General features: G+C 46.7%; 1 protein-coding gene across 5 annotated transcripts; it reads right to left on the bottom strand.

Annotated features, from left to right (window-relative positions):
* Positions 1-726: 726 nt before the first annotated feature.
* Positions 727-47969, bottom strand: LOC125449635 (equilibrative nucleobase transporter 1-like). 5 transcript variants are annotated; one of them, XM_048525487.2, is made up of 14 exons: positions 47497-47969; positions 42674-42838; positions 33571-33816; positions 33148-33280; positions 17975-18021; positions 17645-17721; positions 15887-15979; positions 14841-14980; positions 12468-12664; positions 9950-10117; positions 6909-7031; positions 6083-6275; positions 4377-4500; positions 727-3680 (listed from the first exon to the last, which is right to left on the bottom strand). In XM_048525487.2, exons 3-14 carry the CDS (start codon positions 33758-33760, stop codon positions 3513-3515), a joined length of 1653 nt encoding a protein of 550 aa, XP_048381444.2. In that variant the 5' UTR covers positions 33761-33816; positions 42674-42838; positions 47497-47969; the 3' UTR covers positions 727-3512. The 5 variants fall into 5 exon arrangements, with proteins under 5 accessions (XP_048381444.2, XP_048381443.2, XP_048381445.2 ...); XM_048525486.2 differs by lacking the exon at positions 47497-47969 and adding an exon at positions 44185-46884; XM_048525488.2 differs by lacking the exon at positions 42674-42838.
* Positions 47970-60948: the final 12979 nt, after the last annotated feature.

The following is a 60948-nucleotide window of genomic DNA, read 5'->3' as shown; positions in this document are numbered from 1 at the left end:
AAGGGGTGAGGGAGGAGGTGTGGGGGCAAGTGTAGCATTTCCTGCGGTTGCAGGGGAAGGTGCCGGGTGTGGTAGGGTTGGAGGGCAGTGTGGAGCGAACAAGGGAGTCACGGAGAGAGTGGTCTCTCCGGAAAGCAGACAGGGGTGGGGATGGAAAAATGTCTTGGATGCTGGGGTCGGTTTGTAGATGGCGGAAGTGTCGGAGGATGATACGTTGTATCCGGAGGTTGGTGGGGTGGTGTGTGAGAACGAGGGGTATCCTCTTTGGGCGGTTGTGGCGGGGGCAGGGTGTGAGGGATGCATTTCCCGCAACACATCCCTCACACCCCGCCACAACTGCCCAAAGAGGATCCCTGCGTTGTCCTTGCCCTGGAGCACCTGATGCTGGAACTGGGTATAACGTGGGTAAGATGGGGGTCACACATTCACGGTAATGTACAGTGAGCTCTACCCTGTATCTAACCCTTTGCTGACCCTGACCTGGGAGCACTTCATGCTGGTACTGAGTATAAAGTGGGGGCCCACTATCAGAGTAATGTATTGGCAGCTCTACACAGTATCTAACCCCATGCTGTCCCTGTCCTCGGGTGTACTCAGTGCTGACACTAGGTGTAAACTGGGGGTACATGCTGTTAGGATTATGCAGAGAAAGCTCTACATTATACCTCACCCCTTTTGTACTGTACCTATCCTCGGAATACTGCAAATAAAGCAAAATGATGCTGGTTAAATTGTTGTAAAAATTTTATTTTGTCTTTTCAGAAAACATGTTCCCTTTTTGCAATATATCTTGGCACAGTTAATACTGACACATGGAGGCCTGTTTGAGAACTGAGGACAGACACTGTCCCTGGTCAGTGGGTCGTGTCCAAGCAGGTGAGTATTCACTCTGCTTTCCAGTCAAAGCAAATAAAAAGAACGAAGACAGAGAATTATTTACAAAATTAAAACCTCACATTGTTCTCCCCCATCCTGTGGGAACAGTTCAGTGCTCATCCCTACCTTTGATGGGGGGCCTCAGTCAATTCACTTTCCCACACCCAATCTCATCATCGGAAGCGTCCTCTGGGGTGTGACATTAAACTGGGGCCCTGTCTGGGATGAACACGATCCCACCTTCAAGGTATTTGAGGAGGGAAGAACTTCCCTGGTGGTTGGGGGGTCTGGTTTGAACTCCTCAGACAACATGGCCATCTTAAAGCACAGACTGTCTGGCCATTGGTAGGTTCATGGGATCTTGCTGTACACAAGTTTAGAGGCTATGTTACAAAACTTTATTACTTTGGATTACTTTATGGGTTGGGTATGTTTCAGTCACATTCTGATGTTGAGAAGTGCAAAAGAAATGTCTTTTTATAAAGCGTACCTCTTTTACAAAGACCTGTGCTCAATGGGTTAGACATCCGAGGGCTTATATGCATTGTCTCTCAAACTTTGGTTTGACAATACTTGAACTGATTGTTCACAGTTCCAGTCTCTGTACCACACTAGGAGTCACTGTGTACAGTCCCGGTCTCTGTATCACACTGGGAGTCACTGTGTACAGTTCCAGTCTCTGTATCACACTGGGAGTCACTGTGTACAGTTCCTGTCTCTGTATCACACTGGGAGTCACTGTGTACAGTTCCTGTCTCTGTATCACACTGGGAGTCACTGTGTACAGTTCCTGTCTCTGTATCACACTGGGAGTCACTGTGTACAGTTCCAGTCTCTATCACACTGGGAGTCACTGTGCACAGTCCCAGTCGCTGTATCACACTGGGAGTCACTGTGTACAGTTCCTGTCTCTGTATCACACTGGGAGTCACTGTGTACTGTTCCTGTCTCTGTATCACACTGGGAGTCACTGTGCACAGTCCCAGTCTCTGTATCACACTGGGAGTCACTGTGTACAGTCTCAGTCGCTGTATCACACTGGGAGTCACTGTGTACAGTCCCAGTCTCTGTATCACACTGGGAGTCACTGTGTACAGTTCCAGTCTCTGTATCACACTGGGAGTCACTGTGCACAGTCCCAGTCTCTGTATCACACTGGGAGTCACTGTGTACAGTCTCAGTCGCTGTATCACACTGGGAGTCACTGTGTACAGTTCCTGTCTCTGTATCACACTGGGAGTCAGCCGTGTACAGTCCCGGTCTCTGTATCACACTGGGAGTCACTGTGTACAGTCCCGGTCTCTGTATCACACTGGGAGTCACTGTGCACAGTCCCAGTTGCTGTATCACACTGGGAGTCACTGTGTACAGTTCCTGCCTCTGTATCACACTGGGAGTCACTGTGCACAGTTCCTGTCTCTGTATCACACTGGGAGTCACTGTGTACAGTTCCAGTCTCTGTATCACACTGGGAGTCACTGTGCACAGTCCCAGTCTCTGTATCACACTGGGAGTCACTGTGCACAGTCCCAGTCTCTGTATCACACTGGGAGTCACTGTGCACAGTCCCAGTCTCTGTATCACACTGGGAGTCAGCTGTGTACAGTTCCATCTCTGTATTTCATGTACTGAGTGAGCTGTTTGAAATAATAAAAGAATTTGACAGAGTAGATGCACAGAAAATACTTCAACTTGTGGGTGACAGCAGTCCAAGAGGGGCAGTGATATGGGACTGTCACCAATAAATCCAGTCAGGAATTCCGGAGAAACTCCAGACTACAAACTGGGGAGGAGGTGGAACTCACTCCCAGAGAGAGTGGGCAAGGTGAGTCCAGTCTACCTGTTTAAGGAGAAGCTGGGTAAACAGCACAAGAGGAGAAAGGAACAGGATGGTTTGTCAGTGGCGGTGAACGAGAGTGGTTGAGAGAGTAGGCTGTTGTGTCACATGGAGCAGATGGGCTGAAAAGTCAGACTTTGCACTTTGCTAACTTAGTTGGGTTAAGCATCATTTTTGACGTGGGAGCCACATGTTTGTCCATGGATCTGGGATTCCACAGAAGAACAAAGGAACAGAATTGAAGCCAGACGCAGCTTAGCTTGTATGGGCCCCACACTAATAGGTTTAAAAGTGAAACGCATTCCTGAGGGATGCTGGGTGTGGCACCTTCACCCAGCAGTAACTTTTACTGGCAGTCTGGACAGGAAGTTTGGAAGGGGAGGGTGAGGCAGGAGTGAGGGAGGAGAAGGCAAGATGAGGAAAGAAGAAGGACAGTGAAGGGAGAGAGAAAGAGACGGTGCTTGGGAGGAGGCGGAAAAAGTGGCTGGAGGGGACACAGGCAGAAAGTCAGAAGGGAGGAGGTTGGAGAGGAAAGGGAGGGTGAGCAGGAGGATAGGCTGGTCATATTGGAGAGGAAGACGAGAAGGAGCACTGACATTCTTCTGCGACTAAACAGAAACTCCATCCAAAATGAAGGAATACTGTCCGGTCATCTCCATGGTGAGCTCATCTTGTAACCCAAACATCCCAGAATGGGACACGGACTACAGTTTCCAAGAAATTGGCAATTTGCTCAGAGTCAAATCTCCTGCAGGTCCCTCACACTCACCCACCCTCCCAGCCCAAACACGGGCCTGACTCAGATATCAGTTTCCCTTGGCTGATTGTCCTTCTCCCCCAGCTCAGGCACTTCGACTTCGGGAGACTTCAGGGCTTCCTTCTTCTGGATTTCCTGCCGGCAATGCAGGAAGACATTGATAGGATGAACGTAGGCCAGGGTCACCAGGACGATGAATGCTATGTTCACCTGTAAGAGATGGAGAGAGAGAGAGAGAGAGAGAGAGAAATGGGGTAAGAAAGAGTGGGAGAGACAGAAAGAGAGAGAAAGACAATGAGTTGTGTGAGACTGCAAGTGTGCAAGAAAGGAAGAGTGAGAGAATGAGAAAGGGTGATAGTGTGAGCATTAGAGGAGAGTGAGCTGAGATAGACAGAGTGTGACAGTAAGTGTGTGAGACAGAGAAAAAGTGAGAAAAGTATGCCTGTGGGACAGAGGGAATATGGGAGTGCAAGCATGTGAAAGACAGGCTGAATGAGAAGACAGAATGAGTGAACAAGTGAAAGACTGAGTGGCTGGGAAAGCACAAGTGAGAGAGAGAGAGAGAGAGAGAGAGGGAGGGAGGGAGGGAGGGAGGGAGGGAGAGAGAGAGAGAGAGAGAGAGAGAGAGAGAGAGAGAGAGAGAGAGAGAGAGAGGAGAGAGAGAGAGAGAGAGAGAGAGAGAGAGAGAGCGAGAGAGAGAGAGAGAGAGAGAGAGAGAGAGAGAGAGAGAGAGAGAAAGTGAGAGAGAGAGAGACTCCAAGTGATAAGAGATTCTCAGCTAGACAGACTTTGAGTGACAGAAAGAGAGAGACTCCAGTAAGAGAGAGACAGAACAAGACTCTGAATTCAGTGAATGGCATCACGAATCTGGCTGTGATTTGGAGCCCCAGGTCCTCTGATACTCACATACATCGGGTCGTCTTGCAAGGGTCCCTTGACCAGGGCAAAGCAGGGATACTGGAACAGAGAAATGACTGCAGAGACGGCCATCAATGTACCAAAGACCTTCCCAAAGTGGCAGGGAGGGAACCTGGAGGGGATATGATGAGAGTTAAGAGAACTCGCAGGCATTTCAGTCCATCTTCTCTGGGTTGGTGTTTCCGCTACACACCAGCTTGCTCATAATCCACTATCTGGCTGGTCCCGTCTCCCTCGTATTCAATTAGCCTCCCCTTACGCACTGACAGTACTTACCTCACCCACCTCTGTATTCCCGACTGCATGAATTATTGATCATCTAATGCTGGTGGCCCCAGGTTCTGATCTCACCGCAGATGAAACATCAGGATGGTGTCACAATGCACTCACGTGGCCAGTCTGTGTGTGGGCGTGTGTCTGTATGTATGTGCCTTTGTGTCTGTGTGTGCCTGTAGTCTCTCCTAGAAGGGCAAAACATCTTCTCCACGTCCACTCTATCTAGGCCTCTCAGTACTCTGTAGGTTTCAATCAGATCTTCTCTCATCCTTCTAAATTCCATCAACTACTGACCCAGCGTCCTCAACCTCTTCCCATATGACAAGACCTTCAGCCCTGGGATCATTCTTGTAAACCTCCTCTGGACACTCCCACAATCCCCTCCGCACCCAAGGCCAGCACATCCATCTTAGGTATGGGGACCAAAACTGCTCATGATATTCTAAATGATAAAATCCCTACCGTGTGGAGACAGTCCATTCAGTCAACACTAACCCTCTGCTGAGTATTCCAGCCAAGTCCACCCCAACTACCCAGTCCCTGTAACCCTGCATTTCCCATGGCAAATCCACCTAGTCGACACATCCCTGGGCACTACAGGACAATTTAGCACGGCCAATCCACCCTAACCCGCACATCCCTGGGCACTATGGGACAATTTAGCACCACCAATCCACCCTAACCCGCACATCCCTGGGCACTATGGGACAATTTAGCACGGCCAATCCACCCTAACCCGCACATCCCTGGGCACTATGGGACAATTTAGCACGGCCAATCCACCCTAACCCGCACATCCCTGGGCACTATGGGACAATTTAGCATGGCCAATCCACCCTAACCCGCACATCCCTGGGCACTATGGGACAATTTAGCACGGCCAAACCACCCTAACCTGCACATCCCTGGGCACTACGGGACAATTTAGCACAGCCAACCCACCCGAACCTGCACATCCCTGGGCACTATGGGACAATTTAGCACAGCCAATCCACCCTAACCTGCGCATCCCTGGGCACTATGGGACAATTTAACACGGCCAATCCACCCTGACCTGCACATCCCTGAACATTATGTGACAATTTAACACGGCCAGTCCACCTAATCTGCACATTTCTGGACTGTGGGAGGAAGCCAGAGCACACGGAGGAAATCCACACAAACACGGGGAGAATGTGGAAATTCCACATTGACAGTCACCTGGGGTTGGAACTGAGCATGGGTCCCTGGTGCTGTGAGGCAATGGTGCTAAACCCTGAGTCACTGTGCATCCCTAGTGCGATCTGGCTGGACGGCTAACTAGAACAACTGTTTGGGAATTCAAGGGAAGCTTCTGGTTTCAGACTGCTGTTCCAAGTAAATATTAGCATCAGAATTCTGGACAGCGAGGAAGCTGTTGCGATGCCTGAAATACATACCCGATGGCAACAAAGGCAGCGTTGCCCCCATACAGGAAAGAGCGGTTGATCACTTGCAGGATGAAGGTCAGATACTGCACAGGCAGTATGGGAATGGCAGCGCAGAGAGAGAACAGAACGCACTGTGTAACCGTGATAGTGAGGGACAGCACTGCCGACTTCATGTCGGCCAGTTGCTGCAGGGCAGCAAAACCTGTGGGGGGAGGAGTGAGAAAGAGACATTGTTACAGACAGTAACTAAAATAAACACCAATGCTTCATGCATCTCTGAAACCTAACCCCACCAAATTCTCTGAATTTGACTCTCTATCTTTTAATCTTCCCATACTCAACAGGTCACAGGATTGTTCTGAGTTTATCTCACTCCCTCATGGGCAGGGTTCTTGTGTGCAGACTGCATTCTTCCTGTTGCCAAAAACGTTCCCCTCACGCACTCATCAGGACACACGCAAGAAAGCCAAACTTCAAACGGCTACAACAATTTATGCCGCAGGCGAGAGGGGGCGAATGGTGTGCCAGCTCCATGCTGATTGCTTTCTGCACAGCAGTGTGTCAGCCAATAGGGGAAAACTACGCTGAACTCCCAGGTTACTCTGGGAAAAGGCATGAGACTCGAACAGATTCGATTTGTCGGCACAGCAAGGGTCATTGCTCATTCATGTGCATCACTTTGAGCAACTGCAAAACGTTACCAGCTGTGGACACTCAGGCATCACGTACGTTGAAGACCGGGACTGAGGGGTTTCTTGAATTCGGGCAAGAGGCTCGTGTTCACAGCTGAGTTAGCGGAGATGGTGAAGGCGCAGAGTGTCGAAAACTACGTTACCTGAGACAGCACTTTCAGCTGGCTTGGCTTTCCGTTTGTGCCGGTCCATGAGCAGTCCATTCCAGGGGGCACAGAAAACACCAAAAAACTGTGTGAAGGCGAAGGCATTTGTATATGTGCTGACTGAGGGAGAGAGAAAAAATGGGTGGGGTGTGAGGGATATATAGAGAGAGAGAGAGAGAGAGAGAGAGTGAGAGAGAGAGAGAGTGTGAGAGACAGACAGGGAGGAGGAGAGGGGGAGGAAGAGAGAGAAGCACAGAGAGAGAGAGAGAGACAGACAGAGAAAAAGAAAGAGATAAACATAGGCACGGGGCGAGAGAGAGAGAGACAAACAAAAGAGAGAGGTAGGAAAGAGGACAGAAAAAGGGGGGGTGGGAGAGAGAAATGGGAGGAAGAGAGAGAAAAACAAGAAGAGAAACAGAGATGGGGAGGAAGAGCGTTGGAGGGACAGGAAGAGAGAGAAACGGGGGTGGGGGAGAGCAGAGAGAGAGAGACAGACAGGCAGGCAGGGAGGAAGAGAGAGACAGAGACAAGGAGAGATGAATGAGGAAATTGACAGACAGACAGATACATGGAGAAATGGTAGGACATGAAGGGAGATATGAGAGAGACAGGGGTGTAAGAGGGGGGAAGAGAGGAATCGGGGAATGGAGGAAGAGAGACAGACATACAGAGAGAAAAAGCACAGGATATGAAGGAAGAGAGACAGACAGACATGGGGAGAGAGACAGGTGAGAGAGAGAGAGAAATAGGGGCAGAGAAGAAAAAAGGTGTACAGGTGAGAGACAGGGACATAGACAAAAGAGATAAGAAGAAAGACAGGAAAATGGAGACAGGAACAGGGAAGAGAGTGATGGAGGGCAAAGAGAGAAAGAGGGATAGAAGAGGGTGGTTGAGTGGAGAGACAGGGAGGATGGGGGAAGGGAGAGAGAAGAAATTGGAGATAAGAAGTGAGGGGGAGGGGTGGGAAAGAAGAAGAAGGGGACGGGGGGGGGAACGACAGAGAGAGTGAGAGAGAGAGGGACAGAAAGATGAGGAGTGGGGAGAGGGGAAAAGTGTTATAACATATTTTGAATAAAGCAACACACTGCAGATTCTGGAACTCATAGGTAAAAACAGAAAAACACTCCCGATCCTGGAAAGTCCAGTCTGGCTCTTTCTTAGAGCCAAGAAGAATCTGTAGCTCAAAATATGAACTCTTTGTCTCTCCACAGATAGTGCCAGAGCGACTGAGTTTTTGTTTTTTTTTTATGTTTTGCTTATTCATTTTGTTGCTATGATCTGAGGCATGAACTGGGGCAAGTCTCACAACAGGATCACAGCCCGTGGAGCTAAGAATGTCCAGACTCAATGCTGATCCCTTGCAGACAGAGATGGACAGGCAGGTGGGTGGGTGGATTGTCCCCGGGGGACACACACCTCCTGGTAAACGGTCAGGACGGATACGCGGCATTATCTTAAGCATCACGCTAAGATGACCAAGAGATTCCACAGATCGGGAGGGATTTAGGGGCTGGAAGCTGTTATGGGGATAGGGAGATGTGTAGGGGCTGGAGAAGGAGGTTACAGAGTTAGGGAGGGATGTAGGGGGTTACAGAGATAGGGAGGGGGTGTAAGTACTGGAGGGGGTTACAGGGATAGGGAGGGATTGTAGGGGCTGGAGGGGGTTACAGGGATAGGGAGGGGTGTAAGGGCTGGAGGAGGTTACAGAGATAGGGAGGGGTGTAGGGGCTGGGGGGGCGCGGTTACAGAGATAGGGAGAGGGTGTAGGGGCTGGAGGGGGTTACAGAGATAGGGAGGGATTGTAGGGGCTGGAGAAGGTTACAGGGATAGGGAGGGGTGTAGGGGCTGGTGGAGGTTACAGAGATAGGGAGGGGTGTAGGGGCTAAAAGAGGTTGCGTGGACAGAGAGTCAGTCTGGGTTAGTGAATGGAGCAGATGACAGGTGTTGGGGACTTGCTGCAGGTTAGGCCACATTGGCAGTTGAGATTTGGAGGTAAGCTCTGATATAATTGAGTCTGGAGGGAGTGAAGTTTGGGTGAAGGTTTCAGTGTGAAGTCTGGTGAGGTAACAGAGGAGGAGACAGATGGTTGTAATGAAGGCACTTAAGCAGGTCAGAAACCTCTCTCGTGGATAGATCCGGGGCTGAAGTTACAAATCATCTGAGGTGGCTTCAGACGGGGCTGGGTGGGCTGATGGATCTTGCTATCACACCCCAAGTTTTTCCCTCAGTTTCACCTCTGACCTTTCCTACTGTGCACTCTGTCACACTCTCTATGCCTTGCAGTCTCCCTCCTCAGACACAGCTCACTGTCTCTCAATCTACCTGTTCTCTTTCCTCTTCGCCTCCTGTTCAATCTCTCTTCATCTCGTCTGAACTAACCGCTGCTCTGCCAGTGCTCGTGCTCTCCTGTCACCCAAATCCTTTCCTAGTGCTCTCTCTTTCTTCACTCCCCATTGCCTCTTTCTCTCTTCCTTCCTACTCCCTCCCTCTCTTTTCCTTCCTTCCTCTCCACTACCTCCTTTTTCTTTCTTCACTCCTTCTCTCTTCCTATTCCACTCCCTCTTTGTTCCCCTCCAAACCCATCTTTTTCTTTTTCCATTCTCTTTCTCATCATTCCTCTTCCACTCCCCCTCTATCCTTCACATTCCTTCTCTCGACCTTCCTTCCTCCCACTGCCTCCCTTCTTTCCTTGCCCCACTCCCTGCCACTGTCCCCACTCTTCCTTCTCTCACTCTCCCCTCCCACTTCCACCCCTCCCCCAACACCCCTTCACTCTCCCTTCCCCCCCACTCTGCTCTCCTTTCTTACCTTTTTCACTTCCTGTTTCTCCTCTCCTTCCTTCTCCACTCTGTCTCTCCCCCAACCCTCCTCCTGTTTTCTCCCTTTTGTTCCTCCACTCTCTCTCTCTCTCTCTCTTTTCCTTCCCTCACCCCTTCTCTCCCACCCTTACCCACTGCATCTTTCTCCCTCCCTCCCCTGGCTCGCCCAGTCTCACTGCTGCTCACTCCATGTCCTCTGTGAGCAGTGACTGTCCATACCTAGACTGGAGTCACCATTGGCGAGCAGATTGAGCATGGGGTTGAGGGTGCCGATGAACAGGTAATGTCGGAGCTGCAGGACTGACAGCCAGAGCAGGTGGGTGAGGAACAGCTTGGAGAAGACACAGCTCCTGAAGGATGGGATGGCCTCCTCGTTCGCCTCTGGACCTACAGTGGGAGGGGAGGAGAGACACAGTGTCAAACATATGTGACTGTACTGTACCTTTAAGAGACAGATGCTGATTCCCTTACAGATTGGTGTTGCTGTAGTGGTTCTGAAATGTCTCCTTCAGACAGGTACTTGGGAAACAGGTTTTGAGTTCACCCTGGTTATCTCTTTTTCTCCCCAAAATTAGACAAAGGAATCATGAGTGAGCAGGGTCACCCAGGCGTAGGAAGGTGTTTCGTTTTGCTTTCAGTTAGTTAGAAGGTCTGCTGAGCTAAAAGCTTGAATTCTCTGCTGCACTGAAGTCTGAGACTGCCAGGCTTCCTCTTAAAAAAAAAATCAAAAGTGGCAAATTATTTCATTCTTCTGGGCTTGAGAGAAAGGGCAGATGAGAATCATTGCTGTTTTGCAGAACTGCATTTTTGCCAAAGGGTGTGTTTATGGGATGCTGCCCATATTGGAATAGTTGATAGCCCGTAGTTAAATCTTATATTAACATGTGAAACATTTCAATAGCGTTAAGGTTACGCCAATTTTTTGTTTGCAGCCTGTGTCCATGGAAGCACTGAATTCCTACAGTTTGGAAGCAGCCATTCAGCCCATTGAGTCCACACTGATCCTCCACCCCTGACACAGCATCCCACCCAGGCCCATCCCTTAGTCTATCCCTGTAACCATGCATTTCCCATAGCAAGTCCACCCTAAGCTACACATCCCTGGACAGTACGGGACAATTTGGCATGGCCAACTCACCCGAACCTACACAGCCCTGCGCGCTATGGGACAACTTAGCCCGGCAAATCCACCCTGACCTGCGCATTTTTGGACAGTAAGAGGAAACTGGAGCACCAAAAGGAAATCCACACAAACATGGGGAGAATGTGCCAACTGCGCACAGACAGTCACTTGAGGGTGGATTCAAACCTGGGTCCCTGGCGTGGTGAGGTAGCAACGCTTACAACTATGCCACCAAGTGTGTTTTGATTCTTGGTGGACCAATTGAATCACATCTGAAACACCGCACCTACATTTGCCTTTAAATAAATATGAAAGTTAGGGTCTAGGCTATCTCCTTCCAATACTTTGGGGAGGTGTGGTTTTGGTCCAGTCCATAACACAGAGTTGATGAGAGCGAGAGAGAGAAAACAAGATGCCATGGTGTTTGGGACACTTGCAGAGAAAGTTCCAATCAGTGACAGAGGCTGCTCAGTCCTTCTTGTCTAGACTAGCAGTGGATAAGGAAATCTCACTGAGGCCCTTGTAATTCCCAACCCCATTACCCTGGAGACCTTTCCCCTTCCAGTATTTCTCTAGCTCTCCCTTTTGGAGTGTCTCGGTTGAATCTATCGCTGCCAATCCTTGCAGCCACTGTGTTCTGGATCGCTGTATCAAATGAACACCCACCCTGCCCTTCTAGGCGACTCTTTTGTTTCTTTCCCAGTCCTCTTCAATCTGTATCCTTCTGCTCACTGACACCAGAAGCAGCCTCTCCTAATCCCGAGCTGATCGGAACCTCTCCGTGACTTTTTTCACACCGTGATTTAGTATCCATTCCCCCTTCCTCTTTTCGGATGTCCCGGAATTGGACCGCAAGGTGCTTTTTCAAAGCGTATCCCTTCATGGAGTGCAGTCGAGTTCGGTGCAGCCAGCATTGGCTCCCTATTGAACTGAATGCCTTGCTTAGTCATTTGTCTGCATGGGTTTCATCTGGGTGCTCCGATTTCCCCAGTAGTCCGAAGGCATGCAGGTTAGGGTGAACTGGCTATGTTAAATTACTCATAGTGTCCAGGATGTTCAGGCTAAGTGGGATGCTCTTCGGAGGGTTGGTGTGCACTCATTGTGTTGAACAGCCTGCTCCCACATTGTAGGAATTCTACGAATCAGAGGGTTGTCCAAGGTTAATTACATCACCTTGGATCTGCAGAAACTAGATGGGCAGGAAGTTCCAGAACCAGACAAGCTGGTATTTTTTTACATATCATTTGACTGCTTTGTGGCCACTGTTAATCAGACTGGCTTGCGAATCAAAACTTGATTGATTGACTATAAATTTCTCCATTTGCTGCGACAGGGTCCCTAAAGCATCACCTGGGCCTCTGGATTATCACAATCCAGCAACATTACCGGTGTGCCAACTGCAAACACCCCCCGAGTTTATGCCGAACCAGCGTCAGGTAAAGGGCTGAGTGACAACCCTCCAGATTCTGGATTCAATCTTTTTTTATGAAGTCTAGGATCCCGCAGGAAAGCGTGGGTGTGGGGAGTGGAGCAAGGAAGAAAGGGGAATTAGGAGAAGGTGGAAATGCAAAGGGGACAAGTAATTGGATGGGGAGGGGGTGACGCTGCTCTCACCTTTTGAGCTGTCGTGCAGGAGACTTGCACCCTCAGTGGCCTGGAGCACCTCCTGCCCCTCAGCCTTTTTTTCTTCCGTCTTTTCTCTCTGCTCACCCTGCTCTCCCTCAGTTCCTTCTCCTTTTAGAGGTTTGGCCTGCCTCTGAACTTCCACCCCTTGTTGGGATGTAAATATGTCAGGCCTGTCACATTGCGTCCTGTCCCAACAAAGTGAGAATTTCCGCGTGAAACACAACTTTCAGTTGTTACCAATCTCACAAACGGTTCCTTAAAAAACAATGAGGTGACTTTCTCTTCTCCTTGAATAGGTTGTGGAAGCAGAATGCTTGGATATTTTTAAGACTGATGCGTTGCCAAGCAATGGGGTGACAGCTTATTGGGGTAAGCAGTAATGTAGATTCGGGAAGAAATCATTGATTAATTTGGGAAGTTACTTTAAAAGGGATTGCTGACATTAGCAATAGACAGCCTTCAAAGAGCTATTACTTGGCTTACAGTAACTGTACATTTCTTTGAGGTACCAAAATCAAAAAAGATTAACAGAAAAGGCCCATGAAGTTGCCAGATTCACCAATAAATTTGGGGATCTGGCAAAGAAGAATCAAGGAGCTGATGAGGAAATGGAGAAAGGAAAATGAATGCAATCTGGCAAAAAACATCCTGTAAAAGCTACTATGGATACATACAAAGAAAATATTTTTGGCTGAAATGAATGATTGTCTATTATGGAGACAGGAGCATTTATGATGGCGAATAGAGAAATGGCAGAGAAGCTAAATGATTACTCTGATTCTGTTTTCACTGAGAAATCTCCAGAAATAGAAATTCAAGTAACTCAGGCAAATAAGGAGTTGAAGGAAATCAGGATCAGGGAGAAGGTTACACTGAAGAAATTAAAGCTGATAAACCCCCAGAACAATACAGTCTACGTTGCAGAGTGTTGACTGAGGTGATTATATCGATTACCAATTTACTGATAACATTTCAGTCTGTAACTCAGTCCCTGGAATCTGTTATTCTATACATAAACCATCCTGAACACTTCGATTAGATTCCTGTCAGTAATCAGTGCCAGGTATTTGTTATTCTATATATAAACTCTCCAAACTCCTCAATTACATTCTATTCTGTAACTCACTCCTAGTTATCTGTTAATCCATATATGAATTCCCCTGAACTCCTCAATTACATTCTATTCTGTAACTCACTCCTATGTTTGTGCACCACCCTACCAACCTCCGGATACAACGCATTATCCTCCGACACTTCCGCCATTTACAATCCGACCCCACCACCCAAGACATTTTTCCATCCCCACCCCTGTCTGCTTTCCGGAGAGACCACTCTCTCCGTGACTCCCTTGTTCGCTCCACACTGCCCTCCAACCCCACCACACCCGGCACCTTCCCCTGCAACCGCAGGAAATGCTACACTTGCCCCCACACCTCCTCCCTCACCCCCATCCCAGGCCCCAAGATGACATTCCACATTAAGCAGAGGTTCACCTGCACATCTGCCAATGTGGTATACTGCATCCACTGTACCCGGTGCGGCTTTCTCTACATTGGGGAAACCAAGCGGAGGCTTGGGGACCGCTTTGCAGAACACCTCCGCTCAGTTCGCAACAAACAACTGCACCTCCCAGTCGCAAACCATTTCCACTCCCCCTCCCATTCTCTTGATGACATGTCCATCATGGGCCTCCTGCACTGCCACAATGATGCCACCCGTAGGTTGCAGGAACAGCAACTCATATTCCGCCTGGGAACCCTGCAGCCATATGGTATCAATGTGGACTTCACCAGTTTCAAAATCTCCCCTTCCCCCACTGCATCCCTAAACCAGCCCAGTTCATCCCCTCCCCCCACTGCACCACACAACCAGCCCAGCTCTTCCCCCCCACCCACTGCATCCCAAAACCAGTCCAACCTGTCTCTGCCTCCCTAACTGGTTCTTCCTCTCACCCATCCCTTCCTCCCACCCCCAGCCGCACCCCCAGCTACCTACTAACCTCATCCCACCTCCTTGACCTGTCCGTCTTCCCTGGACTGACCTATCCCCTCCCTACCTCCCCACCTACACCCTCTCCACCTATCTTCTTTGCTCTCCATCTTCGGTCCGCCTCCCCCTCTCTCCCTATTTATTCCAGTTCCCTCCCCCTATCCCCCTCTCTGATGAAGGGTCTAGGCCCGAAACGTCAGCTTTTGTGCTCCTGAGATGCTGCTTGGCCTGCTGTGTTCATCCAGCCTCACATTTTATTATCTTGGAATCTCCAGCATCTGCAGTTCCCATTATCCCTATGTTTGTGTTATTCTGTTTTAAATCATCCTAAGCCCTCAATTGTACTCAAGTCTGTTATTCATTTCTCCTTACCCATAGGTGTAGCCATCTGGCAGAGGGTAAGGAATGTGTGACCGTGGGAGGAGCAGATAGGTCCGTGTGATGTGGATGGAGCTGAGACAGCTGATAAACAGGAATATGTTCTTTAAGGACAAACCAGCCTCGTACACAACCTGTAGGGAGACGGACCAGGACTGAGTTAAAAAACAGGGACATCATAACAAGGATTAGATAAAGAGAGCAAGAGTATTGTTATAGAGTGGCCTCTCTGCACCTTCCCGACCACAGCTCTCGCAGCATTCTCTCTGCTCAATCACTCTCGTGGTCCCCAATTCCACTCCATCCTGATGTTCCTCAATTTTTCTCTCTATCTACCAGACCCTTCTGTCTTTGCTGCACACACTCTTGTCAGTTTATTCATTTTCCTAACACACTCACTCCTTCTCGCTCAGAGGTCCCCACATCCGGAATGTCAATCGCGTGCTGTCCCATCTCCTGCACCCCCACCTCTCCCCGCCGCCCCGACCATGGTACTCTCTTCCCCTGCCTCCCTGGTCTCACTCAATCCCAGGTTCCCTCTTGGCCTCTTCCCTGCTCAAGTTTGTCCTTCCTCTGTTTTAATTTCATTTCCTCTGCTCTCGCCTTACCTCCCCCCACCCAGCAGAGAGGTCCTGTTCCATCTACTGTCTTGATGGGCCCTCTCTCTCCAACTCCCCCTCCCATCCTCAAGTTCTGCAGGCCCCTCCAGACACTAATTCCTGCCTTTCTATGCACTGGGTCTCCACTTTCCCCCTTTTCTATTTTCCCAGCTCTGCCATCTCTCCTGAGACCCCTCTCCAGCTCTTCCCTCCAACAGCCCTCTCCATCCTACTCTCGCCCTTCCCCGAGACCCCTCTCCATCTTTGGTTTTGCTGAGCCTGAAATCCCTCTCTGTAAACCACAACCCCAATCCCTGGATTTCCTGGACCTTCATTCCATCTTCACGTTGCCCCAACCCCCGAATGCCTCGTGATTGCTGGTGTCGAATAGAATTTGGTTGGTTGCCCCTTGTGAGCTGTCTCGTGTACTGTCGCCCTCACCTTGACCACCAGGAACACGGCTGACGAGGAGTCAAATGCTCCATTGTACAGAGTGATCACTGTAGATCGTCGCCTGCCGAATAAATTTCCAACCTGGGGAGCAGACAGGAATGGAATAGTCAGTGGAAGGTCTGTGGAACCTCTTGGAGCCATTTTCAATCAATGACCCCTCCTGAATAGTGATGCCACAAAGAGTAGGCAAGGCTCCTACTGTGGCCTTGTGATAGGTTAGACTGATCTTTACTACCACACACACAGACTTTCACGCACGCGGGCACACACACACAAGCACGCACACGCTAACAGTCACAAACGCAAACAGGTGTGCATGAGAATTAAGAGCAGGATTTGGCCATCCACCTTTTCACAGTTGCACAGTCATTCAATGAGATCATGGCTAATCTGTCTGTTGTCTCAGCTTCACTTTTCTGCCTGCCTCTGATAACCTTTAACTTCCCATTCAATCACAGAAGCACAGCAGATAAGAGCAGGAATAGGCTATTTGGCCCCTGAGCTTGCAATCTGCTTGACACAGCCCCACATATCGTGATCTGCAGCTCCGCTGCTCGCCGGGGAGATAATTCCAAAGAAAAACTACCCTTTGAGGGAAAATAAACTGTTCTCATTGAGTCATACACAGCATGGAAGTAAACCCTTCGGTCCAACACGCTCATGCTGACTCCAAACGTTTTCTATTCATCAGCATATCCAAATGTCTTTTAAACATCCATCATGCATCCATCATGTCCTCTGGCAGTTCATTCCGCATATGAAGGAATCGTTGTGTAAAAAAAGTTGTCCCTCATTTCCTTTTTAAATATTTCTCCTCTCACCTTAAAAATACGGCTCCTAGTTTTGTACTCCCACCCGAGGGAAAAGGCCCATACCATTCCCTTTATCAATGTCTTTCATGATTTTATAAACCTCGACAAGGACACCCCTCAAACCCCCACACTCCAGTGATAAAATAAGTCCCAGCTTATACTTATAACTCAAAACTTTCATTGCTGATAATATCCTGGTGAATCTTTTAGGAGCCTACTCCAATTTAAAAATATCTCATAGCAGGATGGCCAGACCTCCAGAACAGGCTTCACCGATATCCTGTACAATCTCAACTTGACATCCCAATGCCCATGCTCAAAAGGTCTGAGCAGTGAATCCTTATCACCCTCTTAAATAGGAGACTCCTCGATATGAAACTGTCTCCTGTAGCTCTAGACCCTCTCTCTCCCACTTTCTTGTTCTCATAAGGGCAAACATCCTCTCAGTGTCTACCCTGTTGAGACTCCTCACGTTTCAGTAAGACTACCTCTTATTCCTCCAAAAGACAAAGGACGGCGCTGGTCAACCTTGCCTCATAACGCCCTCGTTCCAGGAATCAGTCAAGAGAACATGCTCTGAAGTACTTCTAAGCCAATGAGGTACTCTCTCTAGTAAGGAGAACAAAAGTGTGCCTGGTGATAAGCTGAATATGACAATCATTCTGCGCACAGGAGCACGGCCTCATTGACAGAACTTTCTTGATTATTGATCTTCATTATAACTGAAACCACGGTATGCTGTTTCCAGTGACTAATGGAGAAATGGATTTGATCCAAGAACTTACAAATGGACAAGGGTTGCACATACGTTAAATCATTAATTTTATGCTTTAGTTAGACGGTGGTGTACTTTATATTGTGTGGACACAGATATAACTGAGTATGTGGAGGCAACATTGCTACCATAGATAGAAACATAACCATCAGTGATTACCTGTATATTTGTCATAAGGAACAGGATTCCGCCAACTGCAAGCAGACAGAGAGCAGGAAACAGTAGCACTGCAATATCTGCAACAAAGAGAGTATATATGATCGAAAGAACTTGCATTTAGAGAGTGCAGCGCTCCCTCAGCACTGACCCTCCGACAGTGCGGTGCTCCCTCAGCACTGACCCTCCGACAGTGCCCACTCCCTCAGCACTGACCGTCCGACAGCGCGGCGCTCCCTCAGCACTGACCCTCCAACACCGTGGTGCACCCTCAGCAGTGACCCTCCAACAGCGCGGCGCTCCCTCAGCAGTGACCCTCCGAGCTAAACTCACCGGCATGCGAGAAGGCAATCATCAGGGTGCCTGTGGTGTATAGGAATCTGGGGAGACAGGAAGAAGAACACAACATTACTCTGAAATAAAACTAGGATCTTTGGATGCTGGAAATCTGAATAAAAACAGAAATGGCTGGACAGAGTCAGTAGGTCTGGCATCATCTGTGGGATACAGAGCAGAATTAATGTTTCAAATCCATTGAACCTTTCTCCGAACTGCACCTTATTTTGAGTTTAACTTTGCTTATACTCTTACCCTCATGACCTGTAAAGGAATAAGTCCCCATACTTAACTACTGACTCTCACGACCTCAGAACACCCAAAAACTGCTCGCTGGCCAGTGATGTAACTTTGGAAACAGCGTCATTTGACTCATTTTCAATATACTGAATTCGGCAGAACCAACTGGCTTCTCTTTCTCTCGAATTTTGAAATTGTATTTTATTCGTAAAAAATATCTTTACATACATACATATTCAAGCAGGTCGGTTCTGCACAGTAGCGTATGAAGAAATAAACAAACTTTGGAGTTTGTTTCTATCCAAACAGCCAAAGGCATTTCTAACTTGTACAAGGCTACAATTAGATACATTGGATGGTCCGATAACCGGACAGACCCCCATTTAACTTCATCAGAAAGGCCTGAGGCCTTTTTTCAGGTCTTTCTCCAGTGCACCTTGCCCAAGCTTCTGTGCATATGTAGTCCTGGACCTTGGAATGTGCCATTCCAAAAACACTTGGTCAAGGTCAACTCCTTGCTCTGGAAGACCAACAAGTTTCGGGTAGACCAAAGAGCACCTTTCGCCGAGTCGATGTTCCTCCAAGTGCAGTCGATGTTTGTCTCGATGTGTGTCCTGGGTAACAGCCCTGAGAACACAAGAGTCCAGCATCATGGAGCTGCTCAGGACGAATCTTGATAAAAGCCCTTGTATCGTTCTCCAGACTTCCTTTGCAAAAGCACATTCCAGAATGGGATGCGAGATATTCTCTAAACCTCTGCACTGCTCCGACAGCAGCCTACGATGCTGCCGCCAGTCTAGGCATACTTGAAGGATCTCACAGGTGATGCCCCTCTCACCACCAGCAAAGTGATGGCTTGGAGCTTGTTGGAACTTTCTGGTGATGCAGCATTCTGCCAAATGACTTCAAAAGTCTGCCCAGGGAACAACCTGATAGGGTCTATCCCCTCCTTTTCCCACGGGGTCTCGCGGATAGTACATACTGGCAATTTCCTGATGGACTTGTCAACCGTATTTTCTTTGCAAATTTCTCTATGAAGGAACAGTCAACTGCAAGCGTTTGGCAGTAAATGAGGCCAATCCCATCTTGCGCAACACTGGGACAACTCAGTATGCAGCGACACTTGGTGTTTGCATTCTGAGGGTCAACACACGGCTAGATGCAGTGCACATAAAGGTAGCAATCAGGATGAGGGTGGCATTAGGCAAGAGCAGAATTTTGTAAATGATGTCCCTGCGGACGTGGTCCATCTTCGAGCTCCAGATGAAGTGAAAGATGGCTTGGGTGACTGCATTGGCACAGATTCTGGGAATGGGCTACTCACACCTGATGACCAGGATTTTTTTTTTACCTGCAATGGAGACAGTGGAGCTCCCAAAAGCCCAGTTTCTGCCTCACCTTGGCAATATGCTCCTTCTACGTTTTTGCGTATGCCGCAAAGCCTCCGAATCATATTCCCAGCACGTTCAGGTAGTCTGCCCTGATGGAGAAGGGACTCAAGAATCAGTTGGCTCAGTTCCCAAAGAATATTCTCAATTGCTGTGGCTCCCAAAGCCAGTTTGAACTGGTCACAGATGCTCACGAGTCTGTGCACTGACACTGGATCCAGGCAGAAAACAGCGACATCATGCATTTCCAGGAAGGCTTTGAGTTTCAGGCCTCCATTGCCTGGAACAGTCATTCCTCTCAGGCTCACATTCTTCCTGATGGATGGAACAAAGCGATCTACGCAACACACAAACAAGGCAGGGGACAGTGAGCAGCCCTGCCTGACTCATGATCTGATCGGGAAGCTTTCCGATTCCCACCCACTGATTGACACTGTGCAAACAATGTTGGTGAAGAGCAGCTGAATCCAATTGCAGATTCCTTCCCCAAAGCCCATTTTGGACAGCACGTTCCTCATGTAGGTAAGCAATATCCGTTAATGGCCTTCTCCTGGTCCAGGCTGATGAGGCAGGCATCCAACCTGCCCCTGTCCAGCATGTAAGCAACTGCATCCCTGAGGAGCACATGGCTGTCAAGAGATCATCCTGCCTGGTACTGCACAAGGTTCATTGGGGTGAATCACCAGTCTCAGGGCAGACCTGACCTGATTGGCAGTAACTTTAGGCAGGATTTTGTAATTCAGATTTAATAGTGAAAACGGTTGCTAATTTCTAATTCTCTCCCTCTCCCCGTTCCCCTTGTAGATGAGTGTGATGATACCTTTCCTCACGGATTCACACATGCTACCTGGTAGAAACATATTGTCTATCAAGTTCCACTGAGCTGAATGCAACTCAGTTGGTAAGCTGTCACTTGCGTGAGTTTTATTCTTTTCTCATCAAAAGGTAATGGCTGGTCCAACTTCTCCCACATGCTGTTGTCTAAGACCTCTATGATAAAGCGATCAGTGTCATTGAGTTACAGAGGTATACAGCGCAGAAACAGACCTTATGGTCTAACTTGTCCATGCTGTCCAGATATCTGAAATAAATCTTGTCTCATTTGCAGCATGTGGCCCATATCTCTCTAAACACTTTCTATTCATATACCTATCTAGACACCTTATAAATGTTGTCATTGTACCAGCCTCCACCTTTGGCAGCTCATTCCATACATGCACCATGGTCTGCATGTTGCCCCTTAGACCTCTTTTAAAACCTTCCCCTCTTACCTAAAACCCTCTAGTATTGGACTCCCCCGCCCACAGGAAAAGACCTTGTCCATTTAGTCTATCCATCCCCCTCATATTTTGTGAGCCTATGTAAAAGTCACCCATCAGCCTTTGAATCTCCAGGCAAAATAGCCCCAGCTTATTCAGCCTCTCCCTGTAGCTCAAACCCTCCAATCCTGGCAACATCCTTGTAAATCTTTTCTGAACCCATTCAAGTTTCACAATATCTTTCCAGGGAGACCAGAATTGAACCTGTATTCCAATAGTGGCCTCACCAATGTCCTGTAAAGCAACAACATGACCTCCCAACTCGTATACTCAAAGCACTGACCAATAAAGGCAAGCATACCAAATGCCTTCTTCACTATCCCATCTACTTGTGACTCCAACCTCAAGGAATTATGAACCAGCACTCCAAGGTCTCCTTGTTCAACAACACTGCCCATAACCTTACCATTGAGTGTATAAGTCCATCTTTAATTTGCCCTTGTATGCTCTAAGAGCTGTTGTAGGGAATCACTTGATTCCTGCTGTCTACACCTGACATATGCTTCCTTCCTATTCTGGACCATAACCTCAATTTCTCTAGTTATTTAGCATTCCATACAACTACCAGCCTTGCCCTTCACCCTAACTGGAACATTGTGTCTTTGGACTCTTGTTATCTCATTTTTGAACGCTTCTCATTTTCCAGCTGTCCCTTTACCTGCAAACATCTGACCCCAATCAACTTTTGAAAGCTCTTGCCTAATACTGTCAAAATTAGCCTTCCTCCAAATTAGAATTTTAACTTTTGAAGCAGATCTATCCTTTTCCGTCATTATTTTAAAACACAGAATTATGGTCTCTGACCCCAAAGTGCCCCCCTTTGACTGACACCTCAGTCCTGCCCCACCTTATTTCCCAAGAGTAGGTCAAGTTTTGCACTTTCTCTAGTAGGTACATCTGCACACTGAATCAGAAAATTTTCTTGTACACACGTAACAAATTTCTCTCAATCCAAGCCCTCATCACTACGGCATGTTTGGAAAATTAAACTCTTCTACCATAAGCACACTATTATTCTTAAAGATAACTGATATCTCCTTAAAAATTTGTTTCTCAATTTCCTGTTGACTATTGCTGGGTCTACAGTACAATCCCAGTAAGGAGATCATCCCTTTCTTATTCCTCATTGCACCAAAATAACTTCCCTGAACATATTCCCAGGAATATCTTCCCTAAATACAGCTGTTGTGTTACTCGTAATCAGAAACGCTACTTCACAATCTCTCTTGCTCCTCTTTCTGTCCTTCCTATAGCATCTATACCCTGAAATATTAAGCTGCCAGGTCAGTCCATCCCCGAGTCACGTCTCTGTAATTGCTATGATATTCCAGCCCCATGGTCCTAGCCATGCCCTGAGCTCATCTGCCTTACCTGTTGGGCCTCTTGAATTGAAATAAATGAGGTTTCTCAGCCTTGCCTTGGTCTCTATTTTGCTGCTGCCTGCCCTGACTGTTTGACTTACTCAACCATATCAGTCTCAAACTGATCTCTTTCCTCAGCATCTCCTTGGGTATCACCCGCTGCCCATACTAGCTTAAAACCTCTCGACCAGCTCTAGCAAATCTCCTTCGAATTCAGGTGCAATCCATCCTTTTTATACAGGTTGCATTTTCCCAAAAAGACAATCCAATGATCCAAAAATGTGAATCCTTCTCCCCTGCATCAGCTCCTCAGCCACGCATTCATCTGCTCTATCCTATCCCTACCCTCACTAGCTCATAGCACTTGGTATAATCCAGAAATTACTACCTTTGAGGATCTACTTTTTAAGCTCCTGCCTAACTTCCAATACTCTTTGCTCAGAATTTCAATCAGTCTTCCAAATTGTAAGTACAGGGCCACTCTGTTGATAATGCTCTGTGTTTGTCCACAGTACACAAAGGGTTAGATGTCTTGGAGGCTGTTGACGACTTCCTGTGGTTCCCATTTCCACAATCAGGGGGCTAGTGCTATGAGACTCTACTTAGGCTGACTGTAATGGGGTGCCAGGCTGAAAGATTGGTGAATTGAATAGATTTTTCAAAATTAATTCACGGGATGTGGGCGCTGCTGGCCAAGTTAGCATTTATTGCCCATCCCCTAATCACCCAGTGGACAAGAGTTAACCACATTGCTCTGTGTTTGACATCACATTTAGTCCATACCGGGTTTCCTTCCTTAAAGGACATTAGTGAACGAGATGTGTTTTTCCTCTGATAATCAGCAACAGTTTCATGATCATTGTTAGACTCTTAATTTAAGATTTTTGTTCCTTTTTTCATTGAATTCAAAATCCACTGTCTGCCGTGGCAGGATTCGAACCCAGGTCCACAGGACATTACCTGGGTCTCTGAATTGATAGGCCAGCAATAATACCACTAAGTCACTCCCTCAACATCAACAAACATGGAGACAGAGACAATGTAAGAAACAGTAGCACGAGTAGTCCAGTAGGCCTCTCAAAGCTGCTTTGCCATTCAACAAGAACATGTGGTCAGACAAGGGAGTAGTCATTGAATGTCAGGACACGAGGAAGCTCAGAGCAACACAGAAATATTAGCTGCTTGTCCACAGAACCCTGATTTCGCAGGACACATTATACCACTGTTAAGAAGGCACATGGTTGGTTGCCCTTATCAGTTATGACCACGTTTATTAATTTTTTTTGTAAATTTCAAAAATATACTTTACTCGTAAACAAAAATCTAAATATCTATATAACACTGTTACAAAAGCAGTTTGGTTCTGGCCAGTTGCATGTCAAGTAAATAAACAAACATTGGACTCTGGCTCTATCCAAAAAAACCAAAGACCTCTCTTATGCATGCAATACTACTCACATATATTTGAGGCACTAAAAGGCACAGAATAATTGACTGGACCCCCATTTACCTTCTGCAGGAAGAACTCAGGCAGTGGTCTTTCTTAGCAGTGGCTGCCCCAAACTTTAGTGCGTCCCTCAGCACGTCGCCTTGGAGCTTGGAATATGCCAGTCTGCAACATTCAGTCGGGGTCAACTCCTTGTTCTGGAAGACCAACAAGTTTCGGGCAGACCAAAGAGTGTCTTTCACCGAGTTGATGATCCTCCAGGCGCAGTCAATGTTTGTCTTGTTCCGGGGAACAGACTGTACAGTGTCACGGACCTGCTCGGGATGAACCTCGACACAAACTGCATATTTTAAGAGCAGGGAAATGTTGTTGGAGCAATACAGGACTTTGGTTAGGCCACAGCTGGAGTACTGTGTGCAGTTACAGTCTCCACACTATAGGAAATGCGTGACTGTGCTGGAGTGAGTGTGGAGGTGGTTCACCAGCATGTTTGCCTGGGATGGAGCATCTCAGCAACGAAGAGAGGCTGGACAAGCTTGGGTTATTTTCTTCAGAGCAAAGGCGGCTGGAGGGAGACCTGACTGAGGTTTAAAAGATTATGAGGGGCATGGACAGGGTGGATAAGATGCAGCTGTTCCCCTTAGTCGAAGGGTTAATAACGAGGGGGCGTATTTTTAAAGTGAAAAGGTAGGAGATTGAGAGGGGATTTGAAGAAAACCGTTTTCAACCAGAGGCTGGTGGGGAATCTGGAATCCACTGCCTGCGAGTGTAGTGGAGGTAAGAAACCTCTAAACCTTTCAAAAGTGCTTGAAATAGCACTTGATGTGTCAGAGCATTCAAGGGTATGGCCCTAGTGCAGCAAAGTGCAGATAAAAAAGTAGCCCACTGTTGGTGTAGACTTGCTGGGCCAAAGGGCCTGTTTTGTATTGATGGTTCTATAATTCTATGATCCTTTGAGGTGGGAAATTTCACAATCTTTTCACAACGTTTGTAGATGACCACTCAAAAATTTCATAACATTCAAGTCTGTGGATGGAGTGTGGGCAAGTCGAAACACTGTCGCCCAGTAACGCACGACATGCTCAAAACGGGAAAGAGACAGAGAAAGACAGCACACTCTCGAGAGAAACAGATACAGCGGAGTGGAGAAAGAGCAAGGGTATGGAAGGAGGTGGACAGGTCTTCCAATAATGAACTGAGCTGGCACAGTGCAACAGGCTGAAGGGGTTCCTCGTGTTGCAGCTGGTTCAAACGCAGGAGCCACTGCAGTGTCAGAAATGGGCTGAAAATTTGTACAAAGGACGATTCTGCAAACAGCTATCAAATAATTTCAGCTTACAGAGGCAGCAGGAGGCACCCCCCCCCCCCCCCCCCCACCGCCCAACCACAGTCGCCTGACAAAGCACATACCTAAAGATTTATAAATAGGGAAAGGAAAAATGGATTATTTTGGTTGTCAATCATATTGGCAGGAAATTCAAGGAATGACACAATAGCAATAGCTGGTGGTTTTGTGGTGGGGACAGAACTAAAAATAGAGAGCTTGAGAGAGCAAGAAGGGAGAGAGAGAGAAAAACGGGGAGGGAGAAATGCCGGGGTTTGAGTGGGTTGGGGGGGGGGGGGCAAGAGAGATAAGCAGATAGTCTCATACTCTGTCTCATTTGCTATGACAGCACGAGAACGAGAGCATGACACAATGACAGTGAGAGGGTGGAAGAGAGCACGAAGAGCGGAGAGAGAGCGTAAGGTGGGTAGAGTGAGGGAGACAACAAGAGAGCATGAGAGACAGGAAGAGACGGAGAGGGAGACAGGACACATACTGTGTTTCTGGCCACGCACCACAGATGGAAAGCATGAGCCCAAGTGCATGAATGTGAGGCAAAGGGAGCAAGAGGGTTTGAGTAGAGGTGAGGGGGTGCAACGGAAGCGAGGGCGTGAGACTTTGGGCAAAACCGAGGGAGAAATACAGACAGAGAACAAAGAATCATGTGTAGACTTTTCAGCACACTTCACCCTTCAGTATGGTCATGCTCTCTCTTAATGCCTCACCCTCTCTCCATACCTCAACATCTATAACCTTTGAACTCCAATTCTTTCCTAAACATGTTCAGCCATTTGGCCTCTGCTGTGATCGGTGGTGGAGAATTCCACAGGCTCCCCATTCTCCGAAGGAAGATATTTCTCCTCACCCCAGTCTGAAATAGCCTAACCATGTATCCCATGAATTTTATACCTTATTCCGGACCCTTCAATGAGGGAGAACTGTCAGCACTGCACCCAGTCTGTCGGGCCCTGTCAGGATGATCTACATTTTGAAGAGATTCCCTCTTGTTCTTCTAAGTTCCAAAGAATACTGGTGCACTGGATCCAATCTCTCCTCACAAAACAAATAGCAAATCAGTCTGGTGAACCTTCACTGCTCTCCCTCTGTGTTCAGACCACCTTTACTTGGGTAAGGAGACTAAGTGAGGCAGGACTTGTACCGCTGCAACAAAACATTATTCCTATACTTAAACTCTCTTCCAGTGAACGCCAACATACCATCTGACTTCCTGACTGCTTGCTGCTCCTGCACACTTGCTTTCAGTGACCAGTGTAGAAGGACGGCCAAGTCCCTTCAAACACCAACCTTTCCCAACCTATCACCATTTATATAATCTCATCTTATTCTGTTTCCTCAACCAAACTTGATACTGATCTTCATTATCTGGCATCTACCATGCATTTGCCCACTCATTCAACTTATCCAAATCGGCTTTAAACTCCTTTGCATCCTGCACACTACTCACAATCCCACCTCGTTTGTGTCATCAGCAAACTTGGAAATTACAGAATCCCTAGACAGCAGAGGCAAGTTGACAAAATCTCTCCCAATGGCATCCCATCCAGACCCACCCCCTCGACCCTGTCCCTGTAACTCCACATTTCCCACGGCTAATTGACCCACCTTGCACATCCCTGGACACAACAAGCAATCCACCTAATCTGCACATTTTTGGACTGTGGGAAGAAACTGGAGCACCCAGAAGAAACCCACGCAGACATGGAGAGAACGTACAAATTCCACACAGAAAGTTACTCAAGGCTAAAATCGAATACGGGTCCCTGGCGCTGTGAGGCAGCAGTGCTAACCACTGAGCCACAGATACATTACATTTGATTGCCACAACCAAATTGTTACTATGTACTGTGAATAGCCAGCGACTAAGCACCGCTCTCTGTCATACCCCATTGATCATTTATCCGCAACATACCAGCGAATGCCCCTGAAAGGATATTTGTCTTAGTGCTGCTCAGCTTAGACAGGTTCCATCATCTTCAAGATTAGTTCCAACGTCTCATAACTCTCGATCCCTTTCTCCTTTGCAATCGCTGCAGCCACAAATTGACTGGATTTATCTCCTGTTCCTGTAGCACGTAACGCTGCGAATAATCCCGACAGTAGTACCTCTGGATCCTGTTTGTTAGAATTATTTCCTAGCTGCCATATACAGCTGGCAAGAACCCATCCCTCTCTTTACCTATAGCATTGGTACCAACATGGACCACTACCTCTGGTTGTTCTCTCTATGGGATCAGAATGTGCTGCAGCTCCTTAGTGGCAACCTCAGTCTGGCACTGGGGAAGCACAATACAGAGTCATTGTCATAGATTCATATAGCATGGAAAAGACCCTTCAGTCCAAGCCAACCATGTTCCCAAACTAGTCTCACCTGCCTATGCTTGGCCCATTTCCCTACAAACCTTTCCTATTCATGAATTTATCCAAATGCCTTTTAAGTGTGGTAACTGTAGCTCATTCACCACTTTCTCTAGCAGTTCAATTCACACACAAACCATTCAGCGTAAAAAGGTCGCCTCTAATGTCCTTTTTAAATCTTTCTCCTCTCACCTTGAAAATGTGACCCCTAGTTTTGAACATCCCCACCCTAGGGAAAGGACCCTTGTTGTTCACCTTATCTATGCCCACTCATGATTTTATATACCTCAATAAGGTCAACACTCAACCTCCTATGCTGCAGGGAAAAAAAAATTCTAGTCTTTCCAGTCTATTTTTACATCTCAAAACCTCCATTCCCAGCAACAATTTTTCTGAGCGCCCTCCAGTTTAAGTATCATCTCAGTATTGTGTCTGCAGCCACAGAAATGTCTTTCTGCTGCCCTTACTGAGGGAGGCTAAGGAAGGACACGAGGAAGGAAGAGGGAAAGGGAGTGAAGGAGAAAGTGAATGAGAGTTATGAAGGTGTGTTTCGAAATGGTAAAGAGAAAACAGGAGACGCAAGCAAGGGGAGGAAGCAAGAGTTAGAGAGAGGGAGAGAGATAGCGATAGAAAGCTGAGATGATGGCTCATGCTCAAGAACTAGAGAAAGGAAATGACTGCTCACGAAAGTGACTGGCAGCTGCATGGAAAGGAATGGTGAGATCACTGGCTGCCAAAAGAGGTAGTGAGTAATTAGCACGGGGGAATAGTGGGGAAGCAGTGCCAGAAGAAGTGAAAGTTGACAGGCAACTGCAGAGATCAGGAGAACGAACATCCCGGAGACTGACTGCGTGTACGACTGTCAAGAAGCTACTGCTCCCACACTAGAGGGTGGAGCAAGAGGGGGAGGGTGCTATGCATTGGTGTCCGAAGTGGGGAAAGAGACAGACCGACAGATGAACAGAGAAGAGATTTGCTGTGGCTTTTACGTGCAAAAGCGAGGAGAGACGGGAGGTCCGAGGGAATCTCGGAAGATCTCACGTGGCGTTGTTGCTGTCTGAAAGACTCCAGGAGTCTGGGAGAAAAAATGTTTACACGCAAATGTGCATGGAACACATTTGCAGCCATAGGCACATGCACTCAACACACTTGTAAGCATGTGCAGTACACATGCCAACAAGAGACTGAGTCATAGAGATGTACAACATGGAAACAGACCCTTTGGTCCAACTCGTCTATGCCAACCAGATATCCTGAATGAATCGAGCCCCATTTGCAAACATCTGACCCATATCCCTCTAACTTTTTCCTATTCGTGCACCTATCTAGACGTCTGTTAAATGCTGTAATTGTACCAGCCTCCATCATTTCTTCTGGCAGCTCATTTCATACATGCACCACTTTCTGCATGAGAAAGTTGCCTTCAAGTCTCATTTAAATTTTTCCCCTGTCATCTTCAAACTATTACCTCTCGTTTTGGTCTCCTCTCTGCTAGGAAAAGGACCCCTATCCAGGCCCCTCATGATTTTATAAACTTCTGTAAGGTTCCCCCTCAGCCTCTGACACTCCAGGGAAAAAAGCCCCAGCCTGTTCAGCCTCTCCCTGTAGCTCAAACCCTCCAACCCTGGCAACATTCTTGTAAATCTTTTTGCACCCTTTCAAGTTTCACAATATCGCTCCTATAACCAAAAGCAGTGTTCCGAAAGTGGCCTAACCAAAATCCTGTACAGCTGCAACATGACCTCCCAGCTCCTATATTCAATGCACTGATTAATAAAGGCAAGCATACCAAACGCCTTCCTACCTTGTCTACCTGTGACTCCATTTTCAAGAAACTATGAACCATCATCCAAAGGTCTCTTTATTTGGTAAAACACCCCAAAACCCTATGTCTGTACAAGTCCTGCCCTGGTTTGCCTTACCAAAATGCAATACCTCATATTTATCTAAATTAAGATCCATTGGCCTCTCCTTGGCCCATCGGATCAAGGTCCCGTTGTATATAGCGTTCTCTGCCATCCACTAAACCGCCAATTTTGGTGTCATCTGCAAACTTAAGTTATCTTAGGAGCATGAAGCAGCCTGTACGTACGTGGGGGTAGCTTTGAAAAAAAGGTTGGGGGCAATCATTCCATTTGTTTATTAACGGGCAGCTGGGGATGGGTGGCGGTGGTCCTCTGGACAGGGCTCAAATCCTATCTGCCATGCCAGGCTCTAGGCTCTAATACTGGCAACAAATTCCTTGCCCAGTTGAGGGAGCACCTAGGGATAATGGGATGAGACTATAGGATGGATAGTGCTCAATTCAGACCTGGCTCCAAGATTATGGTCCTTCTAAGATCGATTGGAATAAAATTAGTGCCTGTCAACAGAAAGGTACTGAGGACGTTAGAAACTTTACTGAACAAAGGGACTTGCCCAGGATAAAAGGTTTTAAGTACAGAACAACAGACCCTTGTCTTGCTAAAATTCACACTTGTGACAGGTCTTAAACCTGAACTTGCGAAAATGCTGAAGTTACATAACTGTAATTGGGAACAGAATAGTGTTTCCCTCTGAGACCCGATTGAACAGAGAAGTCAGTTAGGACAATACATGGAATCAAAACTCAGAGTAGTGCAGATTTCCAGCTCCAATCAGATTGACAGATGCCCCAGCAAGTGTTACCATTATGGGAAGAGGGGCATTGGAGTAACAAATGTAAGACAGGAGAAAAAAAAAACTTCAGGAGATAACCTTAACTCTGGACCACCTAGAGGTCTTTGGGATGGGACATATTCGACTTGACTGAACATTTGACCTTACTGGAACAACTCAACTTAAACAGCTCCTTGGTCTCACAGAAAACGGACTCAGCCCACCCCATCATCGTTTAGCGCTCTTTACTGCAGCTTTGGAGAATCAATTGCATGGCTGTGATGTTTTATCAGGGATGGACAATAGAGAACTTGACTGTCTTTTAGACACTGGTGCTGAATCAGCTTGTCTCCCTCCGTCTGTTGATCATGGGTATACTGCGTGAGGGTGAAAGACAGACTGCTGTAGGGGCTGGAGGAAAGAACTTAAAATGGAAAAAGCAGAGTCCCTTCTGATACGGTCGGGCCCCTATGCGATAAATCGCCTCTGTATGAGTGGATCCCGTGAGAGAAGCTGAACTGTGCTTGGATGTCTTAACTTAGATAAACTCATTGATACATTTCAACAACGGTTGGGTCACCTGGTCTATGTGGCACCTTGCCCAAGTGGCAGGACCATCCTGTATGGGCAAAAGACAAGACTGACTGTGGCCTCTTTAAAATGACACCAGTCACATTTATAGGTGTTGCCCCGCCATGTACCAAACGGTACCCCATCAGTTCAGCCCACATAGCTGGCATTTGACCCGTCATTGACAAATTGGAACAGCAGGGAGTCCTAATTAAAACGAACAGTCTATCCAACAGTTTGGTATGGCTGGTTAAGAAGGCCGATGGTAAGTGGTGCCTGATTACTGGAAAGCTAACCAGTGCATCGAACTTGGCTGCAGACCTCTCCACCATCTTTAATGACCTCCCATCAGATCATAAATTTTTCTCTGTAACTGATATGGCCAATGGATTCTAATTGGTTCCATTAGCCCCAAAGTACGCTATGGTTTGCTTAAACAGAGGCTTGCAAAGTATCATCAAGAACAGATATCTTGGCCCCAAGCATTACCCATCGTCTTGTGCAGTACACGAGCGACCCCGAACAGAATTAGCGGCCTTAGTCCCTTTGAAGTAATAATGGGGAGGCCTATGTCTTTACCAGGTAACTTAGACTTTCTCACAGCTGATTGCCACTAGTTAAGTATTATGTTTTACAGGGGGCAGAGATAGAGAAATTGATAGAGAAATTGACTGTCTTTTAAGACTCCGGTGCTAAATCAGCTTATCTCCCTCTGTCTGTTGGTCCTGGCATACCTCGTGAGGGTGAAAGACGGACTGCTGTAGCGACTGGAGGGAAAGAGCTTAAAAGGGAAAAAGCAGAACCCCTTCTGATTCAGTTGGGCCCCTATGAGATAATCGCCCTTGCTCCAATATTGTCAGGATCTAACTGCAGCTGTGAGCTCTGCTTTTCAACGGGTGTTAGCTACCTGGAGAATTCCCCGAATGGAGGATACAATCTAGCTCCCCATACCCAGGTCTACATTAAGAAAAGACAGAAAGAACCTTTGGGCACCAAGTGGGAAGGTCCATACCAAGTTCTGCCGACAACACAATCTACCATTAAGGTCAAAAGCAATAAAGCATCCCACATACAAAGGGCTACTCACAACACTGAAGCATGAAAGTGTCCGTAGTAAGTCCATTACTCGCATTTTTTTGTATTGTTTGTATGTGGTTCCTTTAGATGCTGTGCTAGTAAAAGCAATCTTGGTGGTGTGTCTAGATGAGAACTAAATATCTGCTTGTATTAAGAGTTTGATGCCTACTAAAATTCATTCTGTTCACTCTGGTTCCCCCAGCGCAAAACAAAAATTGCTTGGCTTCTACGTTTAAAAATTGTGATTCTGCAGTACACTTTGACAGAATCAAAGCGGGGAGTTGTGGGGTTTAAGAATTCTGCATAGATTAGTGTAGCCTGGCTTAATACAAAATGGCAACTTAGCATATCAGATTAGTCAAGGAAATAGAGCAGTGAAGTAGCTGAATGTTTAGTATAGAATGTTTAGTAGAATGCTAGATCACAGAGAGTTCAAGTGAAGCAAGTGCTCAAAAGCATAAGAACATACAGCTGTTAATGGTAGAAGTCAGAAACCAGACAAGGGACCATATACAGAATGTGCAGAACACAGGATTTTGCAATAACCATCAACATATCTTCATGTAATGTGGATATAAATGGCCTGGTACAGCGAGAGAGAGAGAGAGAGAGAGAGAGAGAGAGAGAGAGGGAGAGGGAGAGGGAGAGGGAGAGGGAGAGGGAGAGGGAGAGGGAGAGGGAGAGGGAGAGGGAGAGGGAGAGGGAGAGGGAGAGGGAGAGAGAAAAAACCCAATAACTTGGCAGCAGCTCTGCAGCAGAATAGCTGTGCTATGCTCAACTCAGCTCGAACTTAAACTCGAAAACGTGCTAAGAGGAACTCCCAATAAAGAGAATTTTAAGACTTCCTTGGTCTCTTTTCTCGATCTCATTTCCCTGACTTAAAAGAACTCAGCAATAGTGCACCGAGGTCTGGCAACTGGCAATTAACTGCCAGTTTTTTGTTTGGGAGGTTAAAGCGTGAACAAGGACATGGCTGACTATGACATTCGTGGAAGCGGTCATGATCAATAACTTCACCAGCAAATCGAATTAGCTCCTTTGAGAGAAGTTATCCTGCAAAGCTGCAGAGTTACAGTCAGGAAATGGGTCTGATGGATTGCTTAACAGAGAGCCAGCACTAGACTAGATGAGCTGAGGTACCTGTTTACTTTTTGCATCCCTGTCTCTCCCTAAGTATTGCTGATCAAGGAAAGCAATCTGTCTGGATGCACAGCCACTGTTGCTGGTGGTTGACATAAATTCCACTCCCCAAAAGCATTTGTAGCACATCCATTGCCAGCTTCAGAGCCCCTTCGTACTCAGGATACACTATCTCTCGTCTCCAGCCCCTCTTACAACGTTGCGGTGGCCAATTGCCCCCACTGGCCTTGACTCTGTTCCCTCTCCAACCCGCGAAGAACCAGAATAGACTGGAAGAGGTCAGGGACTCACATGCCAAGGAAGCGGGTTGCCATGGTACCGAAGTGGTCGAACAAGAAGCCGCATGGCAGCGTCACAAAATTGTTCATGAAGGATCCCAGAGTGAAGATGAGGGTGAAGCGTTCATCCTGGGGATCACAATGCACTGAGATAGAGAGAGATAAACATGGGGTGAGAGTGAGCAAGAGAGAAAATGGGACCTGTAGGACAGTGCGGCACTCCCTCAGTACTGACCCTCCCAAAGTGCGGCACTCTTTCAGTGATGACCCTTTGAAAAGGCAGAGCTCCTTCTTCACGATCACTGTGCATCCCATCCCCTTCCACACACCCTCATCCTAATCTCTGCTCCACGTCACCATTCTCTCTTCCTCTCATCCCTTCCCCACACCCTTGTGCTATTCTTCTCTCTATCTCTCTTTCCTGCAGCACACTTACTGGTTCCGTTTTCAGCTCCATGGTAGCTGACATTGTGCGGAGGGTAGCAGAGGTTGGCGAAATAGTTCTCCTTCTTCAGCACAAAGACGAGCGATGCCCAGCCAAAGATCACGCCTGCGAAGCCAATGCACTCAAACAGTCCCGTGGCAAACGTTAAGAGCCGTTTGATCCTCTCCCTCAGGGGTTCCATTGTCCTGACCAACGGAAATTCCCTTTTGATATCCTGGTTGCTTCAAGTTCCCCAGTCTGGGAAGATAAAAAGAAAAGAGTGACTCCCATTGGAAACATATTCTGGGGATCAGTTAAGGCCCAAGCTCCACACATTTGTGCTTTTGCTCGTATGCATGAGGGACCATGTAATACATGGATCCTCACGGGCAAGTGCATGGTTACATGCAAGTGTACACAAGGCTGTGTTGTGCGGGGAATTGTGAGAACCTGTACATCCATGAGTGTGCGCACACTGGATTGGGTAATTGTGAGAGTGAGACTGTTTTTGAGAGTAGGTTTTCAAAACTGGCTCGTTTTGTGGCTGAGAACGTGAGATTGCTTTTCCAAAATTAAAGAGTGTGTCAGTTTCAAGGGGCAAGTGTGTGTACGCACGTGTTAATGAGGGCCGACTGTGTACATACGTGGTTAAGTTGTCAGCTGGGTTTTATTTGGGCGAGCGAAACAGCGTATGCTTACGTGAGAAGGTGCACAAGCCTGTGTCTACGTGTGACAGTGTAAGAGCCTGTATCACAGGGGTCGGTTTGCTCACTTGGCTGGAGGGCAATGCTGAGCAATACTGAGGCCATCATGTTAATTTCCACGCTGGCTCAGGCAGGAAGTTTTTACTTTCTCGATTTTGGCCCTCGTGGTAGTCCTTAGGTTAAATCACCACCAGTCATCTCTCATGTTGGGCAGGTGGGGGGGTTGGGGCAAGATGGAATGGCAGATAAGGTAAAAGAGATTCTAAAAGTACATGAAAGGCAAAAGGGACAGAATAGGGCCGTTTAAAGATCAATAAGTGTGGAACCACAAGAGATGGTGCAGATCCTAAATGCATATGTCTTGTCCGTATTTACTATTGAGAAAGGTATGGATACTAGGGAACTTGGGAAAATCAATAATAATGTCTTGAAGAGTGTCCACATTACAGAAGAGGTGGTGCTGGAAGTCTTAAAGTGCTAAGGTAGATAAATCCCTGAGACCTGATGAAATGTATTCCAGGAGTTTGTGGCAGGCTACACAGGATACCTCAGACTCCTCGTGGAGATATTTGTATCACCAACAGTCATAGTAGAAGTGCCTGAAGATTGGAGGGTGCCTAATGTTGTGCCAGAGGTAATGGTGGAAGCGAGTACACTTTTGTCATTTAAGATACATTTAGGCAGGTACATGAATGGGATAGGTATGGAGGGATATGAACCAAACACAGGCAAATGAGGCTAGATTAAATTGTGAAAGATGGGTGGCATGGGCAAGTTGGGCTGAAGGGCCTGTGTTCCTGTTGCAGGCCTCTATGGCTCTTTGATAGGAGAGCAGCCCTATGGTCCTCTAATAACTTAGCTTCTGCGGATAGGTTTGCAAGCTTGGATTTATGTATTACATAAGAGCCCGTGTTTTTTGCGAGCCATTGTGCAAGTGTGCATTCAAAAGAGTAAACTTGACAGTGTTTCTTTTATCACTGTAATCTTCAACAGCTTCTGAAATAAATCATTGAAATGCAATGATAATTAGAACCCTGTTTACCGAACACCTTATCTTTTGAGATAAAACCATGTAAACTGAGGACAGGCATTAACATGGAAGCAATATATGAAACGTTTTGGACAATAGCCAGGGCAATAACAATAACGTCAAGAGTATAAACAAAGAAAGTGTGGGAAGGGAGGTGGGGAATACGGCAGGGACTGCAAGGGACAGAACACTGTGTTCCAGATAGGGCAGTCGCATACAACAGTGCGTGTGTGACAGTTCATTCCTGTGCAATAGCGCGCAAACGAAGAACGTATTCCAGGAACAAAAACTAAGTTGCTGGAAAAGCTCAGCAGGTCTGGCAGCATCTGTGAGGGAGAAAACAGAGTTAACGTTTCGGGTGACCCTTCGTCAGAACTTGGATAGTCCAACTAGAGGAACGGCCACACTGGACCTTAATTTTTAAGACAGCTACGAATAAGAATAAGTCAGGATTTTGAGGGAAGATACTAAACTGGGGAAGGGCAACTTACATCAGTATTAGGCAGGAGCTGGAAAGTGTTAATTGGGAGCAGCTGTTAGTTGGCAAGTCCACATTCGACATGTAGGAGCATATATGGATCAGAGTTCAGGGCCAGCATGTTCTAGTAAGGAGGAAGGACAAGGATGGACAGGTAAGGGACCCTTGGATAATGAGGGAGGTTGTGAAATTAGTCAAAAGGAGAAAAGAAGTGAAAATTGGACAACGGTCTGCGAAGAATATAAAGAAAGGAGGGAAGAACTCAAGCAGGGAATTAGGAGAGCAAGAAGAGACCATGAAATGACCTTGGCAAGTAGGGTTAAAGATAATCCCAAAGCCTTCTATACATATATTAAAAACAAGAGGACAACTAGGGAGAAGGGAGGACCACTCAAGGGTAAAGGAGGGAACTTGTTCTTGGAGGCAGAGGATGTGGATAAGATCCTAAGTGAGTACTTTGCAGCGGTATGTCCCCAGCAGGATACGGAGGATAGTGAGATTGGTGTGGACCATGCTAATATGCTAGGGCGTTTTGAAATCAATAAAGAAGTGGTACTGGGTCTCATGAAGAGCATTAAGCTTGGTAAGACCCCAGTGCTCGATGGTATCTACCCCAGATTACTGCGAAGCAAGAGAGGAGATTGCTGGGCTTTGACCCAGAGGACCGGTGAACAGTTAATGTTGTTCCTCTGTTCAAGAAAGGAAATAGGGATAATCCAGAAAAATGCAGACTAGTGAGTCTCACATCAGTGGTTGAGAAGCTACTGGAGATAATTCTTAGGGATAGCATCTTAGTGCAGTTGGAAAAGCATAGGCTGATTAGGGACAGTCAACATGGCCTTGTGTACGGCTGGTCATGTTTTACAAACTTGATTAAATTTTGCGAGGAGGCGACAAAGATAAGCGATGACTGTAGAGCAGTGGATGTTGTTTACACGGATTTTACTAAGAGTTCCCACAAGGTTCCTCATTATAGGCTGATCCAGAAAGGTAAGATGCATGGGATCCACTGTGACTCAGCTGCACAGATTCAGCATTAGTTTGCTCATAGAAGGCAGAGGGTAGTGGTGGAAGGGTTTTTCTGGCTGGAGGTCCATGACTAGTGGTGTTCTGCAGGGATGTGTACTGGGACTCTACTACTTGATACGCTTTTATTCATATAACACACACATATAAATGACTCGGATGAAAATGCAGAGATAATGGGGACTGCAGATGCTGGAGAATCCAAGATAACAACAAAGTGTGAAGCTGGATGAACACAGCAGGCCGAGCATCTCAGGGGCACAAAACCTGACGTTTCGGGCCTAGACCCTTCACAGAGAGGGGGATGGGGAGAGGGAACTGGAATAAATAGGGATAGAGGGGGAGGCGGAACGAAGATGGATAGAGGAGAAGATAGGTGGAGAGGAGAGTATAGGTGGGGAGGTGTACCTCATTTTCACCATGGATGTCCAGTCCCTATACACCTGCATTCCTCATGCAGATGGCCTCAAGGCCCTCCGCTTCTTCCTGTCTCGCAGGCCCAACCAGTCCCCCTCCACCGACACCCTCATCTGCCTAGCTGAACTCGTCCTCACCCTCAACAACTTCTCTTTCAATTCCTCCCACTTCTTACAGACAAAGGGAGTGGCCATGGGTACCCGCATGGGCCCAAGCTATGCCTGCCTCTTTGTAGGTTACGTGGTGCAGTCCCTCTTCCGCACCTACACAGGCCCCAAACCCCACCTCTTCCTCCGTTACATAGATGACTGCATCGGCGCCGCCTCTTGCTCCCCAGAGGAGCTCGAACACTTCATCCACTTCACCAACACCTTCCACCCCAACCTCAAGTTCACCTGGGTCGTCTCCAACACATCCCTCACCTTCCTGGACCTCTCTCTCTCCATCTCAGGCAACCTGCTAGAAACTGATGTCCACTTCAAGCCCACCGACTCCCATAGCTACCGAGAATACAACTCCTCCCACCCACCTTCCTGCAAAATTTCCATCCCTTATTCCCAATTCCTCCGCCTCCGTCGCACCTGCTCCCAGGATGAGGCATTCCAGTCCCGCACATCCCAGATGTCCGCGTTCTTCAAGGACCGCAACTTCCCCCTCACAGTGGTCGAGAACACCCTTGACCATGTCTCCCGCATTTCCCGCAACAAATCTCTCACACCCTGCCCCCACAATACCTGCCCTAAGAGAATCCCCATCGTCCTCACATACCACCCCATCAAACTCCGGATACAATGCATCATCCTCCGATACTTCCGCCATCTACAATCCGACCCCACCACCCAAAACATTTTTCCATCCCCATCCTGGTCTGCCTTCCGGAGAGACCACTCTCTCCGTGACTCCCTTGTCCGCTCCACACTCCCCTCCAACCCTACCACACCTGGTACCTTCCCCTGAAACCGCAGGGAGTGCTACACTTGCCCCCACACCTCCTCCCTCACCCCCATTCCAGGCCCCAAGATGACTTTCCATATTAAGCAGATGTTCACCTGCACATCTGCCAATGTAGTATACTGCATCCACTGTACCCGGTGTGGCTTCCTCTATATTGGGGAAACCAAACGGAGGCTTGGGGACCGCTTTGCAGAACACCTCCGCTCGGTTCGCAATAAACAACTGCACCTCCCAGTTGCGAACAATTTTAACTCTCCCTCCCATCCCTTAGATGACGTGTCTAACACGGGCCTCCTGCACTGCCACAATGATGCCACCCGAAGTTTGCAGGAACAGCAACTCATATTCTGCTTGGGAACCCCGCAGCCCAATGGTATCAATGTGGACTTCACAAAATTCAAAATCCCCCCTCCCCCACTGCATCCCAAAACCAGTCCAGCTCATCCCCTCCCCCCACTGCACGACATAACCAGCCCTGCTCGTCCTAGCCTCCTTGACCTGTTCTTCCCCTGACCTATCCCCTCCTCCCACCTCAAGCCACACCTCCATTTCCCACCTATCAACCTCATCCCGCCTCCTTGACCTGTCCATCCTCCTCGGGCTGACCTATCCCCTCCCTACGTCCCCACCTGTACTGTCCTCTCCACCTATCTTCTCCTCTATCCATCTTCGGTCCGCCTCCCCCTCTATCCCTATTTATTCCAGTTCCCTCTCCCCATCCCCCTCTCTGATGAAGGGTCTAGGCCCAAAATGTCAACTTTTGTGCTGCCGAGATGCTGCTTGGCCTGCTGTGTTCATCCAGCTCCACTCCTTGTTATCTTGGATGAAAATGCGGACAAGTTGGTTAGTAAGTGAGCGTACAACACCAAGATCAGTGGAGTTGTATGCAGTGTAGAAGATTATCAAAGGATACAGCAGGATATAGTCAGTTGCAGATGTAGGTAGAAAAATGGCAGATGGAGTTTAATCCAGCTAAGTGTGAGGTGCTGCATTTTGGGAGATATAATGTGAAGGCAAAGCGTATGGTTAATGGCAAGACCATGAACGGCATTGATGCAGAGGTATCTTGAGGTTCAATTCCGTAGCTCCCTGAAAGTGGCCTTGCAAGTAGATAGGGTGCTGCAGGAGGCATATGACATGCTTGCCTTTATTGGTCAGAGAACTGAGTACAAGAATTAAGATATCATTTTGCAGCTTTATATGACTTTGGTTACGCTACACTTGGAGTATGATATTCAATCCTGGTTGCCACATTACACAATGGATGAGGAGGCTTTGGAGAGGGTGCAAAAGTGGTTTACTCAGATGCTGTCGAGATTAGAGGCTATGAGCTATAAGCAGAGTTTATCAAAACTTGGGTTGTTTTCTCTGGAGTGGTGGAAGCTGAGGGGAGACTTAATCGAAGTCTATAAAACTATGAGATGCATAGATAGGGTGGAACGTCAGAATCCCTTTACTGGAGTTGAAGTGTCGAAGGAGAGGTGAATCATTCAAAGGAGATATGGGGCGCGAGTTGTTTACATAGATAGTGTAAGATTCTTTAATGCACGACCAGGGGTAGTGGTGGAGGCAGATATGGTCAGGGCATTTAAGATATGTCATGAATGTGCAAGAAATGGAGGGGTATGGACCAAGGGCAGGCAGAAGAGATTTGTTTAATTTGGCATCATGTTCAGCACAACATCATATGCTGTACTGTTCTATGTTCTATGTTCTAAACTGTAAAGGGAGCAAAAAAATGATGTACAAAGAGGTCAAGGGCAGTTATAAAGAGGAGACTGGATTGGCTGGGACTTCTTTCCCTGGAGGATATAAGGCTAAGGGTGACCTTATAGATATTCATAAAATCATGAGGGGCACGGATAGGATAATTAGCCAAGCTCTTTTCCCCGGGGGAGGGTGAGTCCAAAACCAGACGGCATAGGTTTAAGGTGAGAGGAAAAGACTTGAAAAAGACTTGAGGGGCAACATTTTCGTGCAGAGGGTGGTGTATATATGGAATGAGTTGTCAGAGGAAATGGTAGAGGTAGGTACAATTACAACATTTAAAAGACATTTGGGCAGGTACATGGATAGGAAAGCTGTAGAGGGATATGGGCCAAATGCAGGCAAGTGGGAATTGTTCATTTTAGAAAAACTGGTGGGCTTGGATGAGTTAGGCCGAAGTGTCTCGGTGCTGTATGGCTCTGAGTGTAGGGGAAGTGTGATCCAGCTGGCGTATAAGGGTGTGTTCCTGTGAGTATGAGTGTTTGCATATCTGTGTGCATGCAAATGCATGTTTGCATGTATACATCTGTCTTAGTGTTTGTTTGTGCGTATATTTCAAAGTAAGTGCACAGATCTGTTCATCAGTTGCTGTGAATTGGTAGGCAATTGTTTTGTTCACCAGGTTAATATTCTCTGAGAATCTGATCAGGAGAGTTCACAATAAAACATCAGCCAGCAATCCGCAAAAAGGACAGAAAAGGTCGATGCTAAGATGAAGTGGAAAACTGCTGACCCAACAGTCTGTGTTCACAGAAAGAGACAGACAGTGTAGCAGATACCATGCAGGCAAGGAAGTGGGGTTGGGTGAAGCCACAGTAGAAAGTGGACATCGAGGGGTGCACAGACTGGAGGGAAGGCAAGGGACAGGGCTTGACCGAAAAGCAAAGTTCCTGTCTCTCTCAATCCCTACATTTTAAGCGAATCCTTAATAACATAACTCAATTAACACCCAGCAGAAATAACAAATCAAAAGCTGGGATGGCAGCCAGGCTGACTCGAGGACAATGTACTCTCTGTAGCAGTCAGTGCCTGAGGCCAAGGCTGCATTTGTTAAAACTGGAGCTGATCAAATTCCCCACAGGCCTTTGACATCAGCACTGTGTACCGAATGCTGAAGTCACAGAATTGTCTGGAACCAGGATGGGTTTTTTAAAAAAGTGCCCCGGGGACAGCTGCGCTCAGGAAAGAAAGACAGACAGACAAAGGACGACAGCGAGTGAGCCACACAGAGGCCGACAGATGGGTCAGGAAAAGAAAGGGAGGAAGGCACAGATGCACAGCAAAGACGGCAGAATTTTGGGAGCTGAAAAAAAGGGAGAGAAACAGACGTCTAGGGAGACAGAGACAAAGACAGCAACTTCAACGAAACCATTCTCCTAAAGGTATTCCAAACTATTTAACAGATAGAAAGACTATACTGGTTCAGAGATAGTAGGAACTGCAGATGTTGGAGAATCTGAGATAACCAGGTATTGAGCTGGATGAACACAGCAGGCCGAGCAGCAAAGCTGAAGTTTCAGGCCTAGACCCTTCTTCAGAAAAGGGTCTAGGCCCGAAATGTCAGCTTTCCTGCTCCTCTGATGCTGCTCGGCCTGCTGTGTTCATCCAGCTCTGCACCTAGTTCTCTCAGATTGGTGCATACTGGTGCATTCTTTCAGGAATGAGCACTGTAGTGTTGGAAACACAACAGTCTGTGTCTGCACGCTAAATTCCCACACAGAGCGAAGAGACGCATAACCCTGATCCTTCATTATTTCAGTCTCATGTGTTTGTGGACAAACATTAGACCCACGGCCACAAGGGAGAGCACTGCCTGCTCTACTCGCAAAAACTACTGTGCAATCTTGCGCGACCAGCTGACATGGCAAATAGGACAGAACCAGATCCAAAACACTGCATATCCTACCACGCAGTGTTTCCTCAGCACTGAACCTCTGACAGCGCGGCGCTCCCTTCACTTTGAGAGAGCTTGTGTGACCAGTGTTCCGGCCCAAAACGGCAACCTGTGACTTGGGCTTGTGGGGGGTGAAACAACAACTTTGCTTACCCACAGTCAGCACTCGGTTGAGAAGACATTCAGCACAGTCTGCTGCAGCTATCAATTGTTAATGACCAAAGGTCATGATGCAGGCAGCAGGAACTTGAACCCTGGCATCGTTTCTATCTTTTTCTAACACTGTGTTCACTGGACACTGATCAGGAGCAGGAACCTTGGCCAATTCCCCACAATCCCTTTCAGGGGATCCTGGTTGATTTCCTCTATTTCACTCTCTTTCTCTAACGTAGGGATCACCGGACACTGATCTAGACACAAGGCCCCTTGCTGATTTCCCCTGTCGCTCTCGCCAACTCAGTGATCACTGCACAGTGATCAGGAGCAGGATCTCTAGCTGACCTAACACGTGCCCCCCCCCCTCCCCCCGCCAACCCCACACACTCTCTCTCTCTCTAACTGAGGGGATCACTGCACTGTGAACAGGAGCAGGAACCTTCACTGACTTCCCACCTCTCTTGAAAGCAGAAATCACTGGACAGGGATCAGGAGCAGGGACCCCGGCTAATTTCCTTTATCTGTCTCTCTCTCTCACACACTCCCTCACACTCACACACACACACACACACACACACACACACACACACACACACACACACAGGAAGCCGGGCTGATTTTTCCCCTCTCTCTAGCCCAAGCAATCAATGGACAGTGATCAGCACCAGAAACCCTGGCTGATTTCCCACCTCTGCCGAACCAAGTGTCGCTGTGCAGTGATTGGGAGCAGCTGCCCTGCCCGATTTCCTCCCTCTCTCGAAACCAGGACAGAGCAGGAGTTGGGACGTCATGTTGAGGTTGTACAGGTTGTCGGTGAAGCCTCTTACGGAGCACTGCGTCCAGTTTTACTCGCCCTGTTATAGGAAGGATATTATTAAGCTGGAGACGGTTCAGAAAAGATTTACCAGGATGTCGCTGGGAATGGAAGGCTTGCATTTTAGGGACAGGTTGGATAGGCTGGGATGTTTTTCACTGGGGTGTAAGAAGTTGAGGAGTGACTTTACAGAGGTTTACAAAATCATGAGGTGCATAAATACGATGAATGGCAGACATCTTTTCCCTAGGTTGGGGGATTTCAAGTATGAGGGCATATTCTTAAGGTGAGAGGAGAAAGATTTAAGAAAGACATGAAGGGTAATTTTTCTTCTACACACACAGACACAGACACACACACACGCGCGCACACAGAGTGGTTCGTGGATGGAACGGACTTCCAGAGGAAGTGGTGGATGCAGGCACAGTTCCAATGTTTAGAAGACATTTAGGTAAATACATGAATAAGAAAATTTTGGAGGGAAATGGGGAAAGCACAAAGAAATGCCACTAGTTTAGTTGGCGGATTATGATCGGCATGGATTGGTTGAACCAATGTATCTACTTCCGTGCTGTATGACTCTATGACTGTGTGGTGATCTGGAGCGGGACCCCTGCCTGATTTCCTCTCTTTCTCGCTCTCTCTCTAACTCAGTGAGTCACCGTGCAATGACTGGGAACAGGAGCCCTGCCTGATTTCCTCCACCCCCGGTCAGGGTGCACGTGTGTGCAGAAATGTGCCTGAGAGTTCAATGTCGGATAACTTAAGTTTATCTAAATTACAGCAGAGATAGATTCTAGGCCTGATTCTACTGTGTGTGTGCTTCACTGCGGCTGAGATGGGGGTGGGGTGGCGGCACAGAGAGACCAGGGGAGGGAAGCGAGACAGATACTGACAGACAGATTGGGAACATTGTGAGAGAAAGTGTGTTTGAGAGAGAGAGAGATATGCTCAAGATGAGGAGGAAAGAGATGTGAAGATGGAAAGAGAGGAAGAAAAAGAATGAGTGACAGGAAAAGAAAGAAACACAGAAGACCAGGATGAACAGAAAGAGAGAGACAGAGAGAGAGAGACAGAGAGAGAGAGACAGAGAGAGAGAGACAGAGAGAGAGAGACAGAGAGAGAGAGACAGAGAGAGAGAGAGAGACAGAGACAGAGAGACAGAGACAGAGAGACAGAGAGAGAGACAGAGAGAGAGAGACAGAGAGAGAGAGACAGAGAGAGAGAGACAGAGAGAGAGAGACAGAGAGAGAGAGAGAGAGACAGAGAGAAGAGACACAGAAAGAGGAGGATTGAACCAGAATTCCTGGAGTTCATCACTCTTGACAAACACATTCACTTTCGAAACAGCGACTCTAAATTCAAACCGGACTGACGCATAATTACCTGCACTGCACGTGGTAATGTCAAGTGCTGCTTGTGACAGGGGCCCCGTTTCCTCTATCCCTCTCTGTCAGTCTGTCTGTCTCTCACACGCACATACACTCTCTCCAGTCAGCGAACCGCCTGAGCAGAGTCACACTCTCCTTTATATCAGACTTGTGGAAACGAAACTTGTACATCCGCTGTCTTGGCAGTCCTGGGCCAAGAGTGAATGGGCAGACATTGAAAGGGCATCGCAGCAGCTGATTGGACGGAGATCACTGACAAATCAGTCAGCCAGCCTCGTAGCTAATCATCTCTCTGCCTAGCAGTGTTTCATACACTCTCTGTGCACACCCCCCCCAGCTTACTTATTCCTCTCTGCCAGGCTATGCTAAATACCCTCTCCCCGTCAATTTTTTTAAAACCCCTCTCTCTCACACACACAAGCCCCACTTTTTCTGTATTTAACCTTATATTTATTTCCCGAGATATCCACTCTCTATATTTAATCCTGTTTTCAATCCTTTGTATTCGGTAGACTCCCCCGTCTGTACTTGATACTCTGTCTCTTCCTCTGTATTTAATCCTTTCTCTGCATTTATCCTATCTAAGCTGTATTTAATCCTTGTTTAACCTGATTTAACCCTCTTTCTATATTAAATCCTCTCCCTATTACTCTGTATTTAATGCTCAAGCTATATTCAATTTACTACTGCCCTGTGTTTAATCCTATCCCTGTTACTCTCTTAAGTAACCCTGCATCTATGACGGTCCATTTAACCCACTCACTGTTACCATCTGTTTAAACTTTTCCCATTCCCCCCTATTTGTATTCAACCATCTCCCTATTACTCTCTAGTTAATCCTCTCCCAGTTACTATTAATCTGCTTCCTATAATCTGCACTAAACCTATTACTCTGTATTTAACCCGCTTCCTTACACGCGTGTTTAATCCTTTCCTTGTTACACAGTATTCAACTCTCTTCCCACTACTCTATTTATGCCTCTCCCTATTAATCCCTCACCCTTTTTCTCTGTAATTAATCCTCTCCCTATTACTCTATATTTTACCAACTCCCTGTCTTTACCCCTTGCCCCAGGATTTAGCCCTCAATCTGTTCCCCTAAATTCACCCCTCACCCTCTTCCCTTGTATGGAAACCTTTCCCTATTGCCCTGTGGTTACCTGTTTCCTGGTTACTCTGGAGTTAACCCTCTTACTTTCCCCTGTTGTTAATCCTCTCCTTGTTCCCTTGTATGTAACACAATCCCTGTCCAACTGTCTTTAATTTTGTCCCAGGTCCCCTGTATTAACCACTTTCCCTATTCCGCTGTATTGAATCTTCTCCTTGATTCCCCTGTCTTTAACCCTCTCCCTATTACTTTCTAGTTAACCCTCTCGCTTCCGCCTGTACTTAAACTGTTCCCTGTATTTAATACTTTTCCTATTCCACTGTATTTATCCTTCTCCCTGTTCCCCTGTATTTAATCTTTTCATTGTTACCCTAAATTTAATCCTTTCCCAGTTCTTCTATGCTTAATCCTCTCTTTGTTCCTCTCTATTTAATCTTCTCCCTGTTCCTTTCTATTCAAATCTCTTCCTGTTCCCCTGTATTGAACAATCTCACTATATTTAACTCTTCCACTATATTTAAATGTCTCCTTATTACTGTCTATTTAGTCCTCTCGCCTTTATTAAATCATCTTTATGTTCCTCTGTATTTAATCCTGTCCCTGGTTCCCTGAATTTAATCCTTTCTTTGTACCTATGTAATTAACCCTCACCCTGGTTCCCTCTATTAAGGCCTTTCCCTATTATTCTTTATTTAGTCCTCTTGTTGTCACTCTGTATTTAACCCTCTCCTTGATCTCTACTTAACGGTTGAACTAGTCTCCTTTTTTAAACCGCCCTGTTACTCTCTGTGTAATCTCTCCCTAATCCCCTTTTTTAACCCTCTCCCTGTTCCCTTTCACTTCACCCTCACCTCGCTCCCCTGTATTTAACCCTCTCCCTGTTCCCTTTCACTTCACCCTCACCTCGCTCCCCTGTATTTAACCCTCTCCCTGTTCCCTTTCACTTCACCCTCACCTCGCTCCCCTGTATTTAACCCTCTCCCTGTTCCCTTTCACTTCACCCTCACCTCGCTCCCCTGTATTTAACGCTCTCCCTGTTCCCTTTCACTTCACCCTCACCTCGCTCCCCTGTATTTAACCCTCTCCCTGTTCCCTTTCACTTCACCCTCACCTCGCTCCCCTGTATTTAACGCTCTCCCTGTTCCCTTTCACTTCACCCTCACCTCGCTCCCCTGTATTTAACCCTCTCCTTGATCTCTACTTAACGGTTGAACTAGTCTCCTTTTTTAAACCGCCCTGTCACTCTCTGTGTAATCTCTCCCTAATCCCCTTTTTTAACCCTCTCCCTGTTCCCTTTCACTTCACCCTCACCTCGCTCCCCTGTATTTAACCCTCTCCCTGTTCCCTTTCACTTCACCCTCACCTCGCTCCCCTGTATTTAACCCTCTCCCTGTTCCCTTTCACTTCACCCTCACCTCGCTCCCCTGTATTTAACCCTCTCCCTGTTCCCTTTCACTTCACCCTCACCTCGCTCCCCTGTATTTAACCCTCTCCCTGTTCCCTTTCACTTCACCCTCACCTCGCTCCCCTGTATTTAACCCTCTCCCTGTTCCCTTTCACTTCACCCTCACCTCCCCTTTCACTTCACCCTCACCTCGCTCCCCTGTATTTAACCCTCTCCCTGTTCCCTTTCACTTCACCCTCACCTCCCCTTTCACTTCACCCTCACCTCGCTCCCCTGTATTTAACCCTCTCCCTGTTCCCTTTCACTTCACCCTCACCTCCCCTTTCACTTCACCCTCACCTCACTCCCCTGTATTTAACCCTCTCCCTGTTCCCTTCTATTTTACCCTTAACCTATTCCACTCTATTTAAACCTTAGTCTATCACACTCAACTTAACCTTCTCCTCATTATCCTCCATGACAATTCTCCCCTTTTTAACTATCTTGAGCTCTAACTCTCCACAAACACCCCTCTACACCTCTGCTTGCCCCCACCTCCGGTGCTCTTGAATTATTGTTTCCCCCATCCCGAATATTTGTTCCGCCGCCAACAACGGGAGACCGGGTGCCCCTGCCTAATCGTTCCCCACACGTGCTGACACGCGATCGGCGCTGCTCCGTGCTGCCACCCGGACGGCAGGCGCTGGGATTGCAGGTCCATCCCACGGCACGGAGGAGCTCAGCAGCAGCCCCACATGGTCAGAGACGGTATTGCTGATGTGTAGGGGGCAGACGCAACTTTAACACGCACTCACCTTTGTGTATAAACAGGAGCAGCTTCAACACACAACGATATTTCTGTGTAAACACGAATAGCATCAATACACACTAACGTTGATTCATATCCGCACACAAACAGCTCCAATACACAGCAATACGTATGTATACGTATTTGTGGGCGGCACTGTGGCTCGGTGGTTAGCACTGCAGACTCACAGCGCCAGGGAGCCGGGTTCGATTCCAGCCTCAGGCATCTGTCTGCAGTGCAGTTTGCACATTCTCCCTGTGTCTGCGTGGGTTTCCTCCCACAGTCCAAAGATGAGCAGGCTAGGTGGATTGGCCATGCTAAACTGCCACTATCACTCGTATCCTTACATACATTGAGGAAGGACACCACTTTGATTGGGACAACACATCCATCCTAGGACAAGCCAAACAGAGACACGCACGAGAATTCCTAGAAGCATGGCATTCCAACCGGAACTCCATCAACAAACTCATTGATTTGGAGCCCGTCTACCACCCTCTGAGAGGAAATGACATCACCAACATGGGAAATGACATCACCAACCCAAGGAAACCTAAACAGATAAATAGAAAGCAGGACATAACACCAGAGCTTCACTGGAGGCTCACTGATGATGTTACCTCGAATGGTGACGAAACGTCTGAAAATGAACCTTCCAGCTCAGCGAGCAATCTCACATCCAGAACCTCAACCTGAGCTACAAATCTTCTCAAAACTCGCTACTGCCCGTAGTGTTCAGGGGTGTGTGGGTTATAGGGGGCACACGAGGGTTGGAATATAAAAGCAGCGATGTGCTTCTGAGGCTTTATAAGGCTCTAGTTAGGCCCCATTTAGAATACTGTGTCCAATTTTGGGCCCCACAACTCAGGAAGGACGTACTGGCCCTGGAGCGTGTCCAGCGGAGATTCACACAGATGATCCCTGGAATGGTAGGTTTAACGTATGATGAATGGTTAAGGATCCTGAGATGTATTCATTCAAGTTTAGAAGGTTGAGGGGAGATCTAACAGAAACTTACAAGATAATTTATGGTTTAGAAGGGGTGGACGCTAGGAAGTTGTTTCTGTTAGGCGGGGAGACTAGGACCCGTGGGCACAGCCTTAAAATTAGAGCGGGTCAATTTAAAACTGAAATGAGACGACATTTCTTCAGCCAGAGAGTGGTGGAATTCATTGCCGCAGAGTGCAGTGGAGGCTGGGACGTTGGATGCCTTCGAGGCAGAGATTGACAAATTCTTGATCTCAGAAGGAATCAAGGGCTACGGGGAGAGTGCAGGGAAGTGGAGTTGAAATGTCCATCAGCCATGATTTAAATGGCGGAATGGACTTGATGGGCCGAATGGCCTTACTTCCACTCCTATGTCTTATGGTCTTATGGCATGGGTCTGAGTGAGATGCTTCAAGGGGCAGTGTGGACTTGTTGGGCCAAAGGACTTTCCACACTGTAGGCAATCTAATCTAATCTATAATAAGGGAACAGGGATCGTGGTTTCCCCGTCTCTGTTATTAAGGATGCCCTCTACAACATCTCCTCCATTTTCATCACTTCTGCTCGCAACAATAAGAATAGAGTCCTCTTGGTACTCACATGCCACCTCACTAACCTCCAACCACAACGCATCATCCTCCAACATTTCCACCACCTACGATCAACCCCACCACTAAAAAGACATTTCCCACCCGCACCCCCATCTACCTACTAACTTCATCCCACCTCCTTGACCTGTTTGTCTTCCCTGGACTGACCTATCCCCTCCCTACCTCCCCACCTATACTCTCTCCACCTATCTTCTTTACTCTCCATCTTCGGTCCGCCTTCCCCTCTCTCCCTATTTATTCCAGTTCCCTCTCCCCATCCCCCTCTCTGATGAAGGGTCTAGGCCCGAAACGTCAGCTTTTGTGCTCCTGAGATGCTGCCTGGCCTGCTGTGTTCGTCCAGCCTCGCATTTTATTATCTCCTTCTCCACCCCTGTCCGCTTTCCAGGGGGACCGTTCACTCCGCAACTTCCTTGTACATTCCACACTCCCCACCAACCCCTCCACCACACCTGGTACCTTACCCTGCAACCGCAGGAGATGCTACACCTGCCCCTGCATGTCACCTCCACCCAAAGCTCCAAGCAATCCTTCCAAATCCATCAGAGTTCACTTGCACCTCATCTACTGTATCCGTTGTTCCTAGTGTAGTCTCCTCATACTGGTTCACACAGCACCTATGCTCTGCATGCACCAACCAAACCGATCTTCCAGTTGCTACCCATTTTCACTCCTCCTCCCACTCCCCGGTGACATGTCCATCCTTGGCCTCCTCCACTGTCAGAGTGAGGCCAAATGCAAACTGGAGGGGCAACACCTCATATTTCACCTTGGGAGATTAAAGCCCAGTGCCCTGAATATTGACTGTGCCAGCTTCAAAATCTCTTCACCCCCAAGCTGTCCATCTCCTGACTCATCTATCTGTTCCACCCCTCCCACTGACCAACCACATTAACGCCCTACCTACATTGACCTATTTTCATCCCGTCTACCCTCCCCCCAGTCCTGCCCTCTTTCCTCGATTTATTTCTGGGCTCCCTTCCCCCTCCTCTGGCAAAGGGCTTCAGCCTGAAACGGTGACTTCCTTCCTCCTCGGGTGCTGTCTGACCTGCTATGATTTTCCACCTCCACATTTATAGATTCTAGCTTCCAGCATCAGCAGTTGCTACCGTCTCCAGCTCCAAACCAAATAATATATATTTTTGTATTGGAACAGTTCTTGTTTATATATATAAATATCATTGTGTACTTGAACTGTTTGTATTTATGTATAAATATTATATGTATCTAATATCGCCCGTTTATGGTTATATATAAATATTGTTGTATTGAAGCTGTTTGTGTTTATATATAGATACTATGGTGGATTCAAACTCTTCATATTTATTGATAAAAATTGCCATGCATTGGAGCTGTTCTTGATTATATATTATTATTTGTGCATTGGAGCTGTTTGTGTTCAAAATTTTACATGGTATATATTTAATAAATTTTTTATATAAACACCAACAGCTCCAATGCACAAATAATATTTATATATAAAGAACAGCCCCAACACATGACAATTTTTCTCCATAAGTATGAAGAAGTCAAATACACAATAGTATTTAAATAGACACATGAAGACCTGCAATACACAATAACATTTATATATAAACACAAGTGGGGGATATGAGATAAGCATTGGTAGATATGGTTAGTCTAATCCAAAGAGATTCTATGAACACAATAAGAGTAAGGATGTAACATGAGAGAGGATAGGGCTGTTAAAGATCACAGAGGTCATCTTTGAACCTCAGGGGACGGGAGAAATGTGAAATGAATATTTTGCCTCAGTTTTTACTGTAGTGAAGGAAATAAAGGCTAGAGAATGCAGATAAATAAATTTTGATGTTTTAAAACCAGTTCTCATTGCAAGGGAAGTAATTCTGGAGCTCTTAGAGAATATAAAGTTGCATGAATATCTGGGACTTGCTCTGAGGTATCTCAGAACGTTGTGGCAAGTAAGGGAGGAAATTGCAAGACTCCTTTTAGAAATATTTGCATAATCTAAGACTACAGGTGAGGTGCCTGATGACTGCAGTGTGGCTAATATTGTACGTTTGTATTAAAAAAAGCACTGTAAGGAGAAACTGGGAAAGTATAAACCTGTGAGTCTGACGCTGGTTGTGGGTAAAGTGTTGAAGGTGATGATTAGTGATAGTCAGCATGATTTTGTACGAGGAAAATTGTATCTCACAAACTTATACAAGTGTTTTTGAGAAAGTTACCAACAAGGTTCTGCAAGGTAGACTATTTACAAAAACACCTACAGCACAGGAACAGGCCCTCCAGCCCTCCAAGCCTGCACTGATAAAGTAAAGTTAGGTCACATGGGTTTCAGGGCAAGCTTGCGATCTGGGTAAATAATTGGCTTAATGGCAGGAGATAGAGAGTGGTGATGGAGGTTTGCTTTTCAGACTGGAGGCCTGTCACCACGGTGTTCCACAGGGGTCAGCTCCAGATCCTCTTTTGTTTGTCATTTATATAAACAATTTGGATGAGAGTATAGAAGACATGGCTAGCAGATTTGCGGAGGTCACTGAAATTGGAGGCACAGTAGACAGTGAAGAAGGTTTTCTAAGATTAAAAGGGGATCTTTACCAAATGGATCACTGGGCTGAAAAGTGGCAGATGGAGTTCAATCTGGATAAATGTGAGGTGTTGCATTTTGGTGCAACAAACAAGGGCAGGGCTTAAATAATTAATGTCAGGACCTTGGGTATTGTTGTAGACAGAGCGACCCAGGCGTTCAGGTACATAATTCTTTGAAATTTGCATCACATACAGACAGAGTGGTTAAAAATGTGTTTGGCATGCTTGCTTTCATTGCTCCTTCACTTGAATATAGGAGCTGGGAAGTCATATTGAGATTGTGCAGGTGATGTGTAATGAGGTAGACTTGATGGGAAGCTTAGAATGAAGGAATCATGGACAGTGGCTGTGATATGATAGAATTCACCCTGCAGTTTGAGAGGGAGAACCTGGAATCAGATGTAACGGTATTAAAATTGACTAAAGGTAACTACAAAGACATGAGGGAGGAGCTGCCCAGTTAATTTGAAGAGAAGATGGTGGAGCAGCAACGGCAGGAGTTTCTGGGGCTAATTCAGAAGGCACAGCAGAAATTCACCCCAAGGAAGAGGAAACATACAAAGGGGAAGGCGAGGTAACCATGGCTGACAAGGCAAGTCAGAGACAGCATAAAAACAAAAGAAAAGCGAAGATTTGTGGGAAACCAGAGGATTAGGAAACCTTTAAAAACCAGCAGAAGAGAACTAAAAATGCAACCATGAGGGAGATGATTAAATATGAGGGTCAGCTAGCTGGTAAAGTAAATGAAGATTGCAAAAGTTTTTGGGATATGTGCATAGGATGGGCTGAAGAGCTGTAAGTTAATGATGATATTCGACAGCTGCATGAAAAAATAGATCATACAGGACGGGAAAATAGGCTGCGAAAGTTTAGAATAATAGTTAACAAGCTGCACGACCCTGAATGAATCCTGCGAACATTCTTTTACAAGCCGAAGGTGACACCTGTTCTTCCATCCTGTGTTGTCTGTGTTAGCCAGCGGCTTTGTCAGTTGCGTGTTGTTTTCTGAGCTGGTTGATCGTGGTACAGTATGAGAGAGAGAGAGAGAGAGAGAGTTTTATTCCAACTGCTGCTGCTTCTGCTGGATTGCTTCGGCTCGGAATTGTGAACAGTGCCAGGGACAGAACTAAGCCTGCAGACCAGCCATCAGTTGAAGGGCCTCTAATCGGCAGAAGAACATGAGATCCCTTTTCTGAAGAAGGCTCCCCACCCAAATCGCCAACTTTCCCTCTCCTCTGATGCTGCCTAGCGTGCTGTGTTCCTCCAGGTCCACACTGCATGGTCTTTGACTTCAGCATCTGCAGTTCTTTCTATTTCAGAACATAAGACTTGTTGTTTTTTCCAGAAAGGCGTGAGACGTGTTGCTTTTTTCGTCTTTTCTATTATTACCACTATAATAATCTATTATTGACATTATAACAATTTATTGTTACTTAATAAACATTCATATTTATGCAAATTGCTTTTGTTGAGCCTTCTTTGAATTATATTTCCCTGACACTGAAAAGTACCGCTTGGATACACGTCGTGATCCAAGACAATATGTAAAAGGCAAAAGAATGGTGAGACCACTGGAAAATGAGCCTGGAGAAGTCATAATGGAAAGCAAAGAACTGGCAGAGGAACTGAATGGGTAATTTGCATCAGTTTTCACAGCGAAAGACACCAGCAGCATGTTAGAAGTTCGAGATAGTCAAGGAGCAGAGATGAATGCAGTGACCATCACTAAAAGCAAGGTGCTGAGGAAGCTGAAAGGTCTGAAGGTGATGAATCACAAGCACCAGATGGGCAACTCCTTACAGTTCTGAAGAAGATAGATGAGGAGATTGTAGAGGCATTGATGGTGATCTGGAATCAGGAATGTTCTCAGAGGACTGGCAAATGGCTCGTGTGTCACCCCTGTTTAAAAAGGGAGACAGGAGGAAGACAGGAAACTACAGGCTGGTTCACCTTGGTTATCAGTAAAATTTTTGAGTCCATTAATAAGGATGAGATTGCAGATTACTTGGAAATAACTGGTAAAATAAGGCTGAAGTGGAATGGCTTCATCAAGGCGAGGTCAAGCCTGACAAATCTGTTAGAATGCTTTGAGGACATAACAAGATAGTTAGACAAAGGAGAGGCAGTGGACATGATCTGTTTAGGTTTCTGGTAGACTTTTGATACGGCTCCATACAGGAGGCTGCTAAATGAGATGAAAGGCCATGGTGTTAGGAGCAAGTTACTGGCAAGGACAGAGGATTGGCTGACTGAAAGAAAGCAGAGAGTGGGATAAAGGAGTCTTTTTCAGGATGACAGCTGGTGACCAGTGCAGTTCCACAGGGCTGAGATTTGGGACCACAACTATCATATTATACATGAATGACCTGCATGAAGGAACTGAGGGTATTGTTGCTAAGTTTGCAGTTGACACAAAGAAACATGAAGGGACAGGTAATGTTGAGGATGCAGTGAAGCTGCAGAAGGGACCAGGGCACAGTGAAAGGTTACAAAAATGAGATAATGCGAGCCCAGAGACAGTATGCTCCTGTCAGTGTGAAGGGCAAGGCTGATAGGTATAGGGCTGAGTACAGAGGTTGAGGCTTTGGCCAAGAAAAGGAAGGAAGCGCATGTTAGGTATAGACAGCGGGGATTGAGCAAATTGCGAGAAGAGTACAGGGGCAGTTGCAGTATTCACAAGAAGGAAATCAGGAGGACAAAAAGGGGACATGAGATAACATTGTTAAGGAGAATCTAAAGGGTTTCTACAAATACATTAAAGACAAAAGTAGAACTATGGAGAGCTCAGGGCCTCTTAGAGATCAGTAAGGCCACTTATGCATGGAACCACACAAGATGGGCGAGCTACTAAATGAGTCTTTACTGTGGAGTAGAATATGGAAAATAGAGAACCGGAGAAATAAATAGTGGTATCTTGAAAACTGTCCTTATTACAGAAGAGGTGTGGAGAATCTTAAAAAAGCATAAAGCTGGATAAGTCCCTGGCACTTGATCAAGTATATCCCAGAACTTTGTGGTAAGCTAAGGAAGAAATTGCTGGGCTCCTTGCTGAGATATATGTGTCATCAATATCCCTGGGAGAGGTACCAGAAGACTGAAGGTTGACTAATTTTCACCATTATTTAAGAAAATGGTAAGGAAAAGCCAGGGAACTATAGGCCAGTGTCACTGACGTTAGCAATGGGTAAGGTGTTGGAGGGTGAAATAACTCCAGGAAACAGGTACCCTGTCACCAAGTCACCTTTATTTACACATGAACAATACATGAACTCTGACCAACTGGATCAGAGCCAGTTCTCAGAATGAGGAGACTCTATGGGACTTCTGTTTATACCTGTCGGCCAGGACTCTGTGATTGGCCCAGGTTAACAGCCCAAATCAGGGATCTCATTCTCGATGGATCCCCCTGGCCCTCATTCCAACCTCTCGAGAGGGGATTCTGATGGACAGGGTTTACATGCAGTTAGAAAGGCAAGGACTGATTCGGGATAGACAATATGGCTTTTTGCATTGGAAATCATGACTCGGTGACTTGTTTGAGCTTTTAAAAGAAGTGGTAAAGAAGATTAATGAAGGCAGAGTGTTGGATGTTGGCTATGTGGGCTTCAGCAAGGCATTTGACAAGGTTCCGCATGATACACTGGTTAGCAAGGTTCGCTTGCATGGAATCCAGGGATAGCTGGACATTTGGAGACTAAGTTGGCTTGAAGGTAGGAGACAGAGGGTGATGATGGAGGGTTACTTTTTGGACTGGAGACCTGTGACAAGCGAAGTGCCATAATGATTGGTGCTGGGTCCTCTGCTTTTGTCATTTATTTAAATGTGTTGGATGTGAACGCAGGAGGTATGGTTAGTAAGTTTGCAGATGACACCAAAATTGGAGGTGTAGTGGACAGCAAAGAAGATTACCTCAGAGTACAATGGGATCTTGATCAGATGGGCTGATGGGCTGAGAAGCGGCAGATGGAGTTTAATGTAGATAAATGTGAGGTGTTACATTTTGAAAAGGTAAATCACGGCAGGACTTAAGACATTATTAGGGAGGGCCCAGGGGAGTGTTGCTGAACAAAGAGACCTTGGGATGGAGGTTCATAGTGCTTTGAAAGTGGATTCTCAGGCAGACAGAGTAAAGAAGAAGACATTTGGTATGGAATAGTAGGAGCTGCAGATGCTGGAGAATGTGAGATAACAAGGTGTGGGGCTGGATGAACACATCAGGCCAAGCAGCATCAGAGGAGCAGAGGGGTAGCAGGAACTGCAGATGCTGGAGAATCTGAGATGACAAGGTGTAGAGCTGGATGAACACAGCAGGACAAGCAGCATTTTAGGAGCAGAAAAGGGCCCGGACTCTTCATTAGAGGGTTTAGGCAGCATTTCTGATGAAGGGCCTGGGCCCTTTTCTGTTCCTAAGATGCTGCTTGGCCTGCTGTGTTCGTCCAGCTCCACACCTTGTAATCTCGGATTCTCCAGCACCTGCAATTCCCACTGTCTCAGTAAAATAACTTTTCTTTATTTGGCAGTAGCATGGAATGTTGTCAATTGACTTCTTAGATTTAAGCACAAAATAGAAGGGCAAGTTTTGTGTTTGAACGGAGCAGAATGCCAGTTACAGCTGGAGCTACGGCCGAGGCTTTCTCTGCTCAATATTTTCACTTAAACTTCAGGCAGCAAATGGCCCTAAATCAATGAAAGGAGAAGAAGACGGTGAACCAAACGGAACAGCCTGCAGCTGCTCGAACCAGGGCAAGCAGAGTACTGCACACAGTGGTGTCGTACAGGATAGATGGTTGGCAGTGATACATATTGAGTCACCGAGGTGTGATGTTCGTGACAATTATCATTCGATCCACCGGTGCCGTCGCCAGCTGTCAAAGAGGCGTCGCTTTCCCCGCGGAAATCAACCACTAAGTTGACCGTAGGGGACCGAATGCAAAACGGAACTCGGAAATTACTGAAAAAAAAACGTTCTTCTTGTCTGCTCAGAGACCAATAGAATATCTTCGCACCTAAACAGTTGGGAGGTTCAGAGGTCAAATATAAACACGATAGCTCCAAACCTGAATCATTTCGAAGCTGCTAACTCCTGGGTTTAACCTAGTGGGGCATAATTACGAAGGTGAAGGGCAGGAAGTTTAGAGGGGATTTGAGGAAAAGGCTTTCGGCCAGGGTTTGGAATACACTGATGGGATGGGAGTTGAGGTGTGAAACCTCAGAACCTTTAAACACCACTTGAATGAGCACTCAAAGTCTGGTAATATTCAACATGCATTTAGAGAAACAAGGAATGATCAGGGATTGTCAGCATGGCTTTGTGTGGGAGAAATCATCTCCCAAACTTGATTGTATTTGCTTGAGGAAGCAACCAAAACGATTGATGAGGGCAGAGTGGTACACATTGGGCCTTAGTAAACCTTTTAGTTTCACATGGTAGACTAAATAGTAAAGTTAGATGACATGGGATTAAGGGTGAGCCTTGCCTGGATACTAAATTGGCTTAATGGCAGGAGACAGATAGTGATGGTGCAGGGTTGTTTTTCAGACTGGAGACCAGTGGCTAGTGATGTTCCACAGAGATCAGCGCTGGGCCCACTTTTGTTCATCATTGAAATGTGTTGGATGACAGTATAGAAGACACATTAATAAGTTTGTCAATGAAGAAGGTTCTCTATTATTCTGAAGAAGGCTTGATCAATTGGGTCATTGGACTGAAGAGTGGCAGATGGAGTTTAACTTGGATAAATGTGATGTAATACATTTTGGCTAAAAGAAAAACAAGGGTAAAACTCAAACAATAGTAGACCTTGGGTAGTGTTGTAGAACACTGAGGCTGAGGTGTTCTCATACATAATTCTTTGAAGTTTGCATCACATGGATCATTAAGAAGACATTTAGCATGCTTGCCTTTATTGGTCAGACCTTTTGAGTACAGGAGTTGAGACATTATGTGGATATTGTACAGGCCTTTTCTGGAGTACTGTGTCCAGTTCTGATTGCCCTGTCAAAGGAAGGATATTATTAAACTGAACAGGGATCAGCACAGATTTATCAGGAGGTTGCTGAGAATGGAAGTTTGAGCTGTGGGGCGATATTAGATAGGCTGACACTTTTTCCACTGGAACATTGGTTGTAGTGGGGAGACATTACAAGTACAATCATGAGGGGTATTGGTAAAGTGAATGGCAAGTGGTTTTTCCTTGGGACGGGAGGTTTCAAGACTAGGGGCTTCATTTTTAAGGGGAGAGCAGAACAGTTTTAAAAAGACATGAGCAACACATTTTTTAAACAGAAAATGGTTCATGTGTGAATGATCTGACAGAAGAAGTGCTGGATGTGGCTACATTCACAACGTTTAAAAGTCATTTAGATATGTACATGAATTTCTTTGAAAAAAATTGGAGGGCTATGGGCCAAGTGCAGGCAAGTGGGATCAGTTTAGTTTGGGATTATGGTCAGCATGGACTGGTTGGAACAAAGGGTCCGTTTTCATGCGTTATGGCTCAATGAACCTATAAAGGTAAGTTATTTCCACTGGTTGGGAATTTGAGAAGTAAGGGATACAGTCTGAGAATTAAGGTAGAGCGTTCAGAAGAGATGTTGGGAAGCTCTTCCACACAGAAAAGGTGGTGGATGTTTGGAAGTCTCTTGCTCAAAAGGCAGTGGATCCGGGATCAGTTATTAATTTTAAACGTACGATAGATTTTTTCTTGTTTTGTTAAATGTAGGTCTTAACCGATGAGGCACAAAGGCAGGTATCTGGAGTTAGGCTACAGATCAGCTATTGAATGTTGGAAAAGGCTTAAGGTGCTGAATGGTGTATTCCTGTGTCCCCATGACTGTTAACCTCCTCTCATTGCCTGACATCACTATGGGTGAGTAAGTGTGGGAGAGTGTGTGTGCGTCTGTGCGAGAGAGCGAGAGAGACACACAGTGAGAGAGAGAGAGACCGAGTGAGAAAGTGCGTTTTAAATAAAGGTTGGCAGGGGATAAAAGTCAGACTGTGAGAGTAAAATCGTTCATAACGTGGGGTGCTGAGAAGTGGGCTAGAGCCCAATTTTAACTTATTCTAATCCATTCACTTTTCAAGAGTTCAAATCAGGTCTGATTTCTAAAACTGTGAATTAGTGAATTATAAAGGCCATCTCCCTTACCTTTATACTCTAAAAGGAATCTGTACGGCTTTTCACAATTCTGCTCAACTTGCCCAAGAACTTTCCAAAAAATAAAAGTGCACACCTCTGAGTTTTGCTGTTACGACACCTTCCCCCTCCCCGGAAATCTGGGCCAGTTGATTTATATTACAGCTCATTTACCGGCCAGGATAAAGCCTTCTGACCTCCAACATTATCTGCAATTTTCCCGCCATTTCACTGGTTAACTGTATAAAATATTCACAGAAATATCCCCTAATTGACAGTTATAAGCTGATATATTTGGAATACTAAAAACCGTTTCTATTTAAAATATCGCTCAACATGAGAGCAGACAACCAGAGATTTGAAAATTTCACTGTCAGTTTTTGTATTCAGTTCAACGGACAAAACATTGTTCAGTTTTTAATCATTGAATGAGAGTGCTGTAGGCAGAGATATACCCAGGAACAATGGAGCAGGAGGCGTACATGCAGTTTCTTTTCTAGAATTGAAACAGGAGAAGGCTGTTCGAACCCCTTCTCCAGCCTGTTCCACAGGACCAAGAAGTGGGCATCCAGGCTCTTCTTGAGACCGGACAGGAGGCAATTTAACTCCTTTTGAGACGGTAAAGATGAACAGCAGAAGTCCATTCACTTGTCTCGTGTGTGCACAAGATCAGCCGAAGGCCATTATATCCGTCCAGACAGTTCCACACGAATAAAACGAAGACAGGATGCAAAGAGAGGTTGTGAGTGCTGGGGCAGAGCGTGTGACATGTAATGACAACTGGATTAGAAGTTAGGGAGTGGGGAGTCGTCAGGGTATAGAGAAGGTATTCCGGCAGGATACAACGTTCAGGCAAGTAATGGCGGAGATAGACGGGATGACAGACAAGGCTGAATGTCCAGGTTTGGAAGTTTGAAGGGAGGAGACCATTTTTTGACAGCTCATCAGAAGGCTAAATCTGTCCCCCGCAGCGACTAAAGCCGCCAAAGCAATGAGAAACCAGCCCATCGCATGGAAACGAGAGCCCATTGAGAACACAGTCAGATGGTTGGACTCACTACACTCAGTCCCAGTCTCACTCCGTGCCAATCCCGCTAATGGGCAGTGAAGTTTGCAGTTTCCAACCCCCTCAGCCACCTCACGATTGTGGGGTAACAAGCTGGATGAACACAGCAGCATAGGAGCAGGAAGGCTGGCGTTTCGGGCCTAGCTCTACGCCTTGTTATCTCGGATTCTCCAGCATCTGCAGTTCCTATTATCTCACGATTGTAGGAGGTGGGTGGCAAATATTCCAAATCTCCCGTCCTGCCTCTGTGAGCCCTTCATTTTAAACTTCTCTCCCAGGCTGTATGGAATGCCGTCTCTTCCCTTTATTTGTTCCCCTCTCTCTCTCGTTTTGTGTTTAACACCCTTTCCCCCCTTTTTTCATCGTCTCTCTCGGGCCGTGCTTAATACCTGTCCACATTTATTTATTCTCTCTCTCGAAAGGTGTGTTGATAGACTCTCCCTTTTTATTTCGTCGAATCTCTCTCTCTCTTAGAGGCTGTGTTTAATCGCCTCTTCCGTGTAAATCAAATCTGTCTCTCTCAGGGGTCCTTTAAATTCACCTCCTCCTCTACTTAAGCCTCTTTCACTCTCACAGGCGGATTTTAATCCCCTGCCAACCCTTATTTAAAACGTACTTTCTCACTCGGTCTCTCTCTGTCTGTCTGTCTCTCTCTCTCTCTCTCTCACACACACACACACACACACACACACACACAGTCCCACACTTAGCCACCCATAGACTATGCTTTATCCCCACCCCCCGACATTTTAAAAATTCTGGCTCTCTGTGTTTTTCTGTCTCTTACACACAGGCTATGTTTAATCCCTTCTCTTTTTGCATGTAACTCTCTCTGTTCTTCTGTATTTAATTGTATCTCTATTCTCTTTTACATTTCTACTCCCTCTCTGTATTTCAATCCTGTATTTAATCCTCTGTATGCACTACTGTCTTCTCTCCCTTGTGCTTAATACCCTGTCTAATCCTCTGTGTTTAATCCTTTCTTTGCATTTATCGCATTTAGTCTGTACTTAACCCCAACTTTATTTCCATGTTTATTCCTGTGCCTAATAATCTGTGCTGAATCCTTTCTCTTGATCTGCATTTAA

This window comes from Stegostoma tigrinum, chromosome 46 (genome assembly GCF_030684315.1).
Source record: "Stegostoma tigrinum isolate sSteTig4 chromosome 46, sSteTig4.hap1, whole genome shotgun sequence".
NCBI classification, from domain to species: domain Eukaryota; kingdom Metazoa; phylum Chordata; class Chondrichthyes; order Orectolobiformes; family Stegostomatidae; genus Stegostoma; species Stegostoma tigrinum.
Note: the sequence above shows the minus strand (reverse complement) of the source record. Positions and strands in the feature narration are given on the sequence as shown.

Excerpts from the sequence above, each read along its gene's own strand:
- LOC125449635 (XM_048525487.2), bottom strand. The coding sequence starts at position 33,760 with ATGGAACCCCTGAGGGAGAGGATCAAACGGCTCTTAACGTTTGCCACG. Across the intron at positions 7,032-9,949 it reads CAATGGTGACTCCAGTCTAG|TCAGCACATATACAAATGCC; the intron begins GTATGGACAGTC and ends TCTCTCCCTCAG. Across the intron at positions 6,276-6,908 it reads AGCTGAAAGTGCTGTCTCAG|GTTTTGCTGCCCTGCAGCAA; the intron begins GTAACGTAGTTT and ends CTCCCCCCACAG.